The 57,070-nt window shown below is 41.4% G+C and overlaps 1 protein-coding gene across 1 annotated transcript; it reads left to right on the top strand.

Moving 5' to 3' along the window:
- Window positions 1–939: 939 nt before the first annotated feature.
- TMEM242 (transmembrane protein 242) lies at window positions 940–24,939 on the top strand. The gene is made up of 4 exons (XM_075146073.1): window positions 940–1,120; window positions 3,332–3,432; window positions 8,713–8,850; window positions 23,736–24,939. Exons 1-4 carry the CDS (start codon window positions 988–990, stop codon window positions 23,832–23,834), a joined length of 471 nt encoding a protein of 156 aa, XP_075002174.1. The 5' UTR covers window positions 940–987; the 3' UTR covers window positions 23,835–24,939.
- The last annotated feature ends 32,131 nt before the right edge of the window (window positions 24,940–57,070 follow it).

Raw genomic sequence — 57,070 nt, forward strand, 5'->3', positions numbered from 1 at the left:
TTACATTCTTTGCTTGCCGTTAAAGTACTGACTGTTATAAATAAAAATGTGCTTTACCTGCCCGTACTGAATCCTGGTAAGTTAGTATACCGTTTGATAAAGGAACACATTCAATAGAGCGATAGGTAACTGTACAGCAATTTATATGCATCAGCAACACCAACTGAGAATTACTGTGGCACAGACATGAAAGAAAACAGAAATGTATGGTTCTTGTAGTGTTACTTTATGATTCCATTCAGACAGAATTTAGATGTATATGAAGAACTATTTACACAATTTGGGAGAATGAGAATTTTGAATGAAAAGATGTACTTTAGAGCAACACCATTCGTCAAGATATAGCTTAGTAAAATTAATGGGAATAAGAATTTGTCCCAGTTTTATTTAGTGAAGTCCATGATGTTATCTGTCCCACAGACTTAAGCAAAAAAACCCTTGTGATCCCGCTACAAAAGACTTGATTTAAAAGAGGCTTTGCCAACTTTTGCCAATTTTCCCTCTGCGCGATTTGGGCTCTCGGGGACACTGAACGCGCCCCCAAGGACAGGCGGTTACTGAAGGGGCGGCTGGCAGCGGCACACGAAGGCAACAGCGGCCGACGAAAAGCCTCCAGTGCCCGAGGACGTGCTTTACCGGGGCACGGCCGGCCTCAGGCCACCGCGGTACCGGCTGCCGCCGGCGCTGACCCCCGAAGTTACCGGCCGGGCTCACAGGTGAGCCGCAGTTGCCTCAGTCACCGCTAAGCCACTTCTCGGTAAGAGCGCCCCAGCTCCCCCGCCGCACGCCCGTTCTCCCGGTCTCGCTGGGGGGCGACAGCGGCCGGCCAGCCCCCTCGGGGTGGCGGGTTCCCCCCCACCCGACTGGGCGGCCGAGGAGGAGGAGGAGGAGAAGGAGGAGGAAGGGCGGCTGCGTGTGCCGGCCCAGCTCCGTTTCCTTCCGGGTTGCGGCTCGCAGCCGCCTCCTCGTCCCCCCGCGCCCTGGGCCATGGGGGCGGCTGCTGGCGGGGACGCCCAGGAGCGGGCAGTGGCGGCTCCGCTGGACCCCGGGCGCGGGCTGCCCCTTCCCCGGGGGGCCGGGAGCCCTGCGGCGTCCCAGGACAAGCTCTTCTTAATCAAAGGTGCAGAAAGCCCTCCTCTCCTCCCCTCCTTTGCCTGCACGGGTCAGGGACGGGCAGCAGCGGGTGCGGGAGCCCCGTGGCCGCCCCCGGCCGTGCCGCTTGCCCCGGCCAGCCGTGCCGCAGGGACGGCGGAGGCGGCGGCCGGGAGGAAGGCATTTCCGTGGCCCCCTTCCCGTAACCCGAGGTGTTGCCCTACTCTCCCGTCCCCGGGGAGGAGCCGAGGCCTTTGGGGATGGCCGTGGCCAAGGCTTCTGGATGCAGTGAGGAAGCCCCTACAACGCCGCCCGCCTTTTCCCTCCCCTTCAGTGGTGGCGGCGCCTGTCGCCCCTCAGCCACCCGCCCCCGGCACGGGGACATGACGGGGCTACAAGGCACGGCGGGGGTCCGCCCTGGCGCTGCTGGGCGGGATCCGGTGAGCCGGCTCCGGGAAGGGGGCGGCAGCCACTGCGGGGAGCCGCCTCCCTCCCTCGCCGCGCAGAGCAGCGGGGCGCAAAGGCCGCCCGAGCCGGGGGGCGGAAACCGCAGCAGGGTCGAGGGAGTTCGGCCCTGCGGGGGTGCGAGCGGCGGCGGACGGGGATATCCGCCCAGCCCTGCTGGGACGCCCTGAGCGGGTAGGAGCCGTTAGGAAAGAGGCGGCTCGTAGGGGTTACAGGTAGCGCCGCGGGTGCCTTAACGCAAAGTTCCCGTAACCAAACGAGCAGGTCTCCCGGGCTGGGTCCCAGCCGGGGGAGCCGAGGCGAGGGTGGAGCCCGGCCTCGCGGCAGAGCCAGAGTCTCCGCAGTCACACGCACCTGCGGTCACGGCCCGCCCAACGGGCCGCCGGGCGCCCCGGCCGCTCCCTGTGACTGCTCGGGCTCCCCGCGCCCCCTGGCGGAGCGGAGGCCGCAGCTCCTCCCGCTCTCCCGCCCCGGCGGCCCCCTCCCAGCGCCGCGCCGGCCGCCGGGAGAGTCCGGGGGCGGGGGGGAAGGCAGAGCGCGGCCGGGCGGAGGTACCCCCCTGCGGACACGCGGGAGTCGTGTCTCTGTGAGCACCTTTCCCTGTTGCCGCACACTTTGCCTACCCCTTGCAGTGCTTTCCTGCCCTCCCAAGGAGGCCAAGCTTGCGGTGTCGAGCTCCTCCTCTTTGAGGAGAAGTTAATTTAAGACCAATTACTATTCCTGAAATCAGGGAAATGTTGGTTAGTAGACCTTGAAATGTAAAATGCAGTGGACATGCAAAGTTTGGACAGTGTGTGAGGTCTTCCTGCTCCCAGGCAGAAGAGGTACTTTATAGATTTCATTGACACGAGTACAGCAAACTTCTCCATCACAATAATAATTCATTTTTAAAAAGTGAAACCTAACATAAACATGTTTTGTGTCTTACTTCCTATTCAGGCCAGTTTTTGAATTACCTAACTGGTATTAGGAAGGGGAAAACAGGCTGGGTATCAACAGTTGCAAAGGAAGAACTTGTAACCCTCTGAAATTTTTTAATTTTAATACGAATCAGATGGTTTTGCACAGCACACTCAGTCTTTGTAACAAGCCTTTTTCTTAAAAGTGGGCAGGTGTGGCTATGTGTGCCTTTGATGCAAGGACTAGAAGGCATCAAGGCACCCCAAGTGACTTTGGAAACTCTCTGAAAGAACTGAAAAGTGAGGAATGCTTTCTGTCTTGGGAAAGCTTCCTGCTAGTGCCTTTTTTTTTTTTTTTTAATAGAGCATTAGAACATAAACTGAAGAAAGCTGAAGAATAAGTGTTGCTTATGGAATGGTCTTCAGAGGTACTGGTAGATTTTCAGCTGACCGTTTGAAATAACAAGTGATACAACAAAAATAATTACATCTTCCTTTTGGGGAAGGGTGAGGCATAGCCATAGAACAAGACGATTTTAGTAGCCTGGCTCTGGAGTGAAAGAGAAATTTTGAAGTACTATGGAACCCATCCTGGGATTTGAATGATTTTTTGTGTGTGTGTGGCTTGAAAATACATACACTTGCCATTAATGTTCAAAATGCTCTATTTCAAAATAGAAGCATTTCTTGCTTTCTTGCCATATTGAGTTAATGTGAATAGTGTAGACAGCTGTGCCTTTCCCTTCAGCGTGTGCTGACAGATTTTCATTTTTCAGGTTTTATTTTCAAAACAGGTTTGGTTTTGTGGTTTGGTTTTTTTTCCTCCCCTTAAGAAACAAAATCTTAATTTTCATTTCTTAAACTTTTCTTGGCAGGTGGAATTTTTCTAGGTACCGTTGCTACAGCAGGAATGATAGCAGGTTTTGGCACCACACTTGCCATGACAAAAAAGAAGAACCCAGACTGGTTCAGTAAGGTTTGTTCCTTTTAAACTATTTTCCAATTGTGATACACAGGAAATAAGAATGCATCAAATGCTTTACAGAAATATTGATATATGTGGAGTTTGGCTGTACAAAGTTGATGGTAAGAACCCTAGACTTAATTGAAGTCAATAGGGGTAGGATTAATTTAAAAATCAATTCAGAGTTGGCACTGCTAAATACTTTAGTACTTGCGATTAGTTGAAATACATAAAGCTTACACAGTTTCGCTATATAGTGGAATAGAATTGATGGTCTGTTTTGATTCTGTGATGTGAACACACTTCAGTCATGAGCCTGTATCACCTCAGTGATCCAGTTCAGCATGTGGTCCCATAGTGCTACAGTGAATTGGGAAGTGAGGGACCTGCAGCGAGGATGGGAATGAGGAGGTAGAAAGCCTGTAAGCTGTGGAATATGTAAGTGGAATAATTTAGTCAAAATTTAAGTTCTCCACTCCCTTCCCACCATGTAAGGGGATTGATGAGAGTGAGTAGTGACTTGGTACTATAAGATCTGATGGACAAAAATAATCTGATCTTGTGCAATTACTAACAGGGTCCACCTGGGCATTCTGAAGAAAAAAAATTGCAAAGCAAAGCCAACAATTATACCATGTTGGTATATTAATCTGAAATATAGCATATTTAATTGAAGAACACTTTTTTCCTCACTAATGCTTTGTTACTGGTGAAAATGTCAAAAATGGGCCCTTAAAATTGATCAGTCTAGTCTCCACCGAGCCCTTAAAATACAACATACATTACAGATCAGAGAACTGATTGGTTGTGTTTATTTTTAAAATGTTAATTCAATAACAATGCATATCAAGAGAAAAAAAATGCTTCCATTGCACTTTCTATCAGAGCCTTTGTATCTGATCACTCACAATCTCCTTTTGTGGTCAAAGAGCATGAGATCTTTCCTTTGCCATCCTGTTTTCCTCTGTAGGCTGCTGTGGCATAACTCATCCATTGCCTTTTCAGCAACAATAAACACGGCTCTATTTTTTGAAATAGTCAAAATAGAAAACTCCATGAGAAGTTATTTCACAAGCTATAGAAATATATATATAAGGAAGTTTTCTCTCTTTTTTTTAACATCTTTTTTTTAAAAAAACTTCCTTTTTCCTGAGCATTGCATTTTTTCCAGCTCGCGCATATTCTTGGCTGTCTGAGCTGTCCTGTTATCAGTGTGAAATTTAGCAAGTGACATTATGTTGACATTCAAGAATATATATGCTGGAAATGGCACCAAGCGATACATACCGTTTCGATTTTTGCTGAAAACCTGTATCAGCTACTATCTGTGCAAATGAATTACAACAGTTTGCTAGCAAAAAATCTGTGATTCCTGGGCCCCTCAACTTAAATATTGCAAAGTGTAGAAAGATGCTTTTTTGTCAAGGTACTTGTAGGTGCGCAATTTCAAAAGCGAAGGCTAGACTTTGAGAATGACTTAACTGTCTATAGAGGCTCTCTGAGGTACCAATGAGGTAAACAGTTTTGCAGTAGCGTTCTTACTTAAATTTATAGTTTGTTACTGCAAGTCATTTTTAGTAACACATCATGTATAATAACAAAAGCGTAACTATGAATAACTACAGATGATTGCATCCTTCTTAGAAGTTCAATGCCTAAATGTTGTTTTTACCCATGTCAAGGTGAGGCCATAGCTTGACAGGTACTTTAAGCAAACATCAGCCAGCATTGCTGTTGAAAGAAGTAATCCTACCAGCCCTTAGTTTCTGGCAATTCATTCCTGCCCCTGGTAAAGGCACCAATACTTGTGGTACTGCGTTGGTGAGATGGTGCTGGTTAATTCTATGGTTTTTTTATTTCCTGCATTAGCTTTAGTCCAGATCAGTCTTCTGATCCCCTTCACTGCATGACTGTAGTGACTGTGCTGGCACAAGCTTGGGGGAAGGTCCAAAGGAATGGGAATTGATGCCTAACATTGGGAAGAAATGCGAGACCTGTTCTTTCAGCACCTTTGCTGGCTTGTGCCAGTTTTTGTGTCATTAAAATGGCGACATGCAAGTCAGGTAGAAGCAGGAAGCAAACATAGTGCAGCCTGGGACAGATTTAAATAGTTTCAGGGAAGGAAAAAATAGCAATTTAGAGGGGAAGCTGTAGCATCACAGCATCATGGCTTCATGACTGCATTCAGACTTCCAGGAAGCAACATTATGAGACCCTACTCAGGGTCAGCATCAGCATTACTGGCAAGAGGTAAAGCTGAAATTGCACCTACTGTACCTCCTTCATGGTAGTGAAGTAAAGTAAATGTAAGCATTTGTAGGACTGGTGCCCAAATTGACTCAAAACTGAGATTACATAATCCTGTTTAGTGATGAACCACTGCAGAGACTTTCAGTTAAGAAATGATTGGGGAGGGGTGTTAAAATTAAATGCTCAGATGCAGCAGCCTCCTTGTGATAAGTGTCCAGTTTTACCAGCGTTTATCCAGGTGTTTAATTTTACAATGGGATAGATCATACAAAACAGTAAACACGCTGAATACAATCGACCAAAACAGTTGAACACACCATTTAGTTTAGGCACTGCTTCCTTTCAGACACACTCTTATCCACAAGGGGATAGTTACAGGATTGAGGCCTGTGTCTGAAAAAAACAATGTCATTTCTCCTTCTCCCACTTCCTCCTTATATCCTCAAGGAAGAAAAAAAAAATGAAGCATATATTTTGGTAACCAAATCAGCTAATTCTGCCCTATATTTTCTTGGCCTGCTTTTTAGAAAGACTCAAGTATTGTTTAATAGCTTATTTTTAAAATTAAAGAGGCGCAGTAGTGAAGAGAAAACAATCTGTGCACAGAATAACGGGCTCGTGAATAAAACTCAGTTCTCTTAAAAATCTTATTTTGTTGGTGACATCTTTTTCTCCCATTGTTGTCTTTTTAAATTTTTAAATTTTTAAATTTTAAACAAAAGACTTGTCTTTTTAAAATTTTTAGCGTTTCATTAATCAGCTTTCTTGATGCTCTGAACAGCATATCTGATAATCATATAACAAACTGTCTTATTTACAGAAATCCTTATCTCTGTACTTAATACCCTGAAGAATCAGCCTGTGACTGAATGCTGTTTGACTGCTGTCAGCAAAACCAGATCAACTGTTTCCATTTACCACTATTTTTCTGGGGCAATCAAGCATTTAAATAGTATTTGGGTGGGTTTGGTTTTTTTCCCCCCCCAGCAATTTTCACGATAATGACTCCTATTTAAAGATTCTGTGTAGAGGATTTTTGTCCATTCGTTTCCCATCTTCCAAATGGGAGAAATTTTTCTGCATGTTGTTGTATATGGTTAGCAGGAAAAGTGTCAGAAATAATCATTAGCATTTTAAATCTACTTAAAGCAGTCTCTACTAAAAGAGTTATGGAAGTTCGTTAGTTGTGGTAAGGAAATAATAGGACCTGGTATAATAGTGTGACTAGAGATCTCTGCTGTTTATGTCTGTGTGCATGTATGTGTATGCTTACAGAGCATTGTTTTGTTAACAGCTTCTACTTTGGGATGTCCAAATCAGAATAAATAAGGATCAAGATACATTTTGCTTGTGCCCTTTGCAAGTGTGTATTTGTCCTTGGGTAACTGTGCCTACAGCTAAATCCTAAGGAAAAGCGTTAATGCTGAGGATTGTCTGAGGATCATTTTAACATGTCAATAAATACAAAGCCAAGAGGAAAAAAGCTACTGGTGCTATTTCACTGACCAAATACCACAGTGATAGACATTACATATGTTTAATTATATCAAAGAAGAAAGAGAACCATTTTTAAAAAAAATAATTAAAAAAATTTAAAGTCTTTTTAAAGTAAGAATATGAAAGATTTTTTCCCACTTTTTGTGATGAATAGAGATGTACAGCTCTTTGGCATGTTTTGGGGGAAAAGTTTTTGGATCATTCCGCAAGTTAATTTCACTTCTCAGTATCTCGGACTATAAATGAAATAATTCTTTATTGGATATATTTGTATGCTTGCAGTCTCATTTATGTTTATCTCTGAGCAATAATTTTTTTTTTCCTGAGATACCCAGTAAGTAGTACTGTTCAGTTGTGTAAGGACCGTAGATGCCAGTCTTTAACAGTTACCATCTGAAATCTATGTTTCCATGTGAAGAATTGAACAGTGATCCTTTGGGGAAAAAACACAAACCCTCTTGCTGACATTTACCACTATGAGCAAGAGGATTATATCTGTCTTACTGCTGTTGTGGACTACACAGATTGAAGCTGTCCTATACCAAATAGGTACAGTGAGGTGGGTATTGTGAGATGAGAACGGCTGGCTAACGGTGAACGTGCGGTGCGAATTGATTGATGTCAGCCAGCGTGTGGCTCATGCCCTTGGTAGCTGCAATGTGCATTTATGTGCTGCGACAGAGGACGTTTCATCGTGGCTGGGACCCCATCATGGCTGAGGCTCCGTTCTTCGTGGCCTGAGGTGGCTTTTCCAAGTGACAGTGTTTTGTGTTTTCAGGACACGTCTCATGGCAGACTCTTATGCAGCAGTATCTTGACAAGTGGTTAAAACCACCCACTCTTGTTTCTGACAAAAATGAGAAGTATGGAGACTGCAGAGCATTTTCTATGTTGCCACTTGGTGAACTCTGCAGGGGGATGGGTTCAGCGTTGTTGTTTGCTCTTTACAAAATTTTCCTAAATAGCTTCCAGAGCTTTTTCAGAGTTGCAGCCCCTCGAAATTGGTCTTTCAGTCACTGTTATACCCTGTCTGTGTCAAGCTGAAAGCTACTCGGGTTCCTCCAGTTCTCAAATCTGCTGTTTCAGGAGTGCAGATAAAGACCTGTAGGCCAATGGTTGCCCAGCACCCTTACTGCCCTGAGATCATGACATACAATGACGTACAAATCAATGACGTACAATGATTATGTTCCGATGTCATTGGCATAAGGGCTTGTGACTGGTCTTGATTCAGTTTTGTATTTTGACTGGTGGGATAACTGAGTGTCGGATTCTTGTGCCCACAAAACAGTTGACCAGCATTTTTGGGTAATAAAAATCATCCCCAAGTGGTACTGGCAACCATGAAAGCCACTCCTGGTGGGAAGGAAGCTCATCCACTCCCTTCCTTGGCTTTTTGGGTCTGCTGGCAGCTGTAGCAGTTTCTGTGACAGCACTAGTACAGCTGGCAAGTCAGGAAAAATTCTAGATCACTAAGTTAACTTTTTTTAGGTTTTTTTCCAATTATTGTTCACTTTTTCTTGATCACTTTGTTTTTGGTTCTAGGGGATTACTGCCACAGCTGCATTACCAGAGAGTGGTTCATCACTGGCCTTACGAGCCCTAGGATGGGGCTCCCTCTACGCGTGGTGTGGAGTTGGATTGCTCAGTTTTGCCATTTGGAAGGCCCTGGGTGTGCACAGTGTAAGTACCAAGCATGATCCCCTCAAATACCTTATTTTTCCTTGGCTAATGCATCTTGGGGTCTCTACTACTTCAGCCCAGGAGTTACACCTTCGTTCACCACATGTAGAGTGACTAACCAGAGTGTGTGCACACAGGGGCGGTGTTCTTACATCTGCAAAAAATGGGATGTTGTGGGAGGAGACGGTTTTGTGGGAACACTTTTGTCCTGCTTATGTTTATTTGCACAGATGTTTCAGATTCTTCACAAAAGAGCCAGTGTTCTAATTTAGAGACTAAAATAGTAGCTGCAAACTTTCTATATCCTTTGCTGATTGAATTGAAGGCTACCCCCTGAATCCTATCTTTAGAGCAACCCGTTTATTTGTCCAAGTTCCATTTTTTGCATCAGGACACTGGGAACATAAGAAAAACTGAGAGGAAACAAGCTTGCTTTCTAGTGCTTTTCTGGAAAGGGCAAAGGGGCAGAAGATTGAGTTTCATGTGCAATAGAGCGGTAGTCCATGACATGCCACGTCAAGGCAAAGAAACTCAGGAAGCATCTGTATGTCCCAAAGGGCTAAGGGTATCTTTAGTAAATTGCTTATGTTCCAGTGTTTCACAGTGTTGAGCGTGAACACTAAAGTCCGTGTAAGCATTTTTGGTTTTGCCCCTAGTAATGAGCCATGACTTAAGAGTCCCCTGCAGCTATAAGTTTGGCAGAACTGTCCGCATCCTCTTTAGGACTAGGAATGAGTAGACTTCCTTTACCTTCCATGGCAAATTATTTATATATTCAGCAAAGTGTCTCCCAGAACTAAAAGGAAGACGATAGTACTCCATGCCAGTACTGTTCTCATTAATATCTTTATTCAACTTCTCACTTCTTGACTACTCTGCTGATGTATCCTGTAGGTCACGATTTGGGTCCCGCCATACAGCACTACACAATCCCTTATTCCTTAGTTTCCAATGTTGATTCTCAAAAGGAGCCAGTAAAGGAAGGCAGAACACTAAAAAAGCATAGCAGGACATGGGAGGCATCTACAACACGTTTTGTTTAAACTCAAGTCCTCCGTGTGAGGCTGTAGTGGAATGGCGGAGGAGGGGGAGGAAGAGTGGGAGTACCAGTTTATACTCTCTGCATGCTGAGCTACAACAGTCCACTCAGTTTATTGTCAGTTATATCGTCAGCCAAAAGGATTCATTTCACACTATGCTGCTGATTCTTATTTTCATTCCATCAGAGTACTTCTGGTCCTGCCAAAGGACAGCAGAATCTGACCCTAGTCTGCAATTTACATTAACTGTTTCTCGGTAAGCTTCATTTTTACTTCCTTGAGAGGTACTGGCCTAGACACACAGTTCCCTGGTTTCCCTGTGAGGCTGCTTTCTTTGAGACGGCTGACGGGGAACAACCACATAAGCTTGAGATGGCCAAGCCCCAGGACATGTCAGAGTCTGATGGGGGCTTCTGGCTAACTGACAGCAGTGGCTCTCGTGTCAGCAGCATAAAGCACACTGCAGGGCATTTTAGAGACTTGTTGAGCGTTTGTAGTCAGAAAGCTGCACCGTATTATATTCTGTGTTGTGTTAGTGTTGAAAGGAGGTGGGGGAAACTGTATCTTAAGAGGCTTTTGCAAATGCCTGTTGGTATTGGTTTCTGTTGTGGCGTGCTTACATTTCACCGTGTTGCACAGTGAGAACTGCAGACACTGAAGGAAGCAGATTTCTGTCAAGAGACCATGTCTGCACATGATTTTGAACAGCTCTCTCCTTGCTCTCCACTGACATACTTGCTGTATTCACTACAGACTTTTAAATTCCCACTGCAGAAAGGAAAGTAGCACGATAGTGCTACTCATTATTGCAGAATCAAAAATTAGCGTTTGTAAATTTCCTGTCACACATTTCTTTTTCCTGTTATACTATATATCTGTTAAAATCAAATACATATATATATGTTTAAAATTGCTGGAGGTACAAAAGCAGAAGTGTGTTAAAAATGAAATATTCTGACCAAAGAGAAGAGCTTCATTAGCATTAAAAATATATTTCTAGAATAATTAATCTTTGATTTTTGATAGTTGTTGACACTTTTTGGATACTACTTTAACATAATACTCAGGAGCAAACACTGACTGTTGAAAGACAGTATTTTTGTGCTTAAATATAATTTTCCTGAACAGTTGAGATGAAATAAGGGTTATAAGCTAGCTGGTACATTATTATTTCTGGACTCTTAAACATATGCTCACTTTAAGAAGGGCTTGTTTTTTATTTATTAATTTATTTTTTTTTTTGTATTTTATTTATTTTCCTATTTCAGGGGAACACTGATATTTTTGAAAATTCTTAATTGCTGTCATGTAAGCAGAGATATTAGATTAACAATCAGTCAGTTAAAATACTGATTTTTAAAAACACATACTAGATGCATATGTTGTGTCTAGTAATTATTAGAGAGCCACAAAAATAAATTAAGTTTTATTTGTGGGAAACCATTTACTGAAGTTATCACTGAGTGAAATAAAGTTTCTTTCCACGTCAACTGTTTCGACCACGGAAGACACCATAGATTTTACACTAAGCTCAACATTTTCAAATGAATTTTAATTTCAGTTAAACTGTGTAAAAAACCTTTAAAAAAGATGCTCTCAGATTTACCTGAAAAAAAAGGTCTTTGAGACTTCAGTGTGGTTGAGTGCTTCGAGTTCAATTGCTCTGTAGCACATGCAGGTTCCCAGTACCTGTAGAAGTTCCAGTTACAATTTTAAACCTAGCATCAGGTATCAAGATTTGAAAACTACAGGCAGACTTTTGCCTCTGAAGGTGCTATACTATATGTGACCTGAGGGGAGACTTGACTCATTTTGATGCAAGGAATCTGTGTGAATGTAATAACTAAAGCTTTGGCAGCTGGGCAAAGAGAAGAAGAGGTTCTGCCCGCCTCTTCACATTACTGCCTTTGGGACCTGCTAATTAGTGATCTGGCCCTGCTGGGCAGCAGCTTCATTTGTTTAGGAGCTACTGGTAATACTGATAACACTACTAACAGCTAATATAACGCTACTGACAGCTATAATCTCGATATTAAATTGTTTCTCTTGATATTAAATAGTTAAGCATAATAAAATTCTGATTGAAGCACTGCAGATGTTTCGTTTAGCAAACAAGAAAGCTGCTTCTGTCACACATAAGAGTACATTAACTCCGGCGCTTTCTCAAATCCGTTGCCAACTCTGTCCCTGTGACTATCTTGGTGGGATCTTAGCAAATAAAGGGCTGACCTTCACTTGCAGAGTTTAGGGGGGAGCTCCGAGTCAAGTAAAACTGAGTTAAGTGTTGTTTAATGCCTCATGTCATCTCCAGGAAGCCACAGTGGAAAATCAGGCATGATGGGTTGGCAGGAATCACACCAAAAGGAGTAAGAGAGCTAGGAGATGTTGAAGCGTAGCTGGCTGGGGCAGGAAAGCTGTTGAGCAGTTCCACTCCAGACTGGCCAGCCCCTGGAGACGGGTGGAGTTTGTGCACACCAGAGCTTGGGCTGGCTTTGCAGGAGGAGGAGAGCAAAGCTCGTCGGTGAATTTGGAGAGGTGCAGCGAAAGATGTGCTGAGCGTTCTTTGTGCTTTGAACTCAGCTGCCGTTAGCCGTGCACTGGTTTGAAACGATGGACTATTCAGCTGGTGTGACTGAATTGTCCTAATCCTTACGTCGGCGTACCTGCCGTAAATCCCTTGTCATCGTGCTTGCGTCCGCAGAAAGAGGTGGTGAGCATCTCCCGCGCACCTGGAAGGGCAGAACTAAACCAGCAAGGTGCTGCTACGATTTCTGGGTTTTAGGGGGACAAGGCAAGGCCCGTGTCGTTCCCCCAGCGGCCCGGCCCCGGCGCCCGGGGCGCGGCGGTGGTGCCCCGGGGCGGGGCCGGGGCTGGCTCTGCTGCACCGCGGCGACACCTGCTGGCGCCGGCGGGCGCAGCAGCACCGGCGCGGCGTCCGCGGGAAAAAGCCCGTTTTGTTCTTCGCGCTGACGGAGCGAGCGGTTTTCGTCGTCTTGTAACGACCCGTGTGTTTAAGCAAGCATTGCAGTAGTGGCAAACGGTGTTGTCGTTAGTTAGAGCCCAGAAGAGTGGTTTCACCCGGTATCGTTGCCGAAATGCTATGATTTTTAATGTTCAGGGGTGTGTTTCCTATGAGCATAAATTATTGGTGGGACTGTGACTGATTGATGAAAATATGTATTACGCTAGGCTTTGTGACTGCTTAAATTATCTTGTCATCGCTTACAAAGTCAGAGATGAAACAACAAGAGCAAACAGGCACGATATTTCCTTGATGAGTTATAATTGCTGTAATTAATCTGTGTCCGTCATTGTGAAGCAGCATCGCGATTACTCAGCAGTTTGTGTCGTGGAAGGAAACTATAGCCACAGTTCAGGATGCCTCGTCCTTACACCTTCTGAGACAGCCTGTGTTTGCCATAGAAGCAAGTCGTTGCTAAGATCTGTTCCAGACACTGAGGTGATACACCGGCTTTGGTGATACTAGATATTTATTTAATCTTTGTGGTTTATCGGTTCTTAAAACAGTGCTGTGACAATGCCTACTTCCAGCTCTTAAATGGCTTTATTGTTAAAGGTGGTTCCCTGTAGCTTTACAGTCTGCTGCTTTTTATGCCAGCGTGAAAACCCAGGGGTGATAGTAAGTAACCGATCTTTGTATCTCGGTAAGGGATATAAAAGATTTTATGCTGTCTCAGGTTGGGTTGTTAAAATCCCCTGACTGCAGTTACCACTGTTGTAATCTGAGGACAGGCTGCTAAGTCATAAACCCTACTAAATTCCAGTCAACTTTTATTCCTAAATGGAGAAGTGATGGATCAGTGAGGACTTGGTTTGATAATGGTTTAAGTTCTATTTTCCAATAATGTAAAAGAGAAATCTTCATTTTCAGAACCTAGGAGACGGTGGTTATCTAGTTTTGTGTTGTACATTTTACAGAAAATAACCAGCTGTCAGTAATAGTCAGACTTTTTTAACTTGCTTCCTGCAATCTCTTAGGAAAATATTTAAAGTCAGTCTACCTTTGATTATCTCCAGGCTTAGAAGCTCTGTCTATGTTAGCATTGACCAGCGGCATTGGGGCAGTGAAGCAATTGGGAGCTGAGGACCTGACATCCACAATCATTCCAGGGGATTTTTAAAATTTGGACTGACTCTGGCCTTGCCCCATGGCTTGAATGCCTGTTTGCAGTTGGAGTATGTTATGTGCGCTCCTAGAATGCATCTTCGGTTTTATGTCACCCTAAAGAAACCCAGTTCATGCATTTTGATACTGTTCAGCAGTACACAAACTCATGCCCAGTAAGCACGGACAACTGGGAGATTTGCTTCCAAAGAGCACTCCTGATCTGAACCTGGGGCTCATCCAGGCGCACCCACAGCAGTGGGTGCCTCTCTGAGGCATTTTACAAAATAGAAGGACAGGTGCAATCGTGAACACAAGCTGGCTTGAAACAAAATGGCACCACCTTTTTTAACAAGTATATTTGCTGTTTAACAACTTCCACATCATGGCATTATCTTACAGGGTTTTGAGCTTGCAACCTCAGAACTCTGTAGCTGCCCACTCCTGGTGCAGTGGGCTGACAGTTTTCTGACGCAAAACACAGAGGTACTGAAATAAATTTTGTAGAAAAGAATGTGTTTGGCTGATTTATCATTTAAATTTTTTTAAAGTTGAATAGTAGTTGAAACATCTTATTTCAACATTCTCCGTATGAAATGCTCAATGAAGTTTTAAATCTTCAATTGAAGAATAAATGGTGTTTCACTCAGTAAAAATTTTTAAAAGTGAAAAATTCAAAATTAACTTAAAACCCCTGTTGTTATAGTTGACCTAAAGAAGTATTTTCATGGAAGTTTAAAAAAATTAAACCTTTTTTTATTTACCTATTCTACAGGAGTTACCATCCAGCACACCTTTTTGTTGCTAGGAAGAATGTTAGTTTCACAATTTTCTAGAAGTTACAGCTGAATTGTAAACCTTTGTTTTAAATAAGCAGCTATAGAATACTTGAAAGGTATTAAAATATACCTATGAATGCCTGATATTCTTTTTTTCCCCTAAACTATCAGCGATTATAAGTGTTCTTTTAAAAGCAGAACAATACCCTCAGCCCTTGTAGACTGAAGCATGCAACAATTAACAAACAAGATAAATTATGCTTTAAAAGCCCTTTTGCTCTTCATGCCCTCAATAAATTAGGTTTTATTGCCTCAGAAATAAAAGCATTCTTTCTCCCATAGGAAAAGGGCCAGGATGATTCATATGTAGGTTTGTGAGATTCTGATTGTTGCTTCCACATCTGTCCATGGAAAGCTGGAAAAATAGTGAGAAGAATTGCCTAGTAATTTGTGACTAATATCGTTATAAAATATTAGTTTATAATTTTTATGGTGACTCCTAATGAAATATCCTACTTTTCATTGATCCTAACCTTTAAAATATTAACAGTCTAAAACAATTGCACAGCTGTGAAGAGACATCTAAAACAATTAAAAGCAATACAGAGAATATATGCTTGCCAGGGTTTTGTTGGTAAGGACATTCCCTAGGCGGGCTGCTCTTCTCTAGAGGAAATCTAACCTCTAAATCACCATTTTGAACATAAAAATAATAACATCCCTCTGCTTATTTTGAGGGATATTTGATATAATTTTGTGAGACTATAGTCATAGGTACAGTATAAATACAAAGGAATACTGGCTTTAAGGATGGATTAATTTAAAAAATAAAATGAGAACATGGAGACATAGTCTTCAAAAATTATTGGTTTTGGCATCTGTAAATAGTACTAAGATCTATAGATCTCAACCAAGTATAGGCATATTGCAGTGGCTGAAATTTTTATGCTATTTCATCAATGAACAAATGTTGCTATAAAAGCAGTATATCTCCTAGAATCATTGTAGAGTCATCCTAGAGTAATTCCTAGATTTTTTTGTTGTTATTAGTTTTTAATTATAGTTGTATTGAATCCTCACCTAAGTATTATTCATGAAGTTTCTATTTCTTACCATGCTTATGTTTGATTGCATAATAAAACCATATCTTTTCCTTGCTATTTCATGATCATATATTTCAATATAAATCAAATCTGCCCAGTTTTTTTAAAGTTCTTTTATTTCCTCAACACTTATTCCAATTCAAGCTCTTAGAAAGAAGCTGGAGTACTAGTACAAGCTAGCATTCCTCCTCCTCTTTATACAAGGTTTTTCTGTACTGCTTGTATTGCCTAATTAGTTTGGTGTGGAGAAGACTTGCCTCCACACATATGTACTGCTAGTATTTTATCCAAGAAGAAAAGAAAAAAAAAAAGGTAACCTATGAACTTCACTCGATAAGGCAGAATGCTTATTCAAGGAATAAGATCATCATTTTTCTACTGGAAAGCTGCTACATCTGCTTTGTGAATAGGGACAGCTGTAAGTAAGTATTTCAAAAAATGTGGGAAGACTGTAACTGTAGCTGTCCTGAGGAATTACTCTGCTGTGTCTTGGAAGAGACTCGTAGCTGTTGGCTGCCGCCAACCTGATAAGAAGCTAGAAAGAGTAAAACAACGTTCAGCCTGTGGTCTGAAATTGCCTCTGTGGAGCAGTTCCACATCACCGTAAGTGGACGAGTGGATTGATCCACTTCTCGGCTGCACGTAGCTGTGAACTATACGTGTGCAACTAAAATCTGAATAAAAGCTTATCTGATAGGTGCAAATTATTCGTGCTACATCTTGGTCCTATGGGATCTTCCTGTGCTTCATTAAGTGTTGTGGTATGGCTAATGCTTGTCTTGCCCTTCTGTGGTCCAAGACCTCAGGTGCTCTTCTTGCCTGGAGGCACCCAGCCAACCCTGCCTGGCTCTGGGTGTCACACTGGCTCTGACAGGTTTCCTGCGTGGAATTAAGCCCCGGTCATGACGTTGAGGCTTACGTGTCGCTGAAGAGTTTTGGTTTTGTGCTGGCTCTTTTCCCAGCCATGGATGATACGTATCATGAATTCCTGGACATATAGAGGAAAAAAATTACTCAGGTTGCCCTTTTCAAGAACTGCCTGCTTGCAGACAATTCATGTTTTCACTTTAATTCAGAAATCCAAATTACAGCACAGAAGAGCTTATAGAGTTGGGACACTCATCCTGAGATTTTAGGTCCATTAACCAACTTGCTTTATACATTTAGATATTTAACTATTTTAAATTTTAAATTAATTTAATATTAATTTTTCAAATTGCCCAGGGTGACTAAGGAGCAATGACTAATACACCATAATAGACTAAGCACGTGGATGTCCTTTCCAGGCACCCAGATATGAAAGTAAGATTCTGCAGAAGTAAGTGGCGTGTTTCTCAGTGATTTCAAAACTATTTCACTCCATTTTTCCGCATGGCATGAAAGCCTTTTGCAACAAGATGGTGTAATCCAAACTTTCTACCATTACTTTTATTTTGAAGCCTGATGCAGCATCACTGAAATCAATGAGAATAGGCTTGAGAATGAGACACTGACTTAATCTACTTTGAGATATCATATACTGCAAAAACTTAAGTCCTTGGCATTTTATTTCAGAAATATCAACATGGAAATGTATAAAATTTTAAAGGATACTCCTGTATGTCTGAACCTAAGGAATTTACTTCTTTTTTTCAGATTGTGGTTTACAAAATTACTGTCTTGGTGTATATAAATTAATAGCTGGTTTTTTGTCTTCCCGTTGTTCATAATTAGCTAATCACTTCCTTTTTTTTTCATTCAAAATAATTTAGCCTTAAACCAGAACAGTTTTGTTTTCTGTAGGCTTTTCTACTGGAATGGCATCTTCTTCCTTTTATGATAGATGTATAGAAAGGCTACCAGTTAAATATCCCACTTTTGGGAGCTAAGAGACATTTGCACAGAAATTAAACCAGACAAAATGGGGCTAGCAAAACACGTTTGTGATGTAGACCGGCTATCTTCCCATTTGTGAAATGCATTCATTTATAAAGGAGTAACATGGCTGCTGCACACTTGGAAAAGTATTATGAGGAAAGTATTTCATGTGTTTTATCTCTTCATGTGACCCAATCACTGGAAGAGAGACAGCCTGACCCTTGTGACAGCTCTCACTAGTTCACCACTAATTTGAGACAGAATATGAAGTAGCCGTGGGAGGCTGCTACATATGTATAATGGTTTGGGAACTGCGACAGCTTCATTCTAAACAGTGATGATCCTCTCCCCCGCTCCCTGTAAAGTTCACTTAGGTTATTTTCATGTTACTTTTGTTTTAAAAAGCACAAGACATGTTTTACCCAATTACACAGGATTTACAGGGATAGGTTTCCGGAAAAATATATCTATGTGTTTGTTTAATTTTAGGCATTGTAAATGGCCCTCTGATTTCAAAGAGAGTATTCAACGCTATATAAGGTTAAGCACACGTGTAAGTCTCCATGTATGGATAGGGGGTTAATATGAGCTCTTGACTTCTCTAGGTGATTTAACAAAATTCTGCTGCTGCTTTTCTCTATGCAAGCCTGAAACACTGGAATCAGCAAACAGGTTGTGAACAGTGCACTATGACAGTACAGCGTAAGATAGTTAAATATTAGGATGTATCATGGCAGGATTGACCCTCTGAGGGCCATTTTCATACACCTGAAGTCCTGAATAATCTGAACATTCACAATGCCTTTGCCAATGAAGTGTAAGGTCTAAGAATATGAACCAGGGCTCTATTTTCCATGCTTGTTTTAGAAATCGGCATGCAAACCGGCACAGGGCGACCCGCAGTGAGTGCCCCATTTTGCACTGAGAATCGGAGAATCACATTCCGCCAGCAGGCTGCCTGCTCTGCTCTTCGAGTACTGTAAGGGCTCGGCGCTTGCCGTTTTCTACAAGTAACTTGCTGTTTCTGTTTGTGGACCTCGGTAAGCGTTTGCTAACAAGGGCAACAGCAATCATTTTAAGATTTGGGAAACGGTGGCAAGAACAATCCTCCCCGATGCTCTTAAATCCAGGGCGTCGTGAAATGGAAGGTGGCTGAGGAGAACATAGGGCATGTACGTACTGTATTCTGCTGCCAGTCAATATTCCAGTTCAGGGCATCTAATCTCATTCCACTTGGAAGCTAATGTAAGCAGTTCTTACTGGTACGAGTACTAAAATAGGAAACTAATAATTCCTAGAATCTGCGTTGGCCTATTATGAATGTCAGACATTAAAGAGAACATTTCTTCGTAAAACTTTCATTCTAGGATTCAAATAGACTCTTTTAGCCTCTCTTCCATTCATTTTAATATGAACGGCCACATAAGTGCTCTCAGTAATAGTGCTATCCCAATTTTTGCGTGACATTCTGTCAACGATGTACATTAAAAAGAGATTATTAAATGGAAGATGCTTTTAGGTCCCCATATTTTTGCCACCTGAGGCAGGATCATTAGGTTAAGATAAGAAAATAACAGTGATCTGTAGCTATTACAGATTATTTAATGCAGTAAGGTAGATGATACCCTTTTAGAAAGAAGCCTGACAGTCAGAGGTGGAACAGTTACTGTAATTTATTTGGCAGGAAAAAACAGTGTCAAGCTTTGCAATATCTGTGATAAAAAAAATAAAATTCACTTGAGTGAAATTCATTTCAGAGAGTTGCCTCCAGGAACGGAGCATGCTGGAATGTTAAATGAAGAAATGTGTTACAAATCGTTCATGTACCACTAGGTTCAGAAGCAGCAGCTGAGAGAGTGGCCTGTGATACTGAAGGCAGCAGAAAGAGGTAAAATACATTCAGCTTTTAGTGCTCGGTTTACTGCACTATTAATTGAAGACATTATCACAGTTGAACCGAGTACCTCAGTGTCAGTGTGGCTGATGATAATAAAGAGGCAGCCATTTCAGTGAATTATTTCAAAACATTCCAGTACTTAGTACATAGCACATTAGCTTTCATAATTACATTAATGCCTTTTGATTTGAGACCACTGGCATGGGTATTGTGGAATCTGAGGAAATAACAGGAGAAGATTTCTAGGGAAGGCGAGGGGAGAAGAGACCTCCCGAGTGGCACGCCTCCTAAAAAGAAAAGGCAAGGCAAGACGCAGATTCCTAATTGCAGCATTTCCCTCATCAAGAAGCGTGCTTGTCCCCGGAGAGGTAAAGCAGGTAAAGATAAGCTCCCGATTCTTGTACCTCAAGTGTGCAGTATTAATAGAACATAAAGCTAGATTCATCATCTTCACAAGAAGCTCACCACACTACAGGGGGTGACTGGACACTGGTAAGCCCAATTCATTGAAGGACAGCTGATGTACATGTTTAGTGAACGAGTTTTACCGTCACTACAAGGATCCTCTGGAGGAGTTTGGCCAGTCAAGGCCCAGGATGTTGAGCTCATACTCTCTGACTGAAAGAAGTCACAGCCTAAGATTTGATGCTAGAACGGTTCATAAGCAGGCAGACATTGACACTGGGAGAGAAGGGATAGGAACTTTGGGATGTGGTTTCCATGGTTATTTATGAGTGTATACGCTGGTTCCATTACACATCAGAGAACAGTTATTTCTCAAAGTCTTCTTCATGCTTTTAGGCAGTTGGCAAGTGAGCTTTAGAGGAGCTCTGAGTGCAGGGAGGACAGTGGCTAGCATTTGGAAGTACATTCAGGGTGGCAACAAGCACAAATGTGGAAATGGAAGAAGAAACTCAGAAGCTGGTGTTATTAGTGGAACAGCAGAGAAAGGGGAGATACCTTAGAAGTCCGGATCAAAGCTCTAATTAAATACTGTGCTGCACTTTCTTACTGGGAGGAGAGGGGGATGGGGAAAATTACTGATTACGTTGCTTAATGTGTTATTAGTGAGTACTCAAAAACGGTTGTGGAGAGAAATAATAGGGTGTGGTATCTTTTAAGTTGTATAGAAATGAAAACTTCTAGTAAGAGTTAGTAGCTGTGACATTTGTATTGTGAAGAACTTGGCCCCATTTAGACATACTGTGAGGACATTATGTATTAGTGAGGCCCATGCCAGTCACTGTAGATAATGTTCTTAAATAGCTGACAACCTAAAGCATAACATTGAGAAGACAATGCACAGTGGTGATCAGCTTGGCATTATGCTTTATTAAAATAGCTCACTGTCCAGGAAGCACAAAGGAGGAAAGTTTGTGGAAAGATATAAAACATGGTCAAAGTTGTGAGTTGCAGTGAAAAACTATTTTTGTGCAGAGGGGACTTGTGGAAAAGGACATAGATGCTGGCAAGAGAGGAAGTGATAAATGAGACGCTGAGTCTGGCATCACTTGCAAAGTGGTTTTACAAATAAGCATCAAAATCTGAGAAGACAAGGCTGAGGAAATTTCTCCGGGAGTCTTGAAAGCAAAAGAAAGACATTGGATATTTCAGATTTTGTCCACATGTTAAGGAAAAATTGTTTTTCCAGGAAATTGGTTGCTGTTACCTGCAGAACATAGATTAGCATTCCGAGAAAAATCTGAATATTCTTAAATCTGCAGCTGCTAGCAGTGTTTTAGTGCTTTCTAAATAAACACCTTTTTTCTTTCAGAATAGAGCTGTAGTGTTTTATTTCCCAGACAAGATTGCTCTGTGGGTTCGAAGGTTAGGGTTTGGCATGTTAGCAATTATAAGGTAGCTGTTAGAGTGAGGAAGCACTGTAGTTTTCTGAGTGGCTCCCCCGCTCATCGTCCTTTTTTTGGAGGCCTTGTATAATTGCTTTTAGTTTTCCTTTGGTTTTGTGTGTCTTCAGCAGAGTAACAGAGGTGTTTTGTAGGGCTTATGAGTGCATCATTTAGATTTGACACTAAAAGAAATTTAAAAGTCTGAGTTTAGAAACAGCCAAAAAATCCACATTTCACCAGATCATTAGCTGGTATAAAATGTTTTATTTCCAGTTATACCAACCGAGCTACAGCAGCTTACGTCAGGTTAGGATCTGACCACTCCAGTGTTACCAGACACCCAGGTAATACTTGGTGTGAGATGAAAGAGAAGAGTTGGTTCACTCCTCAGGAAGTAAAAAATGTTAAGTAAATTGAATACTTTCTGCACATCAGGGAACTGGGGTAAATTAATTACAGAGGACTGGAAAAAACAGCTGAGCCAAAGCTCCTAAAGCATTTCCTACTGTAAATACTTGTATTTAATTGTCAGTAATCGTTTAATGTAATTTGGGCTGTTCCCCTACATCAGCTCTGATACCGGTGTTTATTCTTCTTGGAAATATTAGCTGTCTATGAGAGCTTTCCAGTTTTAAATAAGAAACAAAAATACTACTTTAGGAACAATTGTGGGTGATGCCAAGATTTTTAAAAGCCAAGAACAAATAATTAATCAAAACAGCTATCTGGTCAGAATAAAATACAAAGCAGAGAGTAAATTAGTTTTTACACAAGAACACAATCAGGATAAAACAAAAAGGATAATTTGGCTCTCAATTTTCCTTCTACTTTATATAACACATATTTTTATTTGATTAGCAGTACCCAGGCATTTTTACACAAAAACTTGAGTTCTAAAATGCTTTCATCCATCATAGTTAGTTATTGTCTTAGTAAAGGATTGGTAATTTCTTTTGTAAATTGTTTCATTCTTTGTATCAGCTGTAACTTGAATAATTGCATTCCAGGAACATTTCTCTAAAGAAGTACCAGTTCTTTGTCAGAATTATTCATACGCAAAAGGTCTTGAACAGAAAATGCCCAAAGGTATTTGTAAAAAACCTGATGACCCATAACACACAAAATGTAGGCATATTAGAGAAGATGCCTGTGTGGCAGTTTAGAATATCTAGATTTCCTGGAACTTTGCCATGGGACGTACTGGCTGAGACAGCATTTGGTCTTCAAGAGATCATTGCATCCAGTGCTTGAATATCACATCCTGTCTTCTCTGCGTGAATGTCATAGATTCTGTACTGCTTCCTAAAAATAGCAGTCCAGGACTTCCCCTGTACATCCTCCTGTTTGTGTAACACGATTGTCACTGATTTGATTTTTCCATGCCTATCCTTTAAAAATACATTATATGTAAAATATATTATATGTAAAAATGTTGGAAGAAAGAAACCCGCTAAATCTAAATATTATCTTCAAACAGAAGTGATTTTTATACAAATTTCAGTTCTGGCCTGCCAGGACTATTGAATCAGACACTGGTGATAACATGGTTATCATAAATACAGATTTGGCAATTGGTATTAATGAATTGATATACAGAATATAAAACTAGCAAACTTCCTCTTTCACAGCATTTTAATTGAACAGCAGTGAAAGAAAAGCTTGGTCCTATATATCATTATGAATCTTGTTTTCCTTCCTCCTAATGTATAAATTTGCATGAGACTTTGTTTTGTCACCTGTATCCATATGGTGGGATAAACCTAAATTGTCAGAGCTGACCAGTATTTTTTCCTTAATCCTTGTTTTAAAATTCTTGAACAGACCTATTGGGCCTTTAATCCGTTACAAGTGTAGAAAAAGGCACTGCAGGCAAAATATGGGCACATTCTATTGAGGTAATTTTCCTCCAAACAAAAACATTTTAAATATGTGTGTGTATGTATAGTAATTCATATAACAGTATTGAGTCATTCAGGCAAGTCGTCCAAATTAGGCACCCCGGTGTGGTGCTTTAGAGGGGGGGATTGTTGTGGGTCCCTTCATACATTTTTTCACTTTGTTAATTGAACCAACATAATCAGAGAGAAAGTCTTAATTTTCTGTTATTTTTAAAGTCTTTTTACCTCTTCTTTACCTCATACAGCTTATTTTGTGGAATAAGCCCGGGGTTCATGGTGCTACTTTATTTGCTCCTTACTAACAGTTAACTGATTTTATTTTTTAATCTCTTTTATAGATGAAAGAATTCCAAACTAAAATGCAGTCAATGTTTCCAGCAATTCCTAAAAATAGTGAGTCCACCGTTGAATGGGAAGACTTGCTTAAATCCAAGTGAAAGACTCGGAGCCATTTGGAGATGTCTCTTTCAGCAAGAACAGGAGCGGAAGTAGCAGAAGTGTCCCATCTGAAAAGCAGGGGAGAAAACTCTGAGTAAGTTACTGACTGAGTTCACTGGACCTGGGGATGCCAGTTAACATTGAGCAACAAGGGAATTCAAAACAAAACAAAACAATTTATATTGTACTTTTCAGCATGCTTGTATAGTTGATTTGTGAGGAAATGAACCCTCTGAGATAAGTTGGATCCAACTTGAAAAAAGACTCTCTTACGAAGACTTAAAGAAGAAACTGATCTTCAGTAGTAAATATAAGGAAAAACCCCAATAAACTCTTATCCCATCCTGCTTCTTAAAAGGAATTTTAGGAAATTTCTCTAGGAAACAAAGAACAGTACATGTCCCATTAGGAATATAACCATCAAGTCAACTATAACAGATCTGTTACTGAGCCTGAAGGTAAGGCTTACAGTGCACTCTTCTAAAAATAAAGGAGATATTTAAATTTGCAACAGAGAAAGTATCTAACCCAAACTATTTTTGTATATCTGAAGGGAACATTTAAAACATCCAATATGCAAGTAGTGACCTACTGAGCTCCTCTGTAGAGCATCAGAAGAGATCTCTACAAAGTGCAGTTTCCTCAGTATTAGCTTTTTTAATTGGATCCCACGATAGTGAATCTGCCAGTTTGCATAAAAGCGTCTACTATATTTGTATAACAATTTAAGTGGTAAGTGAAAAGGTGTAAAATAGTGAGACACCCAATCTGTCCTACACAAATATTTTCAGCTAAGAAAGTGTATGGGCAGGGCTAGTTTTTTTGTATTTCAGTGGTTCCTGTGGCTCTTCTACCAGGAGAAGCAATGTGACGTTTTCCACGCTGCAGAAATCTTCATGAAGTATGGGTGTAAACTAGAAAGAATAATGTCTTACTCAAACATTGTATTTGCAGAATTGTAGATCTGTAAAAATGCAGAAATAAAAAAAAAATACTATCAGTGAACAATTCTTTGTTGAATGCTCAGTTATCAGGTTTTTTTATTAATTGCACACAGTCCAATTAGTCAGTTGTCAGATTTAATAAAGTCCTCTTAAAAGCTGTCTTTTGTGATTAAGTCTTTATATTCCTAGGAAAGAACATAAAAAAAAAGTTTTAAATGTCAGATGAATAATAGAGAAGTATGGTTTTCCTATGAAATATGACAGCACTAAAATAATATCTTTAAAGCAATTGAAGTGTAATAGTTGACATGTTTTCCGTACCTTGATGCTTGTAATCCAATATTAAATAAATTGTGGTGAATACTGCCATCATACGCCCATGAAGAATGGTACTATTTTCATATTTGTTAGTTTGTGTGCATGGTGATACTTGTATTGCCTACGCTTGTGCGTATTAGTGCTGAGTTACCAAGTTTAACAAGTGGCCATGTTGTTAAAACTGATCAAGAACTAAAAAAATGCAAATTGCATGATGTCCTTAAGGTTGCTTACCTTTAGTTTCTAAGGTGGGATTCGGGTCATCTGTCTTTATCTGGATTAAATAACTCACCAAAATCAGTCATCCAAAGTTCCCTGCACAGTCAATGGAGAAGGACAGGACTGGTCAGAGGGTGACTTGCACTGCACTCAAATGAACGGCTGCTCCTGGAATTGAACAAAGAATCTGACCTGACCTGCCTGCTGGCTGCCTCTGAAAAGAGCCGCTCTACCCTTGCTTACCTCCCGTCAGCATGATGACTGCACGAGAACACAGTTCAGGAGAAACTCGGAAGAAAAATGAGTGGTTTTCTAGCGCTTTAGAGCTCTGGGGGTTAGACAAGTGCTAGACCTGGCACAAGAGAGCTGTCCTTTCTGGTAATGGTTAGCCATTGGATCAGTGTAAGTGTACTATAAAAAAAAATCCCTTATGACAGATGACAGGATGAATTAAATCTGGAGGTGCCCAGTAATATAGACATACCAGATGATGCTCTTCAAAAAATGCTAACATAGTGAAATATGCAGACAGAAATCTTTACAATAGAATCACACTTACAGGGCAAATACAGAGCGATCAAGTAAATCCATATTGAGGTATAAGGCTGAACATAAAACATCTCCCAAAGAGAGAGGAATTCATAGATCATCTTATTCCAAGCTTTATTCTGTGCTTTTGGCTGGAAACAAGTTTTCCCTAGATAAAGGTTTCTGTAGAAGAGTGCAAGCATAATGTAAAAGTAAATCAAGTCTCAATCCACATGAAAAACATGGGAGATCTTGGATTTTCTTTATTGCGCTGTGCAGCTCTTTTCACTTGGTGAACATTCTGCTGGTTTTGTGATGGTTCATTTTTTCTCTTTATGAAAATATTTGGCAAAGAGTTTCTGGAAACCACAACAAAACCCTGAACAAATAGAGGGGGAAAGTACCTAGTACACGAATAGCAGCTCAATACCATAGTGTATGTAGTTATTGCAACTGAGCAAATAAAATTAGGCAAAAAACAACAACAGACAATATACATTAAAAAAAAATCAAGTTTCAAGACTTAAATACTAGAAGTAGACACTGGCACAAAAAAAGTTGGTGGGTCCAGTGGCTCCCTGATTGCTTTCTCTTTTATTTCAAAAATCGCTTACTCTCTGCATCAAGGGAATGTAAGACTGAAACATGGAAGAGGAAGTTTATTTTCATTATCAACTTTTCCGGTGCAAAGTGTTACACTAAAATAAGGGGATGGTTGCAACACTGCTATTCAAAGTGGATAATGTAGCATAGCCGCAGTGACTTTCAAGTTGTTTCAAGTCACTTTTCAGCTGACCTCTGTGTTTCATTTACACTGATTTTTCACCAACTTTCTGGTCACATTTAGTTACGGGAATAATGGAGGCCACGTGTGTTCCTAAAATTAGCTTGTAGGCTAATACTTAATAATACATGAGCTCCCTCCATACTACTATGTCGCTTAGAAGCAAAAAGAGAAATAGGGAAACGGTGATAAAAAGAGATCAGTATGGCAAACGGCCGTGGGAGAAACAGCGATGGGCAGGCCACTCCACCATTCTCGTGCTTACCAAGGGAGCCCCCACAGTACCACCAGCCCCAAGGTCGGTACCAGTGTCTTTGCTGTAGATGGCTGAAGATGGCAAATGAAAACATACGTTTGTTTAATTTCGTCCACTGCTCGCTCTGGCAAAAAAAGTCTCGGGCTTTTGCTGTGACTTTTGTCACCTACGGCATCTGCGGACTTAAACCAAGCTCCTAAGAGCTCATCGTTTTAGAAAATTCAGGTCACCTAACATACACGCAGAGCAGAGTAGCCTTCGATATTTAGGCTGTCATTCAAAAATCTCCAGAGAGTTACATGCCGGAAACTCAATTAAGGATGAAGAGCTGAATCAACACTGCGAGAGTCTGGGCTGGTGGTTGCCGCATTTTTAGATGTTTTGAACCTGAGAGGCCAGAAAACAATCCCATCTGGGCAAATGGCCTATTGCAGCAATCGGGATTAAGCTGACAGAAGTTTTCCATAATTTGTCCATTTCTTTAATAGCAGGGGCATATTGTTAAATTAGTTAATGGGAAGAAAAAATGTTTAACAGTTAATGCGATCCTTTATGTGGCGCACCATCTGCGTGTTGTGTGGTGAATGTCCCTGGATGGGGAAGAGAGGAAATCATACAGAATTTCAACCTTGTCTTCTTTATTGTCATTATCTTGGGCAAGTATGATAAATAATCTTATTTATCTTCTGGAGCATATACAGTTTTAATCAACCTATTAACCAGGAAGACATTTTTTACAGACTTTGGAAGGCACAAAAAAGACATTATTTCCCCATAAGCAGCCCATTTCATGGGCGCTGAGCACTAGACAATTAGAATGGAGTGAACAAGACAAGTTATTTTTCCTTTCACATCTAAATAAAGCTATTTGCAGAGACTTTAGTTAAGCATATTTGGGGACTAATCCTGGAATTCTGGAAGGGAACAAATCGGCTTTTGTAGACTGTTATGCAGAAAGTGTAAGAGAAATTTTTAATCCTCCATGTCCAAAAATCATCAGTTTTATTTGGTTGAACACTTGTTTCTATGAAAGAGGTTTTGCTGTTAACTGGAGCTTCAAGAGAACCAGTTCAGTTACTCATCAGCCTGACAACTGGAGATCCTGCTCTCCTTCCAGTTTGATGTGTCATCCTGATCATCAGCAGAGCAGGGAGGAGAGGGTTAACAATTAACAATTTGGGTATGGGCACAATTCTTCCCCTATGACTGCTAGCCCTCACTCTAGCTAGCCAGCACTCACCTGCCGGCGTAAGGCTTTCCTCTCCCAGGGGAGGAGGTGCAGCAGTCGCTGTCGCTCCACAGAGCTTAAGCAGTCGGCGCCATCGGCTCTGCAGCACAGCCTGCGGCTGGTGGGATCCCCTTCGTGAAGCTGCGTGAGTTGTTTGTTGAAAGCAGGGCCAGTACCTGAATATCTGCGTGTATGTGTGTGCGGGCGCGCGTGCATGTGCATGTGGATGCATACACGCATAGAGAGAGCGAGAGAGGTTTGTACAGCCATTAGACAAAACGTTACAGATAAATAATTTTCTTCTATATAACTTAATTACCAATGGCTAAGATACTAAACTGGGGTGCCAGTTTTAAAAGCCATGCGACCGGACAGGCAGTACGAATTTGAAACGCAGTCTTCTCAATCACAGGAAAGGTCCCCAAACCAAAACTCTATTACATATGTAGGGTTGAGGAACCCACAGGAACACCATCTGCATCAGTAGCTCCTGCTGAAGCTGTTTCATTTAATGTAAATAATACAATAGTTATTACACCAGAGAGAAAGAGAAAAAACTTGAGAAGCTGATATGACAATTTTGTGGTCAAGCTATTCACTTGGGATAGGAAAGGGTAAAGTTCAAGAATAATTAACACAAGGGGGGACAGCTTTGACAGTGGAGAGGTGTTGTGGTTTAACCCGGCAGGCAGCTAAACACCACACAGCTGTTCGCTCACTCCCCCGCAGTGGGATGGGGGAGAGAATCGGAAAAAAGGTAAAACTCGTGGGTTGAGATAAAGACAATTTAATAGGACAGAAAAGGAAGGGAAAATAATAATAATGATAAAAGAATATACAAAAGTGATACAAGTGATGCACAATGCAATTGCTCACCACCTGCTGACCGATGCCCAGCCAGTTCCCGAGCAGAGGTCACTGCTCCCCGGCCAACACCCCCAGCTTATACTGAGCATGACGTCATATGGTATGGAATATCCCTTTGGCCAGTTGGGATCAACTGTCCTGGTTGTGCCCCCTCCCAGCTTCTTGGCAGCCTCCTCACTGGCAGGGCAGTATGAGAAACTGAAAAGTCCTTGATTTAGTGTAAACACTGCTCAGCAACAACTAAAACATCAGTGCGTTATCAACATTATTCTCTCCTAAATCCAAAACACAGCACTATACCAGCTACTAGGAAGAAAATTAACTCTATCCCAGCCGAAACCAGGACAATATCCACCTCTTATTCTAGACCATCTATGTCATGCCCAGGTCCCACACTTTCCAATACATCTTGATTAATCACCACCACCTTGCCTGTCTTTTGATATATACACACAGACATTGTTCCCTAAGTCTATGGGCCATCCCTCTAAAATGTCCCTTGAGTTCATTTAGTCCATGACTTTGGGCTCTATCTGTCATAACAGTCCTTCAGGGCAGGAGAGATGGCCTGTCGTATTGGATTATTGCATGCTGAAGTCAGTTCTGGTTCCACCACCACTGCGCTTGTCTGGTTCTATCATCGCTGCACTTTGCCCGGTTTCATCAAAGTTCATTCTTCATTAATATGGGTGATTCTTACTGTAATACTGTTGATATGGCATATAGCAACCATATCAGTGATGACATACAGTATTATATAGCAATTAACATCATATAATTCAAATTGTTGGCTATTCTCACCCAAAATCAAATCCCCTTGAGGTACACATCGGTCTTCCCCATCCTTTTGCATTACCCACCAAGCGCACCAAGGTCCTTGAGCAAAGCAATCACACGGATGGGTTTGCCTTTGCCCGAGGCAGGAGTAACCCAGACTGTCTTCCCCAGCGTATTTTTTATGTGCACTACAGGGACTTTATCCCCCTCTACAGTACATAAAAGTTTTGATTGGGGAGGGCCAGCTCGAGTGATAGATCCCCTGGTGTTGACTAACCAGGTGGCCTTTGCTAAATGTGTATCCCAATGTTTGAACATCCCACCACCCATTGCTCTCAGTGTAGTCTCAATTTTCCCAGAGGCTGGTGCATGGTAGGGGATGTGATAGACCCACTCAATGCCATGCTCTTTGGCCCAGGTGTCTATAAGAGTGTTCCGGAAACGAGTCCCGTTGTCCGACTCAATTCTTTCTGGGGTGCCATGTCGCCACAGGACTTGCTTTTCAAGGCCCAGGATGGTGTTCCGGGCGGTGGCATGGGGCACAGGATATGTTTCCAGCCATCTGGTGGTTGCTTCCACCATGGTGAGCACATAGCACTTACCATGGCGGGTTCGTGGGCGTGTGATATAATCAATCTGCCAGGCCTCCCCATATTTATATTTCAGCCATCGTCCCCCATACCAGAGAGGCTTTACTCGCTTGGCTTGTTTGATTGCAGCGCATTTTTCACATTCATGGATAACCTGTGCAATAGCGTCCATGGTCAAGTCCACCCCTTGATCAGGAGCCCATCTATACGTTGCATCTCTTCCTTGATGGCCTGAGGCATCATGGGCCCACCGAGCTATAAATAATTCACCCTTATGTTGCCAGTCCAGATCCACCTGAGCCACTTCAATCTCAGCAGCCTGGTCCACCTGCTGGTTGTTTTCATGTTCTTCAGTGGCCCGACTCTTGGGTACATGAGCATCTACATGATGTACTTTTACAACAGGTTCTCTACCCGGGCAGCAATGTCTTGCCACAATGCGGCAGCTCAGATGGGTTTGCCTCTGACAGTTGTTCTGCTTCCATCTCTGTAACCACCCCCACAGGGCATTACCCACCATCCATGAGTCAGTATAGAGACAGAGCACTGGCCACTTTTCTTGGTCAGCGATGTCTAAAGCCAGCTCCTTCACCTCTACAGACTGGTTCGATTCACCTTCTCCTTCAGCAGTTTCTGCAACTTGGCATATAGGACTCCATACAGCAGCTTTCCACCTCCGATGTTTTCCCACAAGGCGACAGGACCCATCAGTGAACAGGGCATATTGCTTCTTGTTTTCTGGAAGTTTGTTATACAGTGGGGCTTCTTCAGCATGCGTCACCTCCTCCTCTGGGGATATTCCAAAATCTTTGCCAAAACTGGCTTTCAGAAGGATTTGAATTATTTTCTTCCCTTTCTCAAAAACTTGTTCTGCTGTGTTGCCCCACACGATGATGTCATTAATTTATTGCAGGTGTTCCAGAGCCTCACCCTGTTCCAGTGTGGACTGGTGTGGATCAGCCCATGGCAAATGGTAGGGCTGTGTTTCCACGCCTGGGGCAGTCGGTTCCAGGTCTACTGGATGCCCCTCCAAGTGAAAGCAAACTGTGGCCTGCCCTCTGCCGCCAAAGGGATGGAGAAGAACGCATTGGCAATATCAATGGTGGCGTACCACTTGGCTGCCTTTGACTCCAGTTCGTATTGGAGTTCCAGCATGTCCGGCACGGCAGCACTCAGTAGCAGCGTGACTTCGTTCAGGCCACAATAGTCCACTGTTAGTCTCCACTCTCCATTGGACTTTTGCACTGGCCATGTGAGACTGTTAAAGGGTGAGCGAGTCTTGCTGATCACTCCTTGGCTCTCCAGTCGATGAATCAGCTCATGGATGGGGATCAGGGAGTCTCGGTTGGTGCGGTATTGCCGCCGGTGCACTGTTGTGGTAGCGATCGGCACCTGTTTTTCTTCGATCCTCATCAATCCCACAACAGAAGACGGGGCAAGGTGGACAGCTGTTTAATTTCCTCCATCTCCAGGGCAGCTATACCAAAAGCCCACCAGTACCCTTTTGGGTCCTTGAAATACCCTCTCCTGAGGTAGTCTATGCCAAGGACGCATGGAGCCTCTGGGCCAGTCACAATGGGGTGCTTCTGCCACTCATTCCCGGTTAGGCTCACTTCGGCCTCCAATGCAGTTAACTCTTGGGATCCCCCTGTCACTCCAGAAATACAAATGGGTTCTGCCCCTTTATAGCCTGATGGCATTAGGGTGCACTGTGCACCAGTGTCTACGAGAGCCTTATACTCCTGTGGCTCTGATGTGCCAGGCCATCGAATCCACACAGTCCAGTAAACCCGATTGTCCCTTTCCTCCACCTGGCTGGAGGCAGGGCCCCTCTAGTCCTGGTCATCATATTCGCTATCTACTTCTTGTAAGTATGAGTCAGAAGTCCCTTTATTAAGATTGGAAGTAGGATCAGCTCTTCTACTCTTCTACACTGGAGACTGGAGCAGCAGTTTTCCTGGGAGAACCCCCTTTTGTGGTTGTTTTTCCTTGCAACTCATGTACCCGTGCCTCTAGGGCTGAGGTAGATTTTCCATCCCACTTCCTCATGTCCTCTCCATGGTCACGCACGTAAAACCACAGGGTGCCCCGTGGTGTGTATTCACTATATCCTTTCTCTTGAGCAGCGGAACACTTACTCCTAATACCTGAGATACTGGTCCGTACAGGTGGGGAGTAGGACATACCTTCTTTGAGTTGCTGGAACTCCCAGGGCAGTTTCTCCACAGCTGAGATGCAGGCCCATAGGGAGGAAGAGAGACTTTCTTCGTATTGCCAGAGTTGGCCAGCCAGTTCATCCACTGTTTGTCCCTCTCCGTCTTTTCCAGGTCATTACTGTCAATGAGTTGGCATATGACAATGGTGCGCTCGTTACAAACTTCCACCACATGGGTCATGTGCACTTGACTTCATCTGGATCTTTCAATACCTGCTCGTTGTTCAGGCCATCATAAATCATCTCCAGCACAGCTAATTCCCTCAGGTACTGGATACCTCTCTCCATGGTGGTCCATTTGCCTAGGCGATACATAACACCTTCCTTGAAGGAATACCTTCCTTCACTCTTGACAGGAGTTGCCTGCAGAGGCTGAGGCTTGTGCCCCTTGTCCAATGGCTTTGTCAATGCCCCCTTCCCTAGAAAGGATCCCAGCTGCTTGGCTTCCCTACCCTCTAATTCCAGGCTACTGGCCCTGTTATCCCAGCATCGGAGCAGCCAGGTGAGAATGTGTTCGCCTGGACGACGGGTGAAATCTTTTCGCATATCTCGCAGCTCACCCAGGGATAGGGATCGGGTGGTTACTGCCTCGTTTATGAGTTCTGCCTCTTCCTCCTCCTCTTCTCGTAATGACCTTGCTTTGGAGTAGCCTGCCTCATCCACTTCTTCCTCCTCCCCCTTCCTAGTAGGAGTTTCTTCCCTTACTAAACGAGCTGACTTTCGCATCCAATATTTCTTCTTGTGTATAGGGGTGACTGATACCAGCATGGGTTGGTTCTCTGGTTCAGCTGTCGTGAGGGTTGGAGTAGCCACAGTGCCTGTTGTTTTGTCATCAGATCCAGAGACCTTCTCTTCCCCTTGAGGGCACTGAATAGTGTTGAACAGGGCTTGGTAGGCATGGGCCAGGCCCCAGCACGTTGCAGTGATTTGTGTCTCTCTGGAATTGCCAGGGTGAACACATCCCAAGGATGTTCAAAATTCTCAAGAGCTATTGTGAATAGCCTGGAGGAGAAGAGGAAGGTGAAGGAGCAGGGGAAAGTGTCTCCCCTTGTCTCCCCCATAAATTGGCTCTCTGAGGAGAAAAGGAAAAGAGTGTAATTATTAATAGTTTCCAAGAGATGGTTCCCAAAGTGTGGCGATGATGGCAATGCTGAGTACAAATACCAGATTAGTCTCATGGCCAGTAATTTTATCATATCATAAGCCAGTGTTACCCAGTACAGCAAAATGATGACCTTAATCCAGCCCCCAGAAGTGATAAACAGCACAACAGGGAACATAGACGGCAAGTACAGTGTTACATAACACGACTCTGAGAACAAGCACAACTCTGAGTTGCAAATAACTCAGAATGGGAACATTTACTTTCATGGTTGGTTGGATTCTTCCAGTAGAGAAACATTTCCTGTATTCTCCCCAAAAAGAAACATTTTCACCTCAAGACTGAACTTATTTTTATCCTGTGCCACCGGACTTAATTTGCATTCGTCTCTTCTGTAAGGTCTCTGGAGTTCTTGCAAGCCATAGCAACTGGTTAAACTCAATTCCTGATTCCTATCCTTCCCCTTGGCTATTGGACTGTGACTTTATATTGATAAAACGTACTGGACAGGTTATTGTTCTCTACTCTGCTTGGCTACACAGCTTATTTATTATTTGGTACGACATCTCAAGAGTAGTGTGCAGATGATATGCAGAAAGTCTGGGATTCACTCATATATCTGGGTCTGGCTCATCACTTTCACACTTCGTTGTTCTACAGAGACACACGTAGATCCATACCAGTTCTTTATTACTCTCCTTCCCTTTTTGTTTTTAACCTTTTATTCTTTAAAAAGAATGACAAAAAAAAAAAGACAAGTGGTTTTAGATGTGTGGATTTTGGATGCTCACAGCGAGAGCTTTACTGATGATGGATAGACAGACAACACTGACCAACATTTTTTTGCAGCCCTTTAAAGGGGAAGGATTTTCAGATTGGGGACACAGTGTCACCTGCCTTTTTTTTTTTAATTTTGGCTTACTACATTATATAATGCATCTTTATGTTCTGTGTGACCATAGTGTGGCTCTAATATAAAAAGCTATTTTTATGGGTCACAGCTTTATTTTGATGTCAGTTATGAGAACACACAATGAAGTAAAGAAAATTTACTGCAGTGATCCTGTTGAAAAATAAAAGCTCACATACCAGGGATGACTTACTCGATGCTAAACACTGATCTGATATTAAAGTACCAGTATTACCTGCAGCCAATGCTTTTCAATGAGTGTACCGGATTTCTATTCCCAATTCCTATAGACATCTGCAGAAGCATACACTGAAATTCTCAATATTTGAACACTTAAGTGAAAAATAAAGTGCACCTTAAAAAATATACCACATACTGTATAATAAATTAATCTGATTTTTTAGGCCAATTGCTAGTGTACACTCACAAATGATAATAATTTTGCTAGTAGACTGACAAGTCACAACAGAATCACTTATGTTTTGAGTTAAGCTGTTTTCCCCTCCTTGTTCTTAACCAGCATTCTTCCTCTCCAAAACTTACTGCTCTGGGCCCTCACTGTCGTTAAGCAAGAGCAAAAATTTTCTCTGCACCAGCTTTTGCTGGCAGATAGAAGAATGTTGGAGAAGAATTTTTGAGTCCATGTCAGAATCCTGTGGCCCTTGGCTGGCCTGACCTCAAACCAGCTGTAACATGGTGGGTTTTGTGAGGGTTTTCTTTTGGTTTTTGAGTTTCTTTAAAGCTGAAACTTTGAAGCTCAAAATCCTCAGAAGGAACAGAAAGAAAAACCTCATGCAAACAAATACCACTGATCTTTACACAGCTTTGATCTCTTATATATCTATAGTGCCTTTCATCATGAAGAAGCCCAATAAGATTTATAAACTGCCTTCAAAGGGAAATATATTATCCTCTATACCACAATGTGCACACCACTGAAAACCAGTCTTCAGACTAGATGATGATCCATAGCATGATGTATATTAATAGGCACTAGGGCACTAATTAGCAAATACAGAAGAAGGATCTATAATACCAGAGAAAATAGTACAGACCTCAGCTTTTAATGGCACATTTATCTAAGCAGAAAAGAGAGGCATCTTTAAGGGACTCATGGAACTACAAGGGCAGCCTGACAGCATGTTACCTCAGTCCTGGTCACTACCTCAATCCCAGTTAGCCACTACATCTGGTCAGTTTGAGACTGTCTGCATCCTTGGAAGCTGTTGCCATGTAAAGGATTCCAAGAGGAAAAGACAGAGGATCCCAGCAGTGTCTGCACACACGAGCATGCACGCACACATGCACGGGTGACAACTGAATCCTCAGCTCACACTGATGTATGTGGCTGACTGGGCAGGCTGCTCCAGCCCTGTGCCCATCTCAGACCTCGGGTCTCCTCAGCTTTCCACGTAGCAAACACCCCAAGGCCCCTCTACCCTTCAAGACGCTGCAAGGCAGACAGCACATGTTAAGAGAGATACGGTGGCGAGCAGAGGAAAGAATCTGGTCACGGGGGCAGAACAGCCTTTTGTGAACCATTTCAAACTCCTGGGTGCAACAACCCCTAATGCTGGGGATGGCTTAGCAGGTGTTTTGTGCTCTCAGATATGCCAACCTATCTGCAGGACAGGGGCTTCTGCGTCTCCTCTAAACATGCACTGATACCCCACAAGACTTCCGCACAGAAAATTTTACAGGCACATTTCTGTTCCCTCTCCAGATCTCTCTCGAAAATCCTGGCCCTAGGGAACCCAGCAGAAACAGCTCTTCTCCCTCCCTTCCATTAGCCAGAATCTTTGATTAACTGAGCCTCCGACTGTCTGAAAATTGCAGGCACCCTTGAAGACTTTCAGGTAATTGCAGTCTCTACTGCATTTCAAAGCTAAGGCTTCAGTTACTGAGCCATCTCCATAATGTCTGATCAATGAAGTGATCAATTAGGAATGGGAAAATGAGCTACGGTACAGCAAGTGGAATGGCTAATGACCTAACACGGAGAAGTCTTTTAATCTCTGGCTCCCATGACTGCATGCTGACCCGCTCCCCCACAAAGCTAGCAGGGTCCTGGAAAGTTGAAAATTACCATAAAAAAGAGAACAAATGGATACCATGTAAAAATCAATTAAAACTAGAGGCACTGTAAGGACCTAGAGTGGGCTCAGGAAAAATTCGAAGTGTTTGTTTAACAGATATGTGAGATTGTTTGCCCTAGTAACTGTGACTCTGTTTGATATGTATGAGGCTTTGAATATTTTATAACAGTGATGGCTGTGTTCACTTAAAGGCAGCTGCTTAAAAAAAATTAAAATTCCAGAAAACACTTTGTCTTTCAACTCAGCATTATGTAATGTTTCAGGCTTGATACCCATTTTCTTTGAAGGCTCTTCCTACAGATAACATCAGAAGTGTCACCCAGGAAAGATGTTTCATCTAAAATAAAGTGTTGTTGAGTCTTTTTGGTTTTGTTTTGTTTTCTTTTTTTATTCCACTGACAGATAATGAGTGTTAATGCTTCATCCGAAACAAAAAATGATAGCTGAATTGGAAGAGTGCTGGAGAGGAGGGCACTGGGGAACACATTTGTGAGCCATCTCACAAATTCTCAGAGAAGCCCAGGCAGAAATTCAGAACATCACATCTTAATAGAACATAATGTACTCCAGAAAGAGTAGAGATAATGTATCCTAATGTATTCAATATTTGCCTTTGATGTAAGCTTAAGCATTATTCCATATGTTTTACTCCATCACTAAATTAATTTTGGTTGGAAACCATCACACATTAATTATCAAATATGACTAAGCTCCAGCTCACTTGTTTTCCTAGGTTATTTGATGTCTGCTGCGAGACGGTTACATTGCAGAATTTTGTTTATAATAGCTGTGGCTAACATGTTAACAGTCACTCTGCCAGATTTGCTAGCTATCAGGCACAAACACAGCTCAGCTGTCCACGGAGGAGACTGTACAGGAAAGGAAAGACCTGAGCCTCGTCAGACACTTTGCACATGCACAGGGACTTCTTTAAAACAAAACAGAATAAATTAGAATCTGTTTTTACAGGGAAAGAATCAACCCATTTGGACCAAACATTTCATATCTTGCACAGCAATTACTGCAAGCAAACACTTGCTTGAGTAAAGAAATTTATTAAAAAATATATTGTCAGTTTTACAGATCACTTCCTGACCTAATGCTTTACTTTGTTTTGAACAGCTTTTATGTGAATTTTCAAGAACATTTTAAATAATAGATGTGCCATAATTACAGCCTGTGTTTCTTATGAGAGGGGGTTTTACTATTCAGATCTTGTCATTTTAAGATCAAAAGATTTCTATTTCAGAACTGTCTTCCTTGCTGAGCTCTAGACAGACAGAATACTTCATGAGTTGCCAGATCCTTAGCTGTTGTAAGCTCTATTACCATTAAACTAAAGACATGTTCCTGAAAAATCCTTTATTACACAAGCAGCTTATTGCAGTACTGCCCACGCTTTTTTAATAGAGAAGCCCACATTCCCTCTGAAAAAATCTAGAGACCATCTTGTGTGAGTGATACCAGAGGGTTTTTCGTCTAAAGTCAACTAGCAAAAAATTTGACCTAACAGTAGAATTTCAGGGTTTATCTATTTGCTTACTTCATCATGGATGTATGCAGCTTTTTGCAACGTTTCATCATGTCTTGTTGGTTACCAGAGATCCCTGAATTACACAGTAAGAATAATTCTTTATAGTCGAAGAAACTAAGGGGAAAAATTTATGCTTTGGATTTTCTAAAGCTTTTCTTCGTTAACTCATCATGATAAAGTAACAGTTCTATCAAAAACTAAAGGTTTGTAAATCTAGACCCTGTTGTATGAAAAACAACTCATCCAATCTGCCTCATCAGTCAGATGTGGAGAACTTGCCCTGCTCACAGGTAGGGGAGGCAGTGCTCAGGTAGTGAGGAGGTAGTATTCACAGCTGGTATTTGGCTGTTCAAATTCAAGGCTAAATGACAAAAGCAGTCTGAGCACAATAATAATGGCAAAAATCACACAAACTGCAAAAGCTTCAGCCCAAATATTTTCAAGGGCAAAATCTCTCAAGAAAGATGATTTTTCCTATTATGTGTCACTTCAAATGTTGTTAAGAAAAGAGATTGCTTCCAAGTTTAGGCTCTGACAAAAGATACAGTTTGGGTTAGAATGGAGATGTATTAGTTCTACTTATGACCTGTCTCTAGTGATGTGCCAACCTTGAACCATTTGCTTATTCCTATTAAAACTCCTGCTAGCTTCACTTGAGGCTTTAATGGGACATTCGTTTAAGGGGATGTAAGGGGAAAAGTAAGCCTCCTCTTCCTGTAGCCGCATCCTTTGACATCCCCTCAGCTGAGCTAGCAGCATCAGTTATGCAGCTGAGTGACAGTGCAAATCAGGAGCAGATTCAAGCTGAAAGACAATTTCTCTCAAAAGGATTATTTCCCAGCTGCTCTGGTTCCCTGACCTAGTGCATCACGGTTCCTCAGCTTGTGCTGGCACAGTGCACAGGGCAGGGAAGATGGGGACTATTTTTGAGCAGCAATGAAATGCCAAGCCATGATCTCAGTGAAGATAGACCTGGAGCCTTTGATTGTAAAAATCATAACCTTAATGAACAAGAAAATCCATTACAGTTCTGCATGGTTACTTTCACACTAAGCTAAATTCTGCAGGTTTTAATCACTTTTTACCAAAACTTCCACAGCCAATGAAATCTCACTGAAAGACAGGTAAAGCTTGGTCCACTGAAACATAAAGCTTTAGAAGAAGGGTGAATGGCAAGGAAGGAGGAAAGACGTGACAATGGCAGAGGTACAATAATTAATTTTTAGAAAATCTTGAAAAATAAATCTGACCAAAATATTATGTAATGAACACCAGACTCTCATCTTGTAAGACAATGTTTGGAATTAAATTTTACTTTTTTTTTCTTGTCCTGCTGGCCATCTGTTATCATTATTCCACTTTCCATTTAAAAAGCCTTCTCATCCTTAGCAGATGTTCAGTTTTTCTACATGTGTGTTTTGTAATTCCTCTCAACTCTACTAATGGGCTTTGTACTCTCAGAACTACAAGTTTTCTTAGATTGCCTCCACAGTGTCTGTAACATCCTCTTAAAATTTGAATAGAAAGCTATTGACGACTCCCTACTTTGAGAAAACAGTATTCAAACATCCTCACAAAAGCCTTTGCAGTTATCCCTAACGAGCAGTGGCTGTAATCCCTGGAGTCCCTATTCATTCTGAAATACAAAGTTGAAAGCCTTAACTAGCTTTACTATAACTCCTAGCTGTCACAAAAGAAATGGGTTGTCTGTTCACATGGTAGGGAAAAATTTGAGCATGGGATATATATCTGATACTCCTTGCACGTGGACTGAAACAGAGTTTTTCCGCTATTTTGTGTTGTATAATAGAAGTCAGTGTGTGTGGTTAATGGTAAAACAAGTAAGGCAAGTAACACAGAATGCCGTTTTGCGTCCTGCCAGTCAAACGAACATAAAGGATGCATGCCTCCCATGTGACAGGTAGAGGTACGAAAGGTCAAATATTTGTATGGCATATATTGCAGCGCAACTGCTTCCTGACATTCATAAGTTTTAAGTTTTCTAAAATAGGTATGTACCTGTTTCCTTTAATATATCTGTTAGCACTTTCTCTTCCCCACCTCTAAATTCTCTCCTATTTTATAAAATAATTATACAGTTAGACTTTGTACCAGTGGCTGGTAGGAGAAATAGAGGTAGAAACAGCAGAGGAAAGAAGAAATGGATGGTTTTAATGGGTGGAGAATATGGATTAAACGAAGACCCCAGTAAGATGAAACTCTTCAGAAAGGCAGCAGGTAAATGTGAGAGATGATTAGACTAAGGACACTAATCTTCCTGAAGACCCACCGACATCCTAAAAGGAAAGATGTGCAGAGGTTGCTGTTTCACGCAACACTGCCTGGTCAGAGACGTTGTATGTTCGATAGCACGGCTACACGAGTGGGAGTCAGTCAGTTATTAGGCAGTGCTGCAGATTTCTGAGGAATACTGCCTCCTTGGAAGAAATATTCCAGGGGATAAATTTGAACCCAGCCCCAGAGGCATTGCATTCTTCCATCGTTGCTGTCTAGCAGTTAAGGTGTCTTCAAAACAACTCGCTCCCAGCCATCTGCATGTCTTAGCTTCCTTATTTTTGCAGATTTGTCCTTCTGCTTTGTTTTGATTTTCTCAATAGCTAAAATAGCACAGCCTAAAACAAGGCTGGCATGATACAAGCTCCCTCTGCCCCCCCACTTGCTTGGGTTTCAGCCTCCCCACTTATTTCTGGATCTGTTTTTATCCCTGCTGCCACTCCCAGCAGGGGCATGAGGGAGGTCTGCAACCTGTGCAGACCTTGGCTGAACACTCTAAGAGAAGTGATGAGGAGAGCAATTTTAGCCATGAATATCCTAATGAAGCTCCCGTGCTGACCTTACACACTTCTGATTAAGAAAATATGCAAATGTAAAGCAGTTCAGAGCTGGATTAGCATTCAAAGATTTTTAAAAAGCTACTGTGGCTACATGCAGAGTGACCTTTAGGCCTGCTCAAATCTGCTAGAATGCAGATGGGGAAAGAGAAAGACATTATAAAGACAGACTCCATCTTTTTTATATCTTGCAGCCACCATAAAAAGGGCCACTGGAGGAAACGAATATCCAGATCAAGGTTTTACAGCTGATCTGCATCATACCTGGGGATGTCTCTTCCAGTACCTTCCAAAACCAAAAAGTTAGCTCAACAGTTGGTTTGATCATAATCCTGCAGGTTTTGTACTTTAAAAGATGACAAAGGAAAGCTGGAAGATAAGAATCCAAATCTGGGTCCCGATAGTGCTACCAAGACTCAGGGGGGGATCAGGAAATCCAGGGGAAGTAGGAGACGTATCTCAGGGTCACAGGAGGACCATTCTAGGCAACTCTCAGGAATCTGCTTTTTCTACCGGCTGGTGTTCAGAAAGTGACTGTTAGGAGCAAAACCTTCAATTCCCATTAATTGGAGAAAACTTCTTTAATGAGGACACACTCCATTAGCACTGTCAGGTGCTATGGTGTTTATATCACAATCCAATGGCCTGATCTGTGGTTTTAAGACTGGATATCAAGATCCACAGATGCCTGAATCTCGTCCTACTAAGAGGAGGGGCTCGGCGTGGAAAATCACAGGAAGGGAGAGGTTAAGAAATACTGTGGCAGGATTAAATGTTAGAACCATCTTTCTCTCAGCAAGTTTTTTCATGACCATTTACAGTCAACTGCTCTCACTACAAATACACACCTTATTTCAAGGAACACAGCAGTGGAAGAGACCTCCAGGGTTCTCAAGACCCTGTGATTGCAAGGACCACATTATATTCTCCACTTCATAAATCAGTGATTTAGTTGCTGCTGTTCTTACCATATCCACTGAAAGCCTGTTCCAGAACGGGCTTCCCTTATGACTGGGAATTCTCTTCTGATTTCCAGGCTAAATGTATTCGTAGCTACCTTTCACCCATTTGTTCTGAAACCTGACTTTGTCTAATTACTTCCTAAGGCCTGTTCTGTATCAGTGTATTTATTTTCTTTTGCTAAAAATACTGCCTGAAAAGATATTTTAACAATGGAAAATAATGAAGTAGGAGGATACTATAAGCCAGATGAGATCCTCTACTGGTATAAACTGGTCTGACTTTAATGCTAATGTGTATTGCCTAAGAATTTAAAAGAAACTGTTCATGTGCTTGTTTTCAGGTTAGACATGAAAACAAATGTCTGTGCTAAAAGGCTATGAATATATCCATAGCAAACACATATGGAACTACACATTCGGGTAACATTTCTGCCATTTTTTCTCAGAATGCATTAAAAAGAAAAACTGAACACTGAAAAAAAAAAGTTTTCCTATTCTGATTTCCTCTAATATTTTGTTAAAAACACTTCTTCACTCTTGATCACATTATATCCCTGTGTCTTAATGTAATATGTCTATTACTGTTTATTTTTGTATCAATCAACTACATGTTTCTAAATTTTGAAGGTATTGTGGAATATATTTGTTTACCCAATGCATACTTGGAGTTCCAGAATATCTTTATGCAGTTGGCAACAAAGCATTATAATACATTGTTTTATTTTCTTGCTTTGGAGTTAAAAAATAAGGTTCAAAATTTACTGTGGCTCAAAATACTATAAAATGTTCACAATAATTTGTTCAAGTTACAGCAAAAAGCCTAAAAAACTTCTTTTATATCTTAGAAGCAATCACTCAAAGTTTTTGAATCAACTGATTCTTTGCATGTGCTAGTCATTTTGGAAAGGTTCAAGTACTTATTTTTCCATTACTTTGATAAATCAAAGGAAAACAAAAACTTTGGCAAAGATAAAAACAAGAATATTTAAAACAAATAACATGAAGCTATAAGAGGAAGTAGAAATAATTCCGTTTCTAATGATGATAGAGCACATTTTTCCTGTGGTTTAATCCCCATCAAGTTTTATTTAAAGCTCAAAGAATAAAGATTTTCCATATTTTTATGCCATTTTAAAATGACAGGCTTCAAATGGGCTCTGAGGCAAATTCTAAAATATCACAGGCTGATTCAAAACCAGATCTGAGTCCTGCAAGAAAGCTGGCTGCTCTGTGCTTATCACAAAATGTGAAACTTAATTTTGTACCTTTACATGTAATGAGTCTTCATACAGTAAATATCTTGTTTTATTTCTGCCCAATATGAGGAATACATATTGCAGCAGTGGCATAAATATGGCTTGATTGTGATATAAGCCCTTCTGCTTAGGAAGTCTGCAAACCAGAATCAAACACTCCTTTATGAAAACAGCCTACACTTTAAGAAAGAAAAAAAAAATCAACAGAGCTTTATGAGACATAATTGGGATCAATAGAAATTACTGTAATTCTGAGATACGTTCTATAGGTTTTTAAACCACCCTTTAGTATTCTGTACTAAAGGCATAATTATACATTAAATTATAGCAGATGGCACCAGAAACCTGTAGAATTATCATTTGTTAATATATTCTGCTGGGCTTATCCATCAAGGTAGTGCAAATTGGCATAAATTACACTTTCTTTTGGCTCTTTGGCATGTTGATTGTATTGTGTTACATTCTCTCAGGGCTCTACTCTATTCTTACCCTCTAAACTATGACTAAAAAGTCGTCTTGCTTAAACTTAATTCAGGGACAGTGAAATCTTTGAATGTCAGAGCTAGAAATCCCAATGGCTGGTACTAATCTTATGCACAAGCCCGCTCAGCTCATTTTCCTTCTGAACTAGATAGTCACTCTGAAAAGGGTAGGTTGCCAAGAAGACAGGCTGGGGATAGACCTAAGGGAAAGAATGAAAACTAGAAGTGGAATTAGATCCAAGCAGATCCTTCCCAGGCAAGTAAAGAAAGATGCAGGAAAGTCAGCATCTGGATCAGCTTCTTCTGATGGTGCAGGGCTGAGATGAAGGTAAGAAGGGCTATATGTGCAGTGTCACCACCATATACTGGTTCTTCTCCCGGGCACAGGGTAGCCTTCCTTGTCAGGACAAAACTTAGGCAGCCATGTTATCCTGCTACAGGATCAAATTTAGGCTGAGGTTTTGAAAACAGTCTGGTATGCTTTATTCATCCAACAGCTATGTGCCGGTAGCCTTCTGTACTCACAGACAAGTAACTGCACTTCCATCACAAGGCCCCACAGCAGCAGAGGAAAAGAGCAATGCACTTGAACTGCGGGAACCTGCATGAGAGGTTTGTTGCGTTGTTCTCAGAGCCTTGCGAAGAAGTCAGAGATAGATACCTCTCAAATGTCATATCTTCCAGGGGGAGGGCAGTCAGGGGAACACTGTAGCTGGTATTCAGAGCAAGCAAAACTGTGAATCAGGACAGTAAATTGTGTTCACCCTGGCTGGACACCGGGTGCCCACCAGAGCCGCTCTATCACTCCCCTCCTCAGCTGGACAGGGGAGAGAATACATAACGAAAGGCTCGTGGGTCGAGATAAGGACAGGGAGATCACTCAGCAATTACCATCACGGGCAAAACAGACTCAACTTAGGGAAATTAGTTTAATTTATTACCGATCAAATCAGAGTAGGGTAATGAGAAATAAAACCAAATCTTAAAAACACCTTGCCCCCACCCCTGCCTTCTTCCCGGGCTCAACTTTAGTCCCGAATTCTCTACCTCCTCCCCTCCAGCGGTGCAGGGGGATGGGGAATGGGGGTTGCGGTCAGTTCATCACACGTTGCCTCTGCTGCTCCTTCCTCCTCAGGGGGAGGACTCCTCACACTCTTCCCTGCTCCAGCGTGGAGTCCCTCCCACGGGAGACAGTCCTTCACGAACTTTTCCAACGTGAGTCCTTCCCACGGGCTGCAGTTCTTCATGAACTGCTCCAGTATGGGTCCCTTCCACGGAGTGCAGTCCTTCAGGAACAGACTGTTCCAGAATGGGTCCCCCATGGGGTCACAAGTCCTGCCAGCAAACCTACTCCAGCGTGGGCTCCTCCCTCCATGGGTCCATAGGTCCTGCCAGGAGCCTGCTTCAGCATGGGCTTCCCACGGGGTCACAGCTTCCTTTGGGCATCCACCTGCTCCAGCGTGGGGTCCTCCACAGGCTGCAGGTGGATATCTGCTCCACCGTGGACCTCCATGGGCTGCAGGGGGACAGGCTGCCTCACCATGGTCTTTACCACGGGCTGCAGGGGAATCTCTGCTCCGGCGCCTGGAGCACCTCCTCCCCTCCTTCGTCACTGACCTTGGTGTCTACAGAGTTGTTCCTCTCACATATTCTCACTCCTCTCTCTGGCTGCAGTTGCCCAGGTGTTTTTTTCCCCCTTCTTAAACATGTTATCCCACAGGCGCTACCACTGTCGCTGATGGGCCTGGCCTTGGCCAGCGGCAGGTCCATCTTGGAGCCGTCTGGCGTTGGCTCCATCAGACATAGGGGAAGCTTCCAGCAGCTTCTCACAGAAGCCACCCCTGTAGCCCCCCCGCTACCAAAACCTTGCCACGTAAACCCACTACATAAATCCGTATCGTCACCTCCAGTTAGCCTGAGAAAAGTTACTCAGAGGAGTAACGCTGAAGATAGATAATTAAGCTGTAACGTACCGGTTGTCCAGCAGAGGGTAGCATTCGTATACGGAAAAATGTCTGCACCCCTAACTAGTGCTTTCTGCAAAGGTTTTACAAAACCTGGCAATCTCAGCCTTTTCCCTTCTTATTAGTTTCTAGGTAAATGAACTAATCATCCGATCCTGAACACTTAATAAAATATGGAAAAGTATTATATTAAAAACGTTAAGTCAAGATTTAAGATTATGTATTTAAATGAAAATTATCAGCAATGAAATAATCGAGATTCCAGAAGCAAAGTTGACTTGAACTCTCTCCGAATCTTGCATTCTGCATATTTTACAATACAGACAGTATTATAACATTGATTACTGGGATGATTAAATATAGACAGTTAAGAAATGGCTAAATCTATCAATCCCAGTCAAGGAGTGGGACCTCAGTTTGGAAGGTGTTGGACACATATGTGTTGTGTACCTGTCTGTATATAAAATCAATGAGACAATGAGTGTTTCAGCAGACACACACCTGAGCAGCTTTATTAAGTACTTCTAGGCCCTTGGCTTTTAAAAAGTGGAGTGGGGAAACAATCTATCCATGCAAAAGCAGCTAAATTTGTATGATTCTTGGAGCCTATTTTTTTCCATTTTTTATCTTTGCAGTTTCATTCTTTCAGTAATGTAATCTAGTTGCATTAATATAGGGTACCTGCAAGAATTTTGCCCATGTTGAGAGGCTGAGCCACACTGGAGCTACTCTGCTTATCTGTAGTATTCCTTCCTTCTAGCTTCCAGCTAGAAGAACTTTGTCTGAATTTATGTCTTTACAACGTGATACTGCTTAACTTTACAAACAGGGCGGTGCCATTCACTATAAAGATGCTGGAAGACAGGCAAGTGGCTTGGATGTTCCTGTCACAATAGAGATGATTAATCTACAGGCTGTTACCCTCTCTAAGAAGATGACAACTGCGATTAGCAGATCAAGAAAGAGTTTGGGAAGGGATGCTACTTAAACAGAAGTTAAAGGGACTGCTGGAAGCAACAGCCATGTTTTAAGATGCTGAATTAACCTCTGGACTTCTAGAGTGCACCCATAACTCTGCGAGACCCATAACTGTGTGAGACACACCTGCTTTTCATAGATGTAATTCAAGGTAATAGGTAGAAGCTGACTGAGCCGAGAACAAATCTGTGAATTTTTATGTATGATTTTGTGACACTGACTGTCAGATTTACTGATCTTGTGGTTTTTGTCATACTCTAAAATCATGATAAAACATGCAACCTGTGGAAACGAGAATATAGCATAAAATATATTTCTGCTCTGTGTCTTTTTGATAAAAAAGATATTGACATAAAAAAACCTCAAAATTCAATTGCCTGTGTAGGCAACCCTTCAGTGTTCAGAAAAAGAAAGGTATACACACTTCTAGATTATTTGCAAATCTTTCTTTGAGAAAAAAATAATTCTGTTAATTCTGTTGAAAAACTAGGGTTTAATAGCGAGTCAGTGATATTTTGTTCCTAATCCTGCAGCACTAACTGTATTCATGTGATAAAAATATTGTTGATTTCAACGTGAACAGTCTTGTACAAGGGTTTGCAAAGCCAGGGCCTGAGGATGTATAGAAAGGGGAAATTAGAAGTTAATTGAAAAGAAGACAGATGTTAAAGAAAGATGGGCAACCAAAACATGCAGAAAGAAAAAGAGAGAATAAAGCAAAGTACTAAAAAGGGAAGGAAAAAGAAAGGACAGCATGAAAAAAAAAGAAGACAAAGCTTGACTTTACATATCGTGAAATTTAGACATCCTTCATAAATACATGTATCTATCTATGTAACTCAAAAACCCACATCCATTTCATTGCATTTTTCTGTTGAAAATGATTATGTTTTAAGTGTATAGTATTTGCAATCTAATAATCTAAGCAATTTTAAATCCCCCAGAAATGATAAAGTAAAACACTGCCTATTTGCTTCTTTCATACTCCAATGCTTCCTCCAATGCTTCCTCCTTTTACTTCTTACTTTTCCTTGCACAAGAACTCCAGTTAAAAAAACAGAAAAATTGACATGCTCAAATGTCAGCTTTTTCAAACCTGCAGGTGCACCTGCACCCCCAAACGCTTATCTGATTTGGTCCAATAAAAATAATAATTGAAATCTTGCCCTGCTTCCACCAAAACACCTGTGTGAGCCAGTGTGACCTTCCTTTTTCCTCCTGCTGCAACTCAAAGTTTCTTATACTTTCCCCAGGGCTTCCAGCTGCCCTAATGACTCCATCCCACACTGACACTTGGCTTCCCTCAAACCTACTTTCAGTCTTTATCCTTCTTTTCAGGCGCTCTGGGGCTCCCCACACCCGAGCCCTCTCAACTACATTCCAGTGCACAGGGTACAAATGCCCTCTCCCGCCTTGTGCTCCTCCTGTTCCCAAACCACTTCACCTATTCTGTCACCTCCTTTGTCTTATCACACTTGGAGTATAACCTCTCAGAGGCTTAGTGTGTTTTCTTTCTTATTAACCTGTACAGCATTGAGTAAAGTGATATCTGGATCCTTGGTTAAGGTTCCTAGCTATTATTATGATAGTACAAATAGGGAAAATGTAAAAAGTTCTTCTTTCAGAGTCTGCAATTAGCTAAGGATGAATATGTTCATCCTTATAAGTAATACGTTCATTCATGTAAGTGCTGGAGTCATATAAATTAGGCTAATTCACTTCAGTAAAGTTATACTTAAGTATTTGTAGGACTGCAGCTACACTTCCACTGAGAACTCTACCTTTAACAATTATCACAAACATCTACATGTTGCTACAGGGGAAAACTTAAGTTAATATACGATCTGTTATAGATAATAGAGGTGAGAATGCTCCCAGTCCACAATTCTGAGGCATCCAAGGAAAAAAAATCTGAAAGAAAAATATTTAATTACCCCCTCACACCCCTGCAAAGGAATACAAAGCTCAAGAATCCCAACAATTCAAAGGAAAAAACGATGTTGGAATTGGTATTTCTGGGTGAGACTGGCCACACAACCCAACTGCAGAAAATTCCACAGATGTTTGATAAGCTTGCCACGTAGAAGGCTTATCCAAATTTTTGCTAGGTAGAGAATGATTTAAACCTTGAAGCACAAACCCATTTAAGAAGCAGAAATAACAAAGTGAAAAACAAAATTAAGAAACTCCAATACATATGCAAGAAAATCTACTTTAGCAGAAAGAGAGAGAAAAAAGAAACTATTATGATAAACTTGTCTTTTGCAGAATACCTTGCAAGAAATACAGGATCTCGTGCTGTCCACGGAGGCTCCATACCCACTGAAGGACATGGTTTTATTGACACCTTGGTTTTACTTTCACCTCAGTAACGGCAGAGATTGTATCAGAAAGTTTTAAAAGCAAAATAGAGGTTAGATCCATTTTCGATACTCTAAATTAAAAGAATAAATGAATCACCCAACTGTAGTTAATGGGCAATTAACATAATTCTGGTCCGGTGTAGCTGAAAGATAATGAAAAAGCTGATTGCAAATGAACCAGCAGTAATGTGGGAGGTCATAATAGTCCCATAACTCTGAATGAGAAACCAATTTCTCCTCTAACACTAGATGCTTTGATTGGTGAAGGGCTTTATCATAGTATGAAATTTGCCCGTGATAGTGTGAGACATAAAAAAAAAAGGTTCTGCTGTGTAAAGGGTGGATGGCTTACAGAATAGGTACCCTGAGCAACTGCATGAGCCTGTACTAGCTGTCATAAACTAGAGGGTAATTAGGAGTGCGGTGGTGAATAGAGAGGAGAGAAGCATATATCTGAGTAATGAGTTCACAACTGTAGTACAGCAGGGCAACAACCCACCAGGGGAAATGCAGCAGAGTGTCAGACTTTGTTCCAGCCTGGAGACTGGATGTGCTGATGCCTTCTAACTTGGCCCACCTCTTGGAGATGGCGTAATCTCTTCTTTGTGCTCAATTTGTTCTTAGTTAAGGAAGGGGTAATGGGGTGGGATGAATTCCACCCACAATGTTTTCTCTTCTCTCCACTTACCATCTATGTCCTGATCCTATTAAAACTTAAGATCTTGTTCAGCAAACTGTCATCAGATGAAGTAAATTACATTTAATGCTAGTGGTAATGCTCTCAAAATCAAGAGAACAATTGTGTCTAGGGCAAGGACCGCCTCTTTCTCTAGAATTTTAAGTAAATCTATATTTAGCCCTTTTGTGGCTTTTGAGGGGAAAAAAAGGTAATCATGTTAGAACACTGTAATGGTAAATGAATCTATGTCCTAGCAGCAGATGGCACATTAATAGGATGCAGACACACAGAAAAAAAGAACTAACCCTCCAAACTGTATTTTTTTTCTTGGTATTTTTCATCACTGTTCCTATGTCTTTTCTACCAGGCTGAATAAAATGATGGTAGATTTAACAGAGAGGACTTAATCTTAGTGCTAAACTTGTATTATGACAAATCAATAGGTTATTGCTGCATTATGCAAAATGGAAAAAGTAGATAGATAAAGTGACAGAGCTTAATACTCAGAAATATTTAGCATAACACTTGGAGTGCACGGATTACAAATGCCCTTTTTAGGTAGATTTTTACATCACCTTTTGCACCACTGTCCTATTGCTAAACTGAGTGGTAACAGAAGTCACTAAGTCATTTGAGATGACTTAATCTTTTTGGTGCGTAGACATGTATGCAACTCTTGACGTGGGATCACCAATGCACACGCCCCCAAGCAGTAAGTGCTATAGTAGATACCTGTAGTTCCTTCACCTTGACTAGAATATCCATCTCTGTGGTGTCCATAATGTAGCAGAGTACCAGGTTCAACATGGAAAATCACATATACCAGGTAACGTATTACTAGCCCCCCTGCCCAACCATCCAAATAAACACATCTCAGGTAAAGTTTAAAGAAATATTTATTGGAATAACTCTGAATACACCATATTTGGCTTCTGAGAAAATTAGTAATAGCCTAAGAAAGAGCAGGTAATAACTTTAATCAAAGTCAACATGGCTTTTACAACGGAAATTCTTGTCTTCCAAATTTTACTAGAGTTCTCTAGAAATCAACACGTACGTGGATGGTGTTAATTCAGTTGACATAATCTACTTTCGATTTCCAAAGGTCTTCTAAAAAATCCTTCACAAAAGTTTTAAGAAAGTTGAGCAGTGACTGGATAAAGGGAAAGGTCCCTGCCTGGATAACTAACTGGTTAGAGGATAGCACACAGAGAGGAAAAGTGAATGGATAGTTTTTGCAACAGTGTTCCACCCTTGGAGTTCCAGTGGGATCTGTGCTCCCACCTGGGATAGTTAATATATTCATAAATGATTTGGGAATGTAGGTGAGTAGGGAGTTCAGTAAGTTTGATGATGATACAGAGTTATTCAAGATAGCAAGGACAAGCTGTGATCAAAAAAGTCCTACAGAGGAACCTTATGAGGCTGAGTGGCTGGGCAATTAAATGACAAATGAAATTCATTGTAGATAAATGGAAAGCAATGCACATGGGAAAAACAATTCTAACTCCACATATTAATATGATGGAGTTGATCATTACTACTTAGGACATAGTTCTGGGGTTATGATAGATAGTCCTATGAAAATGTCAACCTGATGCTTAATAGCAGTCAAGAAGGCAAGTCAAATGTTAGAAATTACTGGGAAATAAATAGAGAACAAAACAGAGAACATCACTGTGCTGCTACAGAAAACAATCACTCAACTCCACATTGAATACTGTGTGCTGAATACTGTCTGGTCCCCTTCTTTCAAAAAGGATACAGGTAAACCAGAAAGGAACAGAGGAAAGTGACAAAGATGATCAAAGCTGCAGAGCAGCCTTCATATTAAGAAAAGCTACTCAGCAACTACAAAAGGAGATGCTAGCACACTTTGTCCTGGAAAAAGGAAAAAGGATAAGAATATGACAGAAGTCTGAGAAATCATGAACACAACAAAGAGGATGGATCTTGACCCTTCCTACATCAGAACTAGGGAACATCAAATAAAGATAATAAGAACCACATTGAAAACAAACACAAGTGCTTCTTTGTACAATAGGTGGTAGACCTGTGAAAATCATTGCCTGATAATGCTGTGGATGCATGAACTAAAGGGGGAAACTAGACAAGCAGATCAATCATCTATTGAGAGTTACCAAAAATACAGAGACTGCATCTGTTCAGGATGAACATAGCTGGAGTTCGGGAGAGCAGCAAGAGCAAGTATCATGCAGAGACAGGTGCTGGGCTCGATGGGCCTTTGGTCTTACTTGTCATGGCTCTTAAAATGATCTTACATTCTTCTAACAGATTGCCGTATCTGGGGTATTCAAAGTGTGGTTGACTGACTAAGATGCGGGAGGAAATATGAGGGAATGAATAACACACGTGTTATACAATTCAGACAAATGGTAGGTATCTCAAACTTCATGTCAATACAGATTAAGGATAACTAGCAGCGGGCAGAAGGCAATGTACGCTTTGCAGAAGTAGGCCCTTTAAGAAAATTATATATCTTCACATATTTCTTCTTGAATCAATCTCTTTATTTTCTTTGATTACTTTAACAGGACATTTCTTATACTAGAGAGAGACACTTTTCCTCCTTCTGCTCTCAAATGAATTATGACAGGGATCACCTTATCTAGTGATCTGGGACAATTTGCCAGGCTCTCCCATAATCTTCCAGTGTAGTTGCTACCTTAAAGAAATATTTATACTTTGTTGACTATAATGAAATCTGAATTATTTCAGATAATGAAGCCAACTGGGAAACAAGAAAAGGATCTAAATTTGAAAGAAGACTGGGGTGGGGGGGGAGCTATATAAAAGAGACTTAAATACATTGCTATAAAGATGGCATCACCAGATGGAGCTGTTACTTACACTCTTCTAAATTCTCCTTCTTTGCACGCAAGGACCCTTTCAGTTTTAAGACCTTATATATTGCATGATTTTGTGAAATAATTTCTGTGCTCCGGACTATGGCAAGCAGCAGGGGAGTTTGCTGTCTGTCCTAGTGTCTCTACCAGAGCTGTTACTCTGGAAACTCTTTGGTGTTTTCTCGGGGCTTCTGAATGAAGACATTGCCTGAACCCTTACTACTCTTTATTCAAAGAGACTACTACATGTATAGTGGAAATAAAGTATCCTACACAAGGACTACACCCAGCGTCTGCCACACTGATTTTGCCCTGTAATGGTAAGCTCACCTGCAAGGCTCTAATATCCAATGTTGCTTTGGCAGCAAGAGAAGCAGTTACAGCTGATCCACACATAACCTTATCGATTCTCTCTCTCCTCCCAGTCTTTCCAGAACAGTGCTTGAGATGGGGCCTCTCTTCCATTTCTCTTGCCATAGATCTGCTTATTCTTTCTGTTATCAGCGCTCCCAATATGCATTATCTCTGTGCATTATCAGTTACAACAAAGCCAAAAGAAGAAAAGCTCTCACTGTAAAATATTAAACTTAAAACCCCAGTTATCTGATCAAAAGCTTTGGCTCTTTCCCAGGGAAGAGAGCAGCCTTCAGCTTATTGCCCATAGAGGAGCCTATTCTTATTAATCAAGGCACCTCAGCACATTATTCAATGAACAGCCGTGCTTGGTGAAACTGGCCTGGTTGCTGCCTCTGTACATCGACACTTGCAAGACTGTATTTAGAGAAGGTATCACAACCTTGGCAAAAATTGTCTCCTCTTCGTTAAATTCTTGTCTGTACTAGACACTATCACAGGACTTTAAATTCCACTTTGGAATTCTATTTTTAGAGCTCAAGTGGGATTTATATGGTGCTCTGACCTAACACAAGCTCTCTGCACAAGGCTGAATTTAGCCTTGTATGCACTCACTGCTGAAACTGCTGACTGTAATAAATTGAGGAGGGCTTGTTCTACATATATCTAATAGGCTACTATGTACCTTAAATGTAGGATTTCCATGATGGCTAAAATTTCACCAAATGCTTGTAGCACAATAAAAATCGCAAATTATGTTTGCAAGTTCACCTCTCATTGTCAGCAGCATCTGTGCTTCTTTAGTGACTGTTGTAGAAAAATACCGAAACCTTATTTTAAGAATAAATGAAATAAGATTCCCAGATCATTTACAGCTAAGAAAAATGTCCTCTTTTCAGCCTGGTATATGATCATGCTGTCGTCAGCCCTGGCTCCCTTCACATGCATAAATTTTGAACTGTTGGCCAACTTAAACAAGTAGATAGAAGGACACAGGGTCTCATGGATATTAAGCTCCTTTAAGGTTCATTAGGTAGGGGAGAGAGATTACTAATATCCCCCTGACAGAAATATGCTTAACCCATATTAGAAAGTAGAGAAGGCAAACAAGAGCCTATGAAGACATAAATATCACAGAAAATTAGACACTGTTGATTTTTTTGCTCATGGATAACGTGTTAATGTGGGGGAACAGATACACAGGAGATGAAGACCTATGTGCTCACAATGTTGTTAGTTTTGTGTGCTTTGATGTTTGTGGTTCCAGCTGCAGGTGCAAACTGGGCAGCCATAAATGGAGGCCCTTAATATAAAAATTAGATTAAAGAATCAGTCCTGAGTGTCTTGCCCAAGTTCAACCAATGACGGGAACAATTACATACATTGCTTCAAACTGTCTGGTCTAGATAAATTTCTGTTCGAAGCCTAGGCTGGGGTAATGAAAAATATTCCCAGGATGGTTTCAATTTCATAACTACACATTAGATATAAGCAAAAAAAAAACCAAACCACAAAATGAAGCCAAACAACTCACAGTAGTAGAATAAAGCAATGAAGAATGACAAAACCAATGAAGAAATCCACAATGTGTTCGCCTGTGCCTCACAGTAATTAATGCTTTTTGAGATATTAGATAAACTTTTCTTTGTTGTAATAGAAACAGATTTCCCAGATCTCCTATTTCAGCTCTCAAGCTCCACCTTTTCTCAGCTTTGTCTGAAATTAGCCACATTTTCTACTACTTTAATAAACGTAGAAAACAATTTGGAAATTATCTGTTTGCATCAGCACTGGCAATGAACAATAGCTCAAATTTTGCAAGTCAAGGCTTCAATAATAAGGCCTGATTTTCTTAGCAATCAGATGCATACACATGCATACACACACACACGCACGCACACACACCACATGTCTTTGTGAATAGGGTCCAAACCAGCTGCAACCTTCCAGAAATTAATTGGATTCTGGATCATTTGCATTTTTATATAGTTTACCAACAAAAGATGGAGATAGCAAGTTTATTAATGTGAAAAAAGAGAGAGAGACAGGGAGAAAGAGCGAGGGAGGGAAAGTGAACGTTTTGGTTGAGCCACTAAGCCAAATTTTAATACACACAGTTCCTATTCTCCTTATAATACTGCAGCAGATCCTCCAAGGTGGAAATTGATACGCAGGTCTAAATTGAAGGCAGCTGTTAAGGACTCCTACTGATGCCCAGGGCCTTTACAGTTCCTCATCTGGGTAGGCATTATGATTTGATAATGGTCATTTTCAGACAACACCCAAGGCAATTCTAGGATTTGCTGTCACAATAGACACACTGAAAATAAAGTCAGTGTAAATAGATTAAGAAATTGACAGAATAACAAGGCAGAAAGAATTAGAATGAGTACACAAACGGCAGATGACAACTCAATACATCGTGCTGCAGAGGGGGGATAAGGAAAGTGGAGCTGGAGGATTTATCTGCTGCCTGTATGCCTTCAACCTGCTTCCTGCCTGCGTGGATGCCTATTTCATTGAGAAGTGAAATCTTTATTAGAAGATTTCTTATCTCTCTTGCTGCCCATTGAAAAACTTCCTTTCTGCTCAATTGAACGTGAAAGCTCCTGATCTGTAGATGTCCAAGACAGCTACAGTTTTTCCAGGTAGTCGGCTAGTGACTAGTGGGTAAAATTGACACCCCCATTTCACTTGGGAATAGGAAGAAAATACTGACTTAGTATTCAGAGGACAGAGTGACCCTCAGCTCCTATGGATGTTCATGTGAACACTGGGTGACCAGGTGGTAACCAGGACTTTATATTATGTATGTGATTCATTTACAAATTTCTTAGCAACGCTTGTGCTGAGGTGTATGTGAGGTTTAGTGCATGAATTGTCCTATAGAATCCCTTATTTGATGTCTTTTTTGGGGCTATAAATAGATGGAATTTCATTTATTCACTTTTATTGTGATTGTGACTTCATCTCTGCCAAAAACAGCTCCCAGCTCTGCTCAACCCAGCCTGAACAACCAAATCATACCTGAGTAAACCAGGTACCAGACTAATTCCTGAAATGCTGAGTATGACTTCATGTGCAGAATAACTATGGATAGCAAATAGTTTATGGGTTGGTCTCTGTATGATAGACCCAGAGCATATGCAGAGATGGAATATTGGGCAGTGACATCCCCAGTAGGTTGTTGGGTAAAGAAGGGACTAGAACTGCTATAAGGATGAAAATGAAACTCAGTGCTGTTTGTGCTCAGCTGGATAAAGATGCAGTGAACTTCAATTCTGTGTTAGTGCAGTAAGTGCTCCCCAGAACTGTCAGACCTGGTGCACAGCTTTTCCATTGGTTTACGGAAAAAAAGCTGGATGGGAGCACACAGGAAACCAAGGCACTAGCACTGTATAGTGCTGTTCTATAGCAGCAGATGGCTGGGGACACCATATAGCAGTAAAATGGCCATTTACTTCGACTATGTCAGAGCTTTGGACAGCAAGATTGGCCACCAAGGAGACACCGGAGTAAAAAGGGCTGCTGGGAGGAAGAAGGAAAGAGTAACTTCGCCCCCCCTGGAGCTACATGAGCAGCAAGTTGTACCCTCGACTATCCAGCCCAGCTCCACCTTTTCCTTCAAGTCCTTTCCTATTTACTTATTTTGCTAAAATCACTGAGAAGCTTTGAGATGGCTCTTGTGTTTGAAAAAGGCAAATCCTGAACCCTCAGTGCAGGGTATTCAACCGACACATCTTGAGTAATCTGGGGGAAGCTTAGGCTCATTTTGAGTAAAATACTTAGTTTTGCTTGACTTCATGGGAATTAAGCCAGTGCTTGAGTGCTGCGTTGAATCAGAGACGAAATTATATGAGTGGTTTGCATAAATAATAATTAAATCTTTTATGATTTTATACATGCCTATTATCTTGAATGGATCTTGTGTATGTAACTTTTCCATTAAATTCTGAAACACAATGCAATGAAACAACTTTGAACTTTGATTTCCTTACCTCTTTCTTTCTTTATTCCTGCCCCATTTCTTTTGCCCAGTAAGGGGGCTCCATGATTTTCCCACATTTTCTGGGGTTTGTTTTCCTTCTGCATAAAGTTTGACCACTTCTT

The sequence above is a fragment of the Calonectris borealis genome, chromosome 3 (genome assembly GCF_964195595.1).
Source record: "Calonectris borealis chromosome 3, bCalBor7.hap1.2, whole genome shotgun sequence".
NCBI classification, from domain to species: Eukaryota; Metazoa; Chordata; class Aves; order Procellariiformes; family Procellariidae; genus Calonectris; species Calonectris borealis.

Bases quoted from the DNA above. Each gene is read 5' to 3' on its own strand.
- TMEM242 (XM_075146073.1), top strand. From the start codon at position 988: ATGGGGGCGGCTGCTGGCGGGGACGCCCAGGAGCGGGCAGTGGCGGCT. The intron at 1,121-3,331 runs GTGCAGAAAGCC...TTTTCTTGGCAG, and splicing joins CAAGCTCTTCTTAATCAAAG to GTGGAATTTTTCTAGGTACC. The intron at 8,851-23,735 runs GTAAGTACCAAG...TCTCTTTTATAG, and splicing joins AGGCCCTGGGTGTGCACAGT to ATGAAAGAATTCCAAACTAA.